We start from the raw sequence: 72,089 nt of genomic DNA on the forward strand, positions 1-72,089 counted from the left end.
CACTAAACAATGCAACGAAAGTTTAATGAAAAACATATAAATTTTTATCTTATTGATTGCCTGCTCTCGCATTTTTATTCGCACACACTCAATACAAACGAACCTGTTTCAAACTATCTTATACTGTCTCTATTGTAGATTAAACCTTGAGCTCGAACATGCTTTTTTGAAATTTGCTTTTGGAGGCATGGAAAAAAACTTATTTAAAAAACAATATTGTGTTCTATACATGAATGACTGGCGCCTTAGGGCGAGGCACTACTAGCACAGGAGTCCTCTATATTTGAGGTGAGCTCCGACCGTAAACAGATTTCCTAACCTTATCCAGACATGTAAACATTGTGATACATAGTGATACACCGTGATACACTAGGTGATTTAGTTTGTAAGATGTTTACTGTTCGAGTAAATTTTACAAATGGTGCGTCACTACAAAAAAAAGTAACCGAGGGAACTGGGATGAAAACCAAATGTCAATCAAAAATCGAAACTATTATTCCAAAATTACAATTTCAATGTATTTCAAAATATTTGTATTATATATACATGTATTTTTGCTGTCGTCATTTTTTTATTTTAATTTTATGTGTACTCAATAAAAAAAAACTTTTTTTTCATAAATTATTTTACGAGTTATCCTAACAAATCATCGTGATTAATCAGGCCAGTAGTACCCCACCCCCTGCTAGAAGTACCTCACTATGGGGCACTACTAGTAGTTTTGAAAGGTTTGGTTTGTGCTTTTCTGAAACAAAAGGTTTTATTATTTTTATATGATTTGCTTGTGTTGTGATAACTACGTTCTCTTTTCTTTACAAATATTACTTTAAAAGTAAAGCTGTAACTAGCTGTTAAAGAAAATATGTCCGTCATTTCCCGGTCTCCCCTACGTGTTCTGCGCGTGTTTTTTTTCACGTGTATTTTTCTTATAATGTGTTTTCTGAATCAAGTACTGCCTTATTGGTAAGTACATTATTTTATTGATCGCACGCAATATTCTTGGTGTGTATTAAAAATCACAAGCCACTGAATTGTAGGTGTGTATGACTTTTAATATTTAACGTTCATGTGATGTTTTGACAAATACGAGGATGATTTTCTGGTAACGAAAAAGAAACCAAAATCGATTCTCGATATTAACCATAAGCTGAAAATGAGTAGTAAAACACCTGTACATGATGCGTGACACATATTAAGAAGAGTTTTAAAAAAACGGTCTTGTGTTATGATTACAACCTTTATTAAACTTTTTAAGAGATAAAATTTGATGGTGTGCAATGTTATTATTTCCCTAATGTGAGCATCAGATTAAATAAATTTACATTTATTTATTTATTTATTTATCAAAGTGAAACTTCTTATGGCATGTTGTGAATTTTTTCGAGTGACACAAAATTTCTGAGCCCCTATCACTTCAGCCGCTTTCTCTCTCTCTCTCCGCGTCCCCCTTGCCACCACATGCTATACTATAGCAGTGCATATCTACCACTCCAGCCGCTCTCTCTTTCTCTCTCTCTCTCTCTCTCTCTGCCTCGCTCCCCTTGCTACTACATGCTCAAATTTTTACGTATATATATATATATATATATATATATATATATATATATATGAGTGTGTGGGTGTGTTTGTGTGTGTGTGTGAGTAAGTAATGAGGTATAATCTGTTATTGAATAACCTCAAATTCGTATTTTAGTTGTACTTTTCTGGCATATGAGTTATAAATTGCAAAAAAATTATAGTATACCTTGAAAATTATAAGAGATGTCCACAAATTAATTTAAAGTGTTGTTTTAACGATATAACCTCTTAAAATAAAAAAACCGTCATATCTTGACGGAGAAGCAAAATAGGCCAAAAATACTGATTTTTTACGGGCATCCTAAATAAAATACAAGAAATTAAGACGCACAAGTAGAGGTGTCATTTGTTGTAATAACATAACCTTAAATTCGTATTTTCGCTCTGTCTTTATGAAATTGGAGTTAAAAATTACGAAAAAATTGCAGTATACTTTAAACATTAATGCAGATGTGCGCGAAGAAATTTAAAGTGTTTTTATGACACCATAACCTTAAAAATTAGAAAAAACACCACATCTCGAAGAAGAAGCAACATAAGTCGAAAACACGCATTTTCATGTGTTGACTTAAGGGGAAAAATTAATCAAAGCGTACAATTCGGTTTGGTGTAAAAGTGATTTTTAGCCATTTTAAATACGAAATTTTTTATAATTGTTTAAAGTTATTAAGTAATTTACTTCATTATCTCGTAGCAATAACACATATAATGGCTCCTCATATAGTTTTCTGTAAAAAATAAGTTCAACATTTGATACTTGAAGTTTCACTTCTATCGTGGCTCCCACGACCGATTTATTTTTTTTTTTTTTTAAATGCTGTTATCTATAATTTCGTGATTTGCCCTTATAATATTATTTAATAGAAAATATAAAAAATACATGATTACAAACCAATGGACCGAAAGAACCGAAATGCTGTAGGATTATGTACTTGTCATAAATTGTTAGACATGCTTCTTAAAAAGTATCACCATTTATTTACATAACAATGAACTTGTATGTCATTTCTAAAAAATTATTAATGAGGTATACAATATTGATCAAGTCAAAATTTTTATTATTGTCGTTGTGATAACAAGTTTAACAATTTTAAAGGTCACGAGTATGCTTAATCCAATGAATTTTTAGTAATCTTATAGTTTTTTTAATGGAACTGCAGTATTTTAATAACGAATTAGCAAATATTACAATTCTTACTGTAGCCTTTTTTCAAGGTACTAGTTTTTTTTCTGTTTTTTTTTGCCAAAAAAGATAACACTCTTATAATTTTCAAATTAAATTGTATGTCTAAGAAGTGTAGGTTGTAGATAATTTTAGACCAATCAGTGATACATACAAAAGCTGATTTAATATTATTGTTTGCAAATTTTTAGTACGTGAATACAAGCACTATTTGAGATTTCTTAAAATAAAATTTAAAAAAATCATTGTATTTTTCCGATGCTACTTAAACTTCTTTATGATTTTCTGCACACTACGAAAAATGTTTCATAAAATAAATTAATACATGCGTTAAAGGTTTTTAATATCAATACTACAGCACAAAGTGAATAATACATTGAGCTATCCCCGGAATCGTGACTACCACCACCACCACAACACCAAACTAATCAATGATGGAAATAACCCACTGCTCCTACCAATTACAATGTTTAGTGAGGCCTTGTATTTACTCGCAGCAAATAATAGCTACTTTTGTTGCTACTCTTCAAATTCGACGACCAATCTACTTTGACTCACGAGCTTTATTTCTCCTACCCCACTGGGGTTTACGCAAGCTCGATTAAGTACCTTTTTTCCCTACACCAGCAAGCTTTAGATATTTTTGAAAAATTAGCATTTTATGAAGACGTGTAGACATACCTACGCGTTATGGCATCTGATTCAATTCTTCTTGCACTGTTGGGTATTACATTGGTTATAAGTCAACAACTAGAAGAGTTTTGAAATAAAATGCATGCAAAAAAACATGCTGTTATCTGCTACTTAATTATTTTAACTGTTTTGACTAAAATTTTCAGAGTATCGAGTATAGCGTGACACTTTTTCGTCCCTTTCTTTCATGTGTAGTATAACCACCCTGACATTGGTCACTTCCACCAAGAAGATAAAGCTTCTCCTTGTTTCTTGCAGTGTTATCTTTTGAGAATTGTGTTAGTGTACTTCCATAGTCAATTTATCTCTTCTGCTAAGACCAGATTTCTCGTTGTCGGAGCAGCTTCAAGAGATATTGTAAATAAATTTGATAGCAAAGAACATACAAAACCATTACGCTGAGGTAGCTTTTGGTCAAATTGACGATTTTAACGAGATTCCCCTTTATTTTGACACTTATACGTATGTTAGATAACCCATGGTAACTCTTTTTATACGCACAAAAAAGAGTTACAGGAATTTTTACCGTAAAAGCAACGGTCATCCTGTGATAATATGTCATTACGTTAATTTTTACCTTAGATGTTCATGAATTTTTACGGTAGTTTACAGTAATTTTAATGGTTACTGTGAATTAGTGAAATAGATGAAAGTACAGGTATCTTTTATGAATGGCTATAAGCGAAGGAGTACTGCATCATATGTCCAACAATTCGTTAAGTGCGTTAATTACCAATTCTATTAATGCAGATATCCACACAGGTCTACAATTTGTAGGTTAGTCCACGCTTTAGCAGACAACTGATCAGGTGCTCGGCTTTCCCCTCCAGCCAACGTGACTCTGCAGCCTGTAGCTATATATAATCTTTCAGGGGAAATTTTACCGTTGCCGTACAGTAAAAATTGTAGTGAATTCTAGATAAATTTTACAGTTACCATAAAAATCACTGTAAACTACGGTAGAAATTTATGAACATCTACGGTAAAAATTTACGTAATGACAAATTATCACAGGATTACCGTTGCTTTTACGGTAAAAATTCCTGTAATTTTTTTCTGCGTGTGCAAATCTTCCAACAGTAATTATGAAAGGTATGACGTAGAAGAACGTCATCTAGCTTTTTTTTATAAAAATAAGTTGTATGAAACATATTCAAAGAAAACTTATTAAACATTCATCCACAACAAAGCACCTACCTAAGCGCATACTAGCAAGTATCATTAACAAAGTTATCCACAGAAGTTTTGAGTAAGCAAGATATCAATAGGTATTAGCTATAAATAACAGTGATGTCATGAACGTGACACGTTCAGCAGAAATACTGGAAACCATTTCGTTGTGCGTTAGTTGCTCGTGAGACTTTTCTAATCTAACACCTACGCAATTACAAAATAGTATTTGTAGGAAAATGTCCGATGATGAGCACGAACGTATGACAATAGAGTTCTTTGTGCAAAATGAGAAAGCATGGCACGAGTATGGCACCTCTCCTTGTGGCCGTGATTCTCATTTGATTACCAATACCAGCAATGCCACTGAAGAGTCGAGGCAATTAGAACTGAAACATAGCAAAGATTACTGTTCTTTACGTGTCAGCGATAAAGTATGTGCATTTGGCAATTGCGTTTTTATAATTAAATGTTTCTAATATGTTTTTTTAAAATTGAACGAAATTGTGTTTTTGCAGAAAAAGGTCTGCCAGAAGGAATTGGATTGTGCTGAATTCGACAAGAACACAATTAAGGTCACTGTAAGTATCGAAAAAATTTTGTTTCTTTTTCTCCTTATTAATTTTCTAAGCGCTTTATGTTTTGCATGGGTTATCCTAAAATTAAGTAGAAAAAGTCCGTGAGGAGTTTTTAATACTCTAGGAGTAAAAAAAATGTTACAGTTCTTGTTATCTTTAGAAAAAATTATCTTAAAACTTTCATCTAGCTCTGCTATAAGTTTAAGGAACAGAGAATTAATTTTGAAAAATTAATTGTTTCGTAATATCATTTTTAATCGTAGATAAAAATCATTAAATATGGTTAACGATTCCTCAGAAAAGTACGAAAAATTAAATTTTAAAGAAATGTTACTTTAATAAGGAAGATTTACTAAACTGTAATGTTCTTATTTTAAATAGCACTTTTTGCACTTTTTTTTGCTATCAGTTTCCGATGAATTGACTTAGACAATCTTACCAGCATCCTTTGGAAGACAATTAATTAAAAAAATAAGTTTTACTAAGATACTGTTTAATATATAATGCCCCCAAAAAATTACATGTAAAATTAGAAAGAAAAATCTGATCAATTTTCACTGTTTGTTCAATAACAAACTAAGCCAGCACGATTATGCCCCAAAACTATTTTTTATATAATCTAATTATATCGTAAAGTGATTTTAACCAGTTTTGTCGTAGTTAATAGAAAATTTTTTATTACATTCTTTATTCAACTGTCTATACTTGTCAATTAAAACAATATTTTTTTCGTTTAGGTCAAAGGTAAATCGATGTTAGTTCATGGTACTAAAAAAATTCAACTAAACGAAGCTACAATGACGGTTGGCGTTCCCGATCAGTGTGATTTAGATGGAGTCGAGGCAGGATTCCGCTCTGACGACATCTTGTATATTCGTTTTCGTTTAAAAAGTGAGCCAGCTGTTGAAGTATAGACAGTTAAAAGTGTCAATAGTTTTCAATAATTTAATACCTTAGTGGAAGAAATAAAAAATGTGAAAAATTAAAGAATCAAGTAATTGTATTTTATTTGAAAATCTTTTTTTATCTACAAATCTAAGTAAAATACATTGGAGTCTTCATAGTACTAAGCTCATTTATAAAAATAAAAAATAAACAAATGATAAGCTGTCTATAAGTTTAGATAAGCTGATGACATATTTGTCGAATAATATAAAGAAATTACTGATCTCATTCCCCTTCCTTGCTATGAGAGCTCATGTAAATTTTGGAATTCGAGGATCAAAACAAGGTATCACAATTTGAAAATTACAAACTGAATCGCCATAAATAAAACTCTGATTTATACTTAAAAATTTTACTTTTATTCTATGATAATAGAACATTTTTATACATTCCTAGTACAAAGAACTTTTTTTTTAATTCACACTAAGTATCACAACTATTTTTTTAGCACTTAAAATCGAAATATATTTGATTATCGTATATCAATAAGACAACTACTGGGTTCACAGCTTTTCTCTTTCAATTGAGTGAAGTCGTCTTTTATTTATTATGTTCTAACCAGATTAATCATACATGGAATATTACAATCATTTTAAAAATAATGCCACACTTCTTTTCTTGCGATAGATGATACGTGCGTCAGATTAATGTCTCATTCACACAATTTGTACTTTTAACCATAACAGCTAACGCTCTTCTTATAAGGTATAAGGCCACAAAGGGCGTGTTTGCGCATTTCTGTATTAAGAGTAAACCGAAAATTTTTTGCCATTATTGTATAAAGTATTGGTTTTCTTAGTTTTCCTAATTTTTTTTATCTTCTTGCATGGTTTTCTTACTAAATACAATAATAAGCGTCTGTGATACTTTTCGAATAGCAATATGATTAAGCTTAAGACAAATCCACTAATTAATAACACAAGCAACGGGGTGACGTCAGTAAAACTTAATTGTGTCGATGAAGTTCCTTTTATAAATTTTTTTTTCGACGGATTTAATTTTTTTTCTCGGAAAAGTATACCATTTTCTCTGTATTTTTGAATGCTGAAAAAAATTATTCTTATGAGTTCTGATTAATTAATTTTTGTTAGTACATACTTACTGATGGTTCAAGAATTTAAGAAGGGGATCTCCTTTTTTTAAACTTATAGCTACTTTTTTGGATGCACCAAGTGGAAAAGCTAAAAGTTTGCAAGGGGACATGTGAGTCTTTGGTTTTATACTAAAGCCAGTAGTGTAGAAAACTACTTTTTCCTTGCAAACCTGAAACATGATTCATATAAAAAAAATAATACATATGCTTCCCAATACAGGTACGATAAACAAACATGTTGAAAAAATTTTGTGTTGAAAATAGATTTATTAAATAAAACTGTTATTTTTAATACACGTAACAAGTAGATGTATAGTAGAGGCAACAAATTAAACCCTTTAAAGTAAAAGCATTTTTAAACAAAAAACAAAACATTTGGTGAGAATAGTGTATTACTCAATAGTCTTTTATAAAAAGTTAGGAAATATTTCTATTGTCAGTAGTATAAAAACTTTTTGCATACAGAGAAAAGAATACCATCAGTTCTAATTCTTGGCTTACATGAAAAGTAACGCATAAAGTATGGATGCAGTTAGTAATGATAGAACGTGTAGGAAAAACACGTCAAAAAGTTTTTGTGAGTAAAATAAATATATATATATATATATATATATATATTTATATATATATATTGTACAGTAAAAAAACATGACTATTAATTAGCTAATGACATTCGTATATTTCAAAAGCTATTTAGGTATAAATATTATAAAAGTGCGAATTAAACTTGATTTGTCTAGCATCAGCGAAAAGTACTTTTCTAAAAACTTACTTTCTCATTAAAAATGAGTAGAATGAATGATAGAACTAAGGCTTAGTATTTCAGGAAAGGCTGCTTAGATTATGTTGGCCAACAGGAAGGTTTTCCCATCCCTGAATTTCCGTACTAAACAATTTTTTGAGTTTTTTTTGGTCAAAAGTAGATTCGAATTTTTGGGTATTTAAGAGTAGCGGCTGGCAAGCAAGTGCGTGAGAGGCACTTCGTTTATGGCACCGGAGTGAAATTTTTCGTGTGTAGGCTCTGTGTAGATGATAAGGGTAAAAGGCTGGCGTGTAGATGAGCATATGTGATTGAGGCATGCGTGAATTTCCTTCTGTTGAGAATAAGAGTGATAAGTGTAAACGGGAGGTCAAGATCGCTAAGAAAGACAGAGAGAGAGAGTAAAGTCGAAAGAAGAAAGAGTCACGTTCGTGAAAGCGTGGATCAGGTTGTCTGAGAAAAAGTCGTCCGGCTTGGAAAGCAGCTGGGCGGACGTATAATAACTCGATTCGTGGTCGAGCCGATGTATCCGGGACAATCAAGAGTTACAGCACTGCCGTAGTTGAGGGGTACGTACCGTGTATGTGTGGGTAATCGAGGTATTCGAAAAACCGTCTGACCCTCGGCAGTCGGCGAGGGGTCGTCTGTCTATTGGGATATGACAAAAAGTGTGTGTCTATCCAAACAGTCGTCTAAACCTCAGCAGTTAGCGGTCTGTCCGCTGCAATAGTACGTATTAGGGAGTGTATATGTGTGTGTGCGTTCGCAGCGTCGTTTGAGACTCGGCAAACCGGCTGGTGAGGGTGATGGTTATAGATGTGCCCATGGAAAAAGAGAATGTAAAATGTGTGCTCTCGTGAGGTAGCTCGTAATCAAAGGTGTTGCACGGTGACCGACTATTCTCGTAATCGAACCGGGTTGTCGTAATCTTGGTGGTAGCCGTTCCCTAGGTCACGTTTGGGAGCATCAGAAATAGTGTCATTCTCTTGAACTGTTTATCTATCGTAAATGAAATAAAGAGTCGTTTAAAAAGAACTATGTGGTACGTGTATTTATTTGCACGTGTACAAAATTTGTGTCCTCTTCATTTTCCTCAGCCTTGTGGGTCTGCCACTCGGTGAAGAGTTTATGTCGGAAGATTAGAGCTTATCTAAGCAAAAGTATTGTAAGGTGTGTTGGGTTGGATAATATGGGCGTTTTCAATGTTATATGCGTTTTAAGGTGTTTTAGTGCGTTTTATAGGAATGGGGACAGGTTCTTGTCAACGTGAAAACGCTGACAGGGCTAGCCAAATGCAACGTTATATAAGTATTAAGAACTACCGGCCTTACGTCTCGGCTTCGCCTGAGACTTACTAAATAATCACCGTAGAGTGTTGACATGTAATGTGAAACATTTTCAGTTAGAAATTTGACACAAATTCCTGACACATCTTAGAAATAAAATATTCTTATTAGAAACATATTTTTTCGGAATTCATATAGTTTACTGGTTAAATATTAAGGTGTAAGAATTCGTAAAAATAATCATGCTGAAAATACCGTGCGTTTTTTATGCCATAAAATGATCGGTGGCCTTAAGGAGCCGTTGATTTGCAGTTTTTCCGGTGTAATAAACGAAAAGGGCTATTTTTTTAAGATGTCAAGATTTTAAACTCTCAAAAAAATTTAATTAAAAAAAATTTTTTTTTCTCTTATCTCACAACTTTATTACCAGAGCAACAAAGTCCTGGACCTTAAGCCCTATAATTTAATTGCCACAAAAACACAAAAACATTTTCTACTTATTTAGAAATCTGAAGTAGGTTCTTTTTAGATTTCAGAGATTGATAAAAGGGTACAATAAAAAACAGATTTCTCACGTAATGGATTCTTTATGTGTCAATTTTGAAGCTGCTGTTTTAATCTCGATAAATTTTCTGCGTCAGTTTCTTGACCTCTCAGTAAAATTTAATTTATTAGATACATTTAAAGTTTTTTTTTCAGTTCACCCTCTTGCGACTTTTGGCATGCTTAAAATTTTTGTGACCCCTAAATGCTGTTTTCTGTCAACTTTGTTAAGTTCTAATATATTTGCTGGCAAGGTAGCTCAACGTCCGATGGCCCTAAAAAGACCTGTGAGCTTTTTAAGTTTACTTTGTCTTGACTTCAGTCAACAGCAATTGTGCCTGCCTGGATATCTCAGGGTGATCTTCTCTGGCTTGCTGTTGAAGACTTAGACTGATTGAAAACAAAAATTACAAAATCCAAAGCTTTGGGGCTAGTTGTAGTGCTCTTTTCTAACGTCTCCCGGTCCAACGCCGAAAAAGTTGGTGTCAACTACCTTTTTTATTTGCAGATTTAGTTGTTTTGGTGATCTTAGAGGGGGAGATTGGTTAGTGATACTTGTCTAGAGGAGGCTGTCTCGTCGGCTTAATTTTTTTTTTCTTCATAGCTGTTATAGGTTTGCCCAGCGCAGACTTTGGAGAGGATCAGTAATTCCTGGTTGAATGCTTGAAGTCGAGAGGGTAACATAGGGTTGTCAGCCACCAAGTTTTCTAGCCTTGCGAAGAAAAACTTCTTAGGTGAGGTCTGCTAGTGAATGGCTGACTTGGTTCAATAGTGCCCGTCTTTAGTTAATATAGTCTTTCTAGTCGACGAATTGTTTCCGGAAATGGTAGTAAAAATGTGTTTGTTGGCAAGGTAGTTTACGCTTAGGTGGCCTTTAAAAACAACCGATGAAATATATGGTTGAGTTGGGAACGTAAATACTTATAATGGCCTTAAAAAGCGCAAGTGGTGAAACTTTCAGGCTATTCTTTATTATTATTCCTGATGATAAAGAGCTGGCTACAGGTAGCTTGATCTCTACCCTCGGAGTCTTGATGTACGAAGACTGTGATAGAGGAAGGTACGGCGCTGACCAAAGAATATCTCGTCTTCGGTCTTCGGGTCGTTCTCCGGTTAACTAACCAATCATCGTTAAATAGGAACATGGGGGTAAGCGCGTTGGGGACGCAACGACTAAGAAGGTAGCGGTTGTATTTGCCCATGCCCCGCAGAGCTGTTCTTCCTGGCTTATATTTAAATCCAAAAATTCTCTCACTGCACCAGGCGGGATGGTAGGACTGCCACAACTCTGAAGAGTTGGTGCAGATTGTGCTCTGGCTAGATATTTCTCCTGGTATTATGCCAGAGACATCATTGGTTAGAATGAATTTTTTTTTTATCGCACTCGTCAAGATTTAGGGTTAATAAAAACCTTGGTCCCTTTTCTTTACGGAAGAGTGTCGTCCGTAACCAGGATATCCAGCTGCAAGTCTATCAACAACGATCTTCATGCAAATTGTTTCACTGCCGAAGCATGATTGCAACAGTCATTAAAACGCTCCGGCTTATTATAACCACACTTATTAAATTCTGTTGCAGGTAGCCTCAATTTCATGTTGACGCCACCTAGTGGATTTTACTGAACTAAAGTGAAAAGCTGGCGTATTTTTAAAAAACTTTAAGCTCATTTATTGCTTATGTTATTAAATTTGTTTAATTAAAAACTATTTTTTTGCGTGAAGCTAATTTTGTCAGCTATATTTTATTTTGTCTTACTAATTTATAAAGCAAAGTCGCTAAAACCGTTGTAATCGCTAACCACGAAAACTACTGAACCGATTTTGCTGAAATTTTGCAAACCGATTCATGATACTTCCTAGATGGTTTTGATATAGTTTTTATATTAAAGAATTTAATAACAATAGCAATAAATGAGCTCAAAGTTTTTTAAAAATACGCCAGTTTTTTACTTTAGTTCAGTAAAATCCGCTAGGTGGCATCGACATAAAATCGAAGCTACCTGCAACATAATTAAATAAGTGTGGTTATAATAGGCTGAAGCGTATCAATAGTGGTATAGTCGAGCTTCGGCAGCTCAACAAGCTGTATAAAGAATACTGGTGATAGTCCTGCAGCTGGGTATCCCGGTTACGGACGACACTTTTCTCTAAAGAGGAAGGGACTTAGGTATTCCTTTACCGTAAATCTTGACGAGTGCGATCAAAAAAAAATTAATTCCAACCGATGCCGTCTCTGCCACAATACCCATATATATACATATATATATATATATATATATATATATATATATATATATATATATATATATATGGAGACATATCTAGCCAGAGCACAATCTGCACCAACTCTTCAGAGTTGTCTGGCAGTCCCACCATCTCACCTGATGCAGTAAGAGAATTTGTGGCTACAAATGTAAGCAAGGGAAAACAGCTCTGAGGGGACTGGGCAGCCACAACGGCTACCTTCTTGTTCGTCGCATCCCCAACGCGCTTACCCACATGTTCCCGTCTAACGATAAGCAGTTGGTTATCTGGGAAACGACCCGAAGACGAGATATTCTTTGGTCAGCCGCGTACCATCCTTCATCACATTCTATGTACATAGAGACCCCCAGGGTAAGAATCAAGCTACCCGTAGCCAGCTCTTCATCATCAGGAATAACGAATAGCTGGAAGTTTCACCACTGGCGCTTTTTAGGGCCATTATAAGTATTCACGTTCCCTACTTAACCATCAATTTCATTGGTTTTTTTTAGGATCCATCTAAGTGTAAACTACCTTGCCAACAAATACATTTTTATTACCATTTTTGGAAGCGATTTGTTATCTAAAAGACTATATAAACTAAAGACGGGCACTATTAAATCAAGTCAGCCATTCACTAGCAGACGCACAACGTCACCTGCGGAGTTGTTCTTCGCAAGGCTGGAAAACCCGGTGACCAACGACCTATAAACCTATAACAACTATGAAGGAAAAAAAACTTGAGCCAACGGGACAGCCTCTACTGGACAAGTATTACTAACCAATCTCCCCATCTAAAATCAGTAAAACAACTGAATCTGCAAATAAAAAAGGTGCTTTCGACACCAACGTTTTCGACGTTATACCGGGAGACGTTGGAAAAGAGCACTACAACTAGCCCCAAAGCTTCAGACTTAGTAATTTTTCTCCCAATCAGTCTGGGTCTTTAACAGTAAGCCAGAGAAGATCACCCTGATGTATCCAGGCAGTCACAATTGCTGTTAACTGTAGTCAAGAAAGAGTTTACTTAAGAAGCTTACCGGTCTTTTTTAGGGCCATTGGACGTCGAACTACCTAGCCAACAAATATATTAAAGTTAACAAAGTTTACTCAAAATAGCCTTTAGGGGTCATAAAAGTCGTAAGCATGCCAACGGTCGCAAAAGGGTATATTGGAAAGGAAACTTCAAATGTATCTCATGAATACAATTTGAGGCGTCAAGAAACTGACGCAGAAAATTTATCGAGATTGAAACAGCAGCGTTAAAATCGACAACTCAAGAGTCCATTGCATGAGAGATCAGCTTTTTATTGTACCCTCACAGCAATCTCTGAGATCTTTAAAGATCCTACTTTAGATTTTTAAATAGGTAGAAAATGTATTTCTGTTCTTGTGGCAATAAAAATGTAGGGTTTAAGGTCCAGGACTTTGTTGCTCTGGTAATAAAATTGTGAGATATGAGAAAAAAAATTTTTTTTTAATACAAATTCTTTGGGGGTTTAAAATCTTAACAGCTTTAAAAATAGCCCTTTTCGTAAATTTCACGGGAGAAACTGTAAATCAACGGCTTCTTATGGCCACTGATTATTTTATGGCATAAAGAACGCACGGTACTCTTCAGCATAATTATTTTATTGAATTTTTACACCTTATTATTTGACCAAATAAACTATATGGATTCCAAAAAAATATGTTTTCAATAAGAAGATTTTTGTTTTGAGCTGTGTCAGGAATAAATGTAAAATTTCTAACTGAAAACGTTTTACATTACATGTCAACACACTACGGTGTTTTATTCAGTAAGTCTCGGGCGAAGCCGAGACGGGGGGCTGCTAGTTATACTATAAAATTACTTGTTGCAAGCACTTATGAATTTCAAAGGTTAAAAGTTGGGCTTTTAATAAAGATATTAGAAATTACAAACACTTGAATTGCTTGTTATCGTTAAAATTATTGCTAGAATGCACTAAGTTACATTATTTTTAAATAAACCATGAATTCTTTAAAAACAAATTTTTATAACAAAAACAAAGTGATTAATGATACCAATGTACCCCAGAGGTTATACAACTAATGTCAAAAAATCTGGACCTACGTAGAGTACATTTTTTTTAAATTGTTATTTGAATGATGAATTTTAGTAGTTTGCAACTAACGTAAGTTTAACGTACCTTTGACTACTTGGTATTTAATTCATAAAAAAAACAAACATCATTTTTTAATTTTTTTCAGAGCGTTCAAGTCTAAGAATTTTTTTTTTTGCAGTTTTATCTTATTTGGCATAAGAAATAAAATTTCCATAATTATTATGAGTTTTATAATAAAGATGAATAATCGATAAAAAAAAATTCTTTGCTTTATATTTTCTACGGCTGTAAATATTAAGATGTTTGTCAAAATATGTCAAAGAACACCGAATTTTTTGATAATTTTGCATTTTTCAATTTTTTCAAATTTTCCGTGCGAAACAGAGTTGGCGTTACCCGACATATTGTTTTAAACTATATTCTAAAATGATTTCAATATCAAACTTAATTACTTCAAGGCTAAACTTGACTATTTAACAAAGGGACTGGGCTGAAAATATTAATTAGTTACACAATTTCATCTACCGTACGAAACAACCAAAACATTCGAAAATAAACAGTAGAAAGAATCTTTTTGCTTATTAGCAGAATCAAAAATGCACTCATAAATATTTTTTAAACAATGACTAGACAATTATATGCGTAAAATATTTACCTGATGTAATCTTTCTGTCAAATTTATTGGCAAATTACCGTCTTCCTAAACAAACAAGCTTAAGTTTTTATGAACATCATCTTTTGAGTCCTTAAAAAATTTTCTGAAATCGTAGCGAGGCAAAATGGCCTCTATATTCCAAAATGCTCTCGCACGCTTAAGCACGAGCAGCGAGAGATTCGGTAACTTGACGGGCTTTTGTGGCAAGAGTTGAGATATATACATATATATATATATATATATATATATATATATATATATATATATATATATATATATATATATATATATAGAGAGAGAGAGAGAGAGAGAGAGAGAGAGAGAGAGAGAGAGAGAGAGAGAGAGAGAGAGAGAGAGTTTTTGAGAAGGTGCGTTGAGTGTTGAGAAATGAGAGAGGAGTGTACGTGCGAGACGAGAAGCTGCTGTGTTCTCCCAGGATTACGAGGTCTCCAGGTCAAGAACTACGGCCGCTGAGATAAGAAGCAGAGAGAGAAGAGTTGAGAAAGAGAGAGAAGAGAAAGGCTGAAGCCGCAAGAAGAACGACCCGCTCGAGGATGCCGGACGACATCACGCCGGGTCGGACTCGCGGATATTTGACCAGGAGGTGAGGCTAGAAAGAGAGAGAGAAATATTGAGAGAGAGAGAGAAGTAGTGTGTAGTGTAGACAGTGCGAGAGAGAGAGAAAGATTGTAGTGTAGACAGTGCTTGAGAGAGAGAGAGTTTGTGTTGACGAGACGAGGTGTACAAGAGACCGCGAGCTGCATGGGAGGGCCGCCCTTCTTTGTGCGTGTTCCCGTGCATTAGGGTAGATGGTAGAGTAGAGATTTGATTTTTGATTTGAAAGCTTTTTATTTATGCCAAGGGCATTACACCCAAATGGCAAATTTTGAAGTACAAAGATTTTATAATATTGATATTTTCTAGAGTATTAAACAAAGGTTACAGAATTTTTACAGATTTTAATTTAATTTGAACGGCGACAATTTAACATAGCAGTCTATACATATATATGTATATATATACTAGTGGTGCTCACGCTCCCCTGCGCGCACTGCGCGCCAACCCCCCAACTTCCGAATATTGTGCATCAATACAAAGCAGTATCAATACAAAGTACAATTAGTAGTTACGTAGATGCTAGATATGTAAGTCTAATGGAAGCAGCTTGGAGACTTTAAGAATATCCAATTTGTGGTAGAAGTCTTACAGTTGTAAATCTAGCTGTTCATCTTGAAAATAAACAAAAACTTATACTTGAAGAAAATAATATCAAAAATGTAATAAAAAATTATCAAACACCCCTTACAGCTTGATTTGAATTAAATAAAGTAGATAATTTTGCAAAATCGCTAAAATATATTAACATTCCAGAACATTACATTTTTTACAGTAAACTTAAAAATTGGAAAAAAAGGAGAGTTACACTGAAAAATATTGCTGTAGGTAGATTAAACATAGTATCTCCGAAAGATCATGAACGCTTTTTTTTAAAACTTATTTCAAATAAATTACATGGGGCTACATTGTTTGAAGACGTTAGAAAACATAATGGAATAACATAAAAATTTCAGGGTTACTGCAATGGCAATGGGTTTAATAGAACATGATTCTGAAATCGACAATATTTTTAAAAAGCCTTAACAATTATGTTTCCATACCAGTTAAGACAATTTTTGCTTGGTTTTTGATTTCAGAAAACATTTAAAAAGATAAAATATGGAATAATTAAAAAAAATATTTTACGGAAGACTTCGATGATGATAATAATAACTGTGCTCTTCTACATATTAATCAAATTTTGGTATCGGAAGGTTAATCAGGTGAGTCTTTTAGTTTACTGACACCAACCACTAGCAACTATATAAATAATTGCAATATTGAGGAAATATCTTTCAGTAAAAAAATGTTCGATATAATGTACACAAATTTAAATGAAGATCAAAGAAAAATTTTTAAAACTATTTGTGAACAAGATGAAAAAGTATATTTCATAGATGGTCCTGGTGGATCCGGAAAAACCTACTTGTATAAGACACTCATTTATTACTTTATTTCTAGAGGTAAAAATATTTTGTCAATGGCTTGGACAGAAATTGCATCTGTATTACTACCAAAAGGTATGACCAGTCGTAGAACTTTTCGTTTACCTCTAGACTTAGATAATATTGAAAGTGTATTTTTAGAATTTGAAACTGAAAAAAAAAATTAAGGGACGTTGATTTAATAATATGGGACGAGGCTCCTATGATTCCGAAAAAAGCTCTAGAAATCGTTGATAGAACATTGAGAGACTTGTGTAATACAAAACTTTGCTTTGGTAATAAATTAATAGTATTACGAGGAGATTTTCAACACATCCTTCCAGTTATAAAAAACGGTAATAAAACTATAATAATAGAAGAAACTATTAAATCATCATTTTTATGGAACTTCTTCAAAATTTTAAGATTACAAAATAATATCCGTTCTAGTAATAACGAATTTTCAAAATTATTGTTAAGAATTGGAGAAGGGGATATAGAAACATTTAACATTTCTAAATCCTGGATAACAGATGATGTCTGTACCAAATTATTTGGTAATTACAGCAACTGTTTTTACAATAACGTGATACCTACTTCACATAATAAATACACTTTTTTTTTAAACAATAAGATTTTAAGTAAATTACATGGGGAAACTAAAACTTATTACAGCATCGATACTGCAACATATGAAGGTGTTGATAAATCAGATGATAATATTTATATAAATTTTCCCGTAGAAATGTGAAACAACATTCATGAAGGCTTGTCACCTCATGAACTTAAATTAAAAATAGGTACAATAGTAATAGTAATTTGAAATTTGAGTATATCAGACGGATTATGTAACGGTACACGATTGCGAATTACTAAATTACTGAAGTATAACGTAGAAGGCGAAATAGTAACGGAAGAAAAAATTGGTAATAAAGTTTTCATTCCAAGAATTACATTAAGTCTCAAGGTCAAAGTTTTGATAATGTGGGATTATACTTAAAAAAACCTTTATTTTCTCATGGTCAATTATACGTGGCTTTATCAAGATGCAAAAATAAAAATGGAATTTTTGTTCAAGTCGATAGAGAAAACAGTTTAGAGATTGAAAATAAAGTTTGGAAAGAAATTTTTGAATATAATAATGTATCTAATATTCATAACATGATTTAATTATTATTTTTTTATGTATAGGTAAAATTTATTAATTAATAATACATATCATGAATGTGTATCGTGTTCATCTATTGTACCAATTTCAGCATTAATTTAAAACAAAATAGAAATGGACGTAAGTCTTCGTGGTTTCATCAGGCTTTATAAGATGACTTATAAAGTAATGCGAAACTTTTATTGTTTATATTAAGACACTCAAAATTTAACTTAAGTTTATGTACGTAAAAAGAAAAATTGTGTAATAAAGGACTACATAAGTGATGATAATATAATAATTATGCGCACCAATATATGTGTATATATTATTTGGTTTTAAAATATTGTTAACTACATACAAATTGGTTTGTAAACGTACTTAGTTGTATTAATAATGATGTTTTGCGCAACAACCCCCTATGAATCAATTGATGACTTTTAATTTCTTCTTGACGATGAAATAAATCATGGCAATAAGACAGTTTTGTCCAAAGATAGGTGAAGACGGTATGATCACGGTCAGGTTCCAAAAAAGTGGTGGTGGGAGGCGTTGGGGGCCATGAAAAAACTCGTTAGCGCCAGTGATAGGGCCATAGGGGGTAGGTGGGGGAATGTGGGATGTTTTGAGAAAAAATACTATACAATATTCCCATGTGATTTGGTAGGAATGTGGTAATAAACTTTAACACATTGACAGGGGTGGCAAAATGCAACGTTACAAAATGCTAACAAAAAAAGTCAGCCCACCAAAAACTTTATGCTTACAAAGAAACCAAGGGATCCAGTAAATTGAAATACAATTGATTGTATTTAATTTTAGCTGATTATAGTATTGTGCAGTAATCTGTAACTATTTAATTGAATATTAAAACATACATTGTTAATATCCCATAAAGCCATACGTGGTTTAACCCCCTGGCTTGAATAAAGACTTATACCATACTTCTATACTATTCATATAAAATTTTGTGGGGGGTTGGTGGGGGGGGGGCAGTGGGGGCCATGAAAAAATGTGTGGGGGGTCGGTGGGGGGCTGTGGGGGATCAGTGGGGGGGCTGTGGGGGGTTTTGGAAAAACTACAATATGTCAAAATAAGCAAGAAAATAACGAATTTTTACCTTATTTTGTGGGGGGTTGGTGAGGGGGGCGGTGGGAGGCAAATGGGGGGCGCTAGGGGGGAGGTGGGAGGTTTGTGTGGAATGCCCCACTGAGTTAACTATATAATATAGGAAGATATTCGTTAATTTACATTAGATTGTACTTAATTTTAGTTTCATTTACAGTATGCCCTAGATTTGAGAAAGACAAGTAATAATTTGTTACCGTCAGGGGTATCATTTTAAGAATATATTATATATTTAAATAACATTTTTCTTTAAATTCGATTTGAATTTTGAAATATCGCACGCAACTCCAACTTCAAACTTTGCACTTAATAGTACAGTCTACTGCTCGCCAGGTGGCAACTACTGGTCTTTAGTGAACATCGCAAGTAAAAAGGCAACATAAAGTATATAAGAAGGACTGCGTGACGACCATGGACATCGCCTCAGATCATGCATATACGTGCAATGCATGTATCACTCACTAGGTATGATTAAAGTATACGAAGCAGTGGTAGTAGTAAAGTACATATTCAATAAAAGTCACTGTACACTAAACCACTCTATTACTTTCTTTAAACCTCACCATACGCCCCTCCTATGTCTCTCTCACGCCTCACAAGTATATATAAATTGCCTATGGTCCAAGACCCAGAAATCTCTTGACATCGGGACGATCTTCAAGGTAACATCGAAAACCCCAGCAAGGTCAACTAGGTCGTAAAAAATTACGGCTCTGACATTACCCTCCTTCAACACTCTAAACTTTGACGAAGCCAGCGTACTCACTGCTCCTACGACGTCAAGGCGATACCACCTTCAACGTTCGTCCACGAAGGGACGACTTGGCCCTCCCGAAGTGACAGCGGTTACGTTTAACTACACCCCCCTTGTTCAAAGTCGCCCACCCCCGAAGGCCACTTTTAACAAATTAATAATAACAAAATATTTTCAGTCTTGCCATAATGACTTAATAGAGCTTACAATCTTAAACATAAGCATGCTTAGTAGTCAGCCCTTCTGTTTTTCTAAATAAAAACGGTAAAGAGTCGTCTTAAAGACGTTCAGGGAATCAACCTGCCTAATACTTAGTGGGTATAGTATCCCACAACCGCATAAGTCTCTGCGAAAAGGCTGATGCGTATGACGATAGCGATGCAGTGGGAATCATAAATGTTGGCCGATCACGACGCGTGGAACGGCGGAGCCCATCCGCAAATCGGGGAAGTAAGTCAAACAAGTACGAAGGCTCACCCGAGGCCAAGAATTTATAGGCAAACACAGCAAGAAAGTACTCTCTTCTAAAGCTTGGCCGTAACCAACCCAGCCTTTTATAGTACTGAGAGAGTGATGCATCCCTCCTCAACCGAAAGATATACCTAACAACAGTATTAGACAGACAATCAAGCTTGGTGGCCAGGTACCCTGAAAGACCAATGTAGACTAAGCAGGTATAATCGAAGTGGGGAACAACAAGACTCACAGCAAGAGCAGCTCTAAGTCGAGATGACAGGGTGCCATCCCGATACCGCAGACATTACAACACACCATGCACCCTTGAGCAGATTGTTGCAACGTAGGCATTTCATGAAAGGTAACTCGACAACGTCACCCCTAAGTCCTTAACCGAACTAACAAGTGGAATCACCGTCCCATCAGCCAACAAAAGAGGTATGAGAAAGAGAGAGTGTATAGCAGTGCGAGAGATTGGGGACGGAGTGTGAGAGTGTGCGTAGTAGTGTGGGTCGAGGACGAGCAGAAGCCCCTCCTGGTTCCGGACCAGCAGGATGTGGTGGACAAGTGCTCGCGGCTCGCAGGTTGTGAGGTGGAGTCGCAGTAGCGCCGTCCAGAAGACGAGGTGGAGCATTGCGTCGTGTATTGTGAAAGGAAAGAGACTGTGTTTTAGTGTTAAGTGTTTAATAAAAGAAGCAGTAAAAGGTGTTTGTTGTGTGTAAATTAATAAATTAAAAGTTCTTTCCATAGAACGGGAGAACTCCCGCGCCAATCCCCCTTTTTCAGGAGCAGAAACCCAAGAGGTGAGAGGGACAACGGTGACGAACGTGATCGAGATTTGCTAACGCTGCGTCGGTGCCTCCTTTCGTTTCAGGTCAAGAAGCAGTGTTACAAAACAAGTTGTGTAATATTAGGTTAATCTTACTACTGTATAAAGCAAATTTGCTAAAACCGTTGTAATCGCTTACCGCGAAAACTACTGAACCGATTTTGCTGAAATTTTGCACACTGATTCATGATACTTCCTAAATGGTTTAAGTATAGTTTTTATCTTAAGAAATTTAATAACAATAGCAATAAATGAGCTCAAAGTTTTGCAAAAATACGCCAGCTTTTTACTTTAGTTCAGTAAAATCTGCTAGGTGGCGTCGACATTAAATCAAGGCTACCTGCAACAGAATTAAATAAGTGTGGTTATAATACGCCAGAGCGTCCAGGTATTTCATGCATTCGTACTTCGACAGTTCAACGAGCTGCATAGAGAATGTAGATGATGGTCTTGCAGCTGGGTATCCCGGTTACGGATGACACTCTTCTGTGAGGGGGAAGGGACCTAGGCTGCCATTCACCCTGAATCTCGACGAGTGCAATCAAAAAAAAAATTAAGGAGGCTTGGGCGATTTTGAATTAAATGCTGGCTAGGTCTGAAATTCAGAGATTATATAGATAAAGTTTGCTAGATTTTTTTAGGAAAACAAAATAGGTAGGTCAACACATTTATTTTCGAGAAAATCGCTTGTGAAAATTCGTCATTTCAACACGCAACCTAACGGAACCCGAAATTCAATAGACTACCTTACCGCAATAAAAAGCTGTGGGCCCACACATTAAATTGGTACATGTACTTGAAAGTATAAAGAATCTATTATTTAAAAAAAAGAATAGGATCAACACGTTAAATTTTGAGAAAATAGCGAGGAAAACATCGAACATGAGAATTGTTTTGTTCAGGTACTTAAAGTACGCATGCGCTGTACATTCATAAACATACAAGCATGAAAATTTGAGTCTAACACAAGTATAGGTATATAATAGCAGATGAGAGCAAGAGAGTACAGTGCTGTCAGCTTTGTCGTGGCAGGGCCGTCATCTTTACACAAGGTACCTCGGGAAAACTAATAAATTTTTTAACATCGATTTTCCCAATGACTTTTCCGCGTATTATTGCTATTTTGTTAACACATGTGTATAATCAAAATGATTATAAAAAAAATATTACAAAGGATCATTTGTATGACAAATACCCCACAGGGGCCCCTCAATAGATACGACACCAAACGCCCAAGCCCCCTTAATTCCGACCGATGACATCTCCGGCATAATAGGGGAACGTGGGGCAAAGGTGGGCACCTTTTTTTCATTATTTCACTGTGACAACAATTTTGAGTATTTGATTATTGTCCAAGCGTTATTGACACGGTAAGAACCTTAACTTTACCGTGCCATACTTTGCTAAACTTTAATATATATATATATATATATATATATATATATATATATATATATAAATTTTATGCTGAAGAACGAGAACATCCAAAACTGCTCACTCGTGCCTCACCATAGGGTACGGGTGAGCAGGGGACGGGGCGCAGATGGGCACGGATAAATAATGCACCCAGTATGAAAGTGTGTTGGTTTTAAAACTAATCTTAAATCTAAGTTTATTTTGCAGTACTTACAGTATTCGTCTTAAAAATATTGTAACAAATAATATAATATACATAATTTTTAAGTATTAATCTCTTGTAATTTTAAATCACAATTCAATCAAAATATTATTGCATTTCTTTGGATTGATTCATACTAATACAACACTCAAAAGTAATATTTGAAAAATAATTAAAATAAAGAATTAGATATCGTTTTGAAAAATAATTCGTATATTTTCAATCGAGATGCAATCTTCCTCGATGCAAATATTTGAGTTAAGTACACTATCAATTGAAAGCTTTGTGTTCTTTAAACAAAAGTTTCAAACCATCACTCTTACTTTATAAACTATTTGAAAAACTACATAAAAAATCAACAAAAATAAAAATAAATAGCCTAACCTATAAAGTATGACAGCTGACAGCTAACCACATACAACTGGTATACCTATACCTACAAATAGCAGACACTCGATGCGGAACTGCTTTCTTGCTCGGGACCATATGCGACACACCTTGATGCCCATTCCCACCCTCGCAACACATATTTTTTTATTTATTAATAACTCTTTTATTACGAGTAAAGAAAAAAATAAAAAAATAGCCTGTCAAAGTTAAAGATCTAAGCTTACGAATAATATCATAGATAATTATGTAGGTCATATAAAATAAATTTGCCAAGTGAATAAGAATTTTTTTTTAGTAGGTTATCTTCGACTAAGAATTGGTAAATTTGTTTGGATGGAGAAACTATTGATGTTGTATATGTATATTAAAGAGGATTCAGCTAAAAATATGTTTTTATTTTTAATATTTGCATGCCCATTTTATCGGCTATGTCCACCTCCGCCCCACGTTCTCCTACCAGGAGAAATATCTAGTCAGAGCACAATCTGCACCATCTCTTTAGAGTTGAGTGGCACTCCCACCATCTCGCCTGGTGCAGTTAAAGAAAAATTGGGCTACAAATGTAAGCCATGGAAAACAGCTCTGAGGGGCACAGGCAGCCACAACGGCTACCTTCTTGGTCGTCGCGTCCTTAACGCGCTTACCCACATGTTCCCGTCCAACAATGAGCGGTTGGTTATCCGAGGAACGAACCAAGAACAAGATATTCTATGGTCAGTGGCGTACCTCCCTCCATCACAGTCTCCGTACATCAAGACTCCCAGGGTAAGAATCAAGCAACCCGTAGCCAGCTCTTTATCATCAGGAATAATAATAAAGAATAGCCTGGAAGTTTTACCACTGGCGCTTTTTAGGGCCATTATAAGTATTTACGATCCCTACTTAACCATCAATTTCATCGATTCTTTTTAGGATTCACCTAAGTGTAAGCTACCTTGCCAAAAGTACATTTTTACTACCATTTTTGGAATCGATTCGTCGAGTAAAAGACTATATTAACCTAAGACGAGCACTATTGAACCCAGTCAGCCATCCACTAGCAGACGTCATCTGCGGAGTTGTTCTTTGCAAGGCTGGAAAACCCGGTGACCAACGACCCTATACTACCCTCTCGACTTTAAGCATTCAACCAGTAATCACTGATCCTCTCCAAGGTCTGCGCTGGGAAAACCTATAACAGCTATGAAGAAAAAAAAAACTTAAGCCAACGGGACTGCCTCCACTGGACAAGCATCACTAACTAATCTTCCCATCTGAGATCACCAAAACAACTGAATCTGCAAACAAAAAAGGTGCTTTAGACACCAACGTCTTTGACGTTATACCGGGAGACGTTGGGGAAGAGCTCTACAACTAGCCCCAAAGCTTTGGACTTTGTAATTTTTCTCCCGATCAGTCTGGGTCTTCAACAGCAAGTCAGAGAAGATCACCCTCAGGTATCCAGGCAGTCACAATTGCTTTTCACTGCAGTCAAGAAAGAGTTAACTTAAGAAGCTCACAGGTCTTTTTTGGGGCCATCGGACGTCAAACTACCTTGCTAACAAACGTATTAGAACTTAACAAAATTGACAGAAAACAGCTTTTAGGGGTCACAAAAATTTTAAGCATGCCAAAAGCCGCAAGAGGGTGAATTAGAAGAAAAACTTCAAATGTATCTAATAAATTAAATTTTACTTAGGCGTCAAGAAACTGACGCAGAAAATTTATCGAGATTAAATCAGCAGCGTCAAAATTCATACATAAAGAATCCATTACGTGAGAGATCTGTTTTTCATTGTACCCTTATAGCAATCTCTGAAATCTTTAAAGAACCTACTTTAGATTTCTAAATAAGTAGAAAATGTATTTGTGTTTTTGTGGCAATAAAAACTTAGGGTTTAAGGTTCAGGACTTTGTTGCTCTGGTAATAAAGTTGTGAGATATGAGAAAAAAAATTTTTTTTTAATACAAATTCTTTGGGGGTTTAAAATCTTAACAGCTTTAAAAATAGCCCTTTTCGTAAATTTCACGGGAGAAACTGTAAATCAACGGCTTCTTATGGCCACTGATTATTTTATGGCATAAAGAACGCACGGTACTCTTCAGCATAATTATTTTTTTGAATTTTTACACCTTATTGTTTGACCAAACAAAATACATGGATTTTAAAAATATGTTTTTAAGAAGAAGATTTTTGTTCTGAGATGTATCAGAAATATGTGTAAAATTTCTAACTGAAAATGTTTCACATTACATGTCAACACACTACGGTGTTTTATTAAGTAAATCTCGGGCAAAGCCGAGACGGGGGGCTGCTAGTTGTTCATATTCAGTGAAGGTTTAAAAATTTCCAATAAATATTTTGAAAGCTTGAATCCCTTTTCAGCAATCAATTTATAAGTTCCGTCTTTGAGGAGACCAGTTGTATCATTGAAAGGGATCGTGGGTATCGACACCGTAACGAAGCTGGTAAAACAGCCCGCATACATTGAAGTGATAATGAATGATGTCAGATAAAGCGATATTTTAACAATTTTTAATAAAAGAAACCTAAGTTGTACATCTGAAAATCTTGTTTAGAATACAGGAGTCAATTTATTTTTATTCATAAGTATCCAATGTTCTTCAATACTTTGATTATAAGTTTTTTTTAAATAGTAAACATTTAATCAGCTAAATAGGTAGAGTTTTCTTGTTACGATTTATATAGACAGTTTTAAAGCAAAATAGTTTGTTTAGCTTTGTCACAGCAAGCAAATCTTTACTTAGCTATTCAGACGCGTGGTAGACACTTTTATTTTTAGTCCATTTACCTTCAGACAAAACGAATAAACTGTAGAAAATTTAATCACTTTACTGTCAATCCTTTACTGTTAAGCAAAACTTGTCATAAAGTAAAATATACAGTTACGTTAGAAGTCAAATGTCAAATTTATCATTTAGAACTCAAAAAATTGAATGGCATCAAAAAAAATCACAAGCCATGATTTTATGAAAGTCGTCGTTAAAATTAAAAAATTTTGAATTTTTTACAAATCAGTAATGTCAATGAAGCCCCTTTTTTCCCGTTTAAACAGAAGCTATAGCGGCGTATAATCTTATGCATACTGTAAATTTAGCAAAACGATACTTTTTTATTGTTTGAAACAATAGCAACACCAAATTTCTATAAATAGTATTTTAAATTCACTAGGCCCTGTAAAATTCTGTTTTTCGTCAGATAAATTATTCATATGTAAAATAAATTAGTAAATATGCTATTTACCCCTTAGTTTATTTAATGTTACTTTTGTAATGAATTAATCAATTAAGACACGCCCTCTCAGCATAACTCTATCGTAACCCAATGTTATTGCATGTTGTGATTTTGAACGAAATTAACCTTAGATAACGAAATATAAATCAACAAAAAAATACACACATTTTAATTTTACGGAAAAAATTTCTCGGTAGTTTACCTTCAAATTCCTGATAACAGAAAATCCACCATATTATTATTAAACCAACAGTTTATGTACAAAACTTTTTCTATCATCATTTATTGTTACAATTAAAGTACAAAAATTATACAATTACATTTGTTACTGTGTCAAACATGGTAATTATAATTATGCTGCGTAATAATTTTTTTGCGGGCTCCTACATAATAAGAAATGCTTAAAATATAATGAAAATTATTTTAAATGTTATAATTTACGTCAGTAGGTGAGTATGTCTAAGATTTTCTGAAAAATGTAGTTATTCTTAGTACGGTTATAATACTTTTTTAAACAACTTTTTTTTCCATTGTATTTATTTTAATCCAATCGTTGCATAGATTTTTTAAGCTACAACCTTAAAACGTAAAAAAATGTGCCAACGGCAGGTGGTTTGAAGAAAACCGTACTTAATGCCAAAATAAGTCTTTATTGTATACGTAAACACATAGGAGCCTCCTTCAATAAACCCGTCCCTTTCACAACTGCGGTTGAGGACATAATTATATAGCCATAGCAGCCCTAATGCTTTCACAATTTTTCCGAAGCTTTTCCCTTTCCACTCCTTCAGTTATCGATAGCTTATCTGTATTTTCTGGCACACGACAAAGTAGCTACGCTGTTTAGCCGAGGAAAAATACTCGATCTCCTTGAATATCGTGTGTCAGTACTAATGCGTTCAATGTGTATAACAGTTCACTTTGACCACCTTCTACTATGCAGTTCTGCTCATAATATATTAACAATTATCGGTACGTGTCCTGCAGATGTGTTTGTTTCACGCTTATCTTTTCTTTAATCTGTTCTCTGAATCCGGCTCTGCCCTAATGGTAAGTACATCATTTTATTGATCGAACGCACTTTTTTGGGTTTATATTTGAAATCACAAGCCACCGAATTGTAGGTGTGTGTGAGTTTTAGTATTTTACGCCGATGGTGTTTTGATAAATACGAGGCCCTTTCTTTGGCAACAAAAAAAAAAAAAAATCATAATTCGATATTAACGACAAGCTAAGAATGAGTAATAAAACACCTGTACATGTTACGCAACACGTGCTGATCAAAGTTGGAAAAAAAACATTTTTTGTTACAATTACAACGTTTATCAAACAACTTTTCTTTAGGTAAAAATTTGACTGTCTACAGAGTTGCATTTACGCAGTTTACTATATTATTGAGTAGTTTTAAACATTTAATGTTTTCTTAATCATTTACTAATTCTGAAACACTAGAACACAATTTAGAGTTGAACACGATCAATAACGTATTGCAATTAAATTTTTTTGAAGTGTCTAATCATGTTTTGAATTATACTACATTTTTACTAGCAGATAAGCAGTACGTTATTTTAAAAGTTTTTCGTTTGTGTAAATTACCAATCAACGTATTGTTACGCTTTTTTTTTTAATACTCCTTTTTGTTGTTTAAAATTTTGTTTCACTTAAACTCTAAGGTTAACAATAAGGTATTAAAAATTATAAGAAGTATCTGAAATAGTTTAGTTATTTTCTTATTATCAGCCACTTTGTTATTTTATCTGCATTCAAAAGCACTGTTTTGTACATCGTAACGAAAATATTGTCGTTAACTGTAAGTGTTTTAACTTATCGAATTCAAGTTAAATAATTGGTTAATGCCCATTAACCCACCTTTTAATAAAGAAGTAAATATCTGTATATATAATAATCTTTACTATGATAAATTTCGTTACCTTCTACTTAGAATTAAAAAAAAATTGTTTCTTGTACTATAGTACATTATTTTCTTCTTAAGATCACCACTACTTTTATAATAGTTATTGCTAAAACTGAAAGATTAATTTAAGTTTTAATTTTAGATCATATTTTCAAGCTGTATTAAAGTAGTAATGTTATTGTTTACCTGATATTCATATCAGATTTAATAAATTTACCTTTTTCTTTTTATTTTAAAAAATACTGTATTTTTTTGGAAAAAGCTCATTTGTTCTTACAATTTGTTTCGAAACATTTAAAATGAGAATATCAAAATATTACAATCGATAGTTTTACTAACTACCATTTAATTTTAAAGGGACAAACATTCAGTTTTAGGTATAAAAAATACATATTAATAAAGTAGTAGACAGACAGAGCCGAAATAATGTTGAGTTATACACTTCTCACGCATTGTTAGATAAGCGTATAAAAATTTTCCACTGTCTACTTAAATGATAATTTACAAAATATTATAGCTTAGTTTGTTATTTTGTTAATCTCGTTTTAAATAATAATACATTTGAAATTTACATGTAATTGTAGTTTTTGTAAAAAACTTTTTTTAAGATAACAATTTTATAAAAACAATTTTTTAAGACACAATCTTGAAGAGAATCAGTACACTTTATTCAAATAGTTCTTGTTACTTTTACAGTGCTACATGCATCCAAACTTATTATTTAGATACAATCAAAAACTGTTATTGCAATAGAAAATGTAGCCTTTTTCCAGCATAACCAGATTGGTTTCTGCATTTTTTGCAGAAAAAGATAATACTCCTGTAATTCATAAGCTGGATTGTATATCTAGAGAGTACAAGTCGTAAACAAAAATGTAAAAGCTATCTATGTTTAGCACTTTTTAAAACGAAATTGAAAAAAAATCATTTAATTTTTCCACTGCTACTCATTTTTGTTTATCATTTTCTGCGCACTACGAGTCATGTTCTGTAGCTGCAACTAGCTACTACGCGCAGAAAATAATCACACTGTTTTAGAAAGGGAAATTCATTAGGAAAAAGGGTCATGCCACGTTGTTCACAGAAAGTCTCTTTTGAGAATGACGTTTTCTCTTTTCTTTGTTTCGAACTACAAAACAAGTTGCTATGGCAACAAACTACAAAAAAATAAACAATAACGCTATGTTCAAATGTCTCGTGATGACCGTTCACGAGAGGAAAAGGAACCTCCTCTCCACCCTTACCCCTCTCATTCTGTAATTTCACTGACAGAATGCTTCTGTAGTGGCAAATCGGCCCTGAACGACACCTCCTCTTCTATTGTCAGATATGCAAACATCGACACAACGATCGTATCAACGACCGCTTTGCGTAAGACATTCGAACGAAGCACCTTCTTTCACAAAAGAAGCTTAACGCTTTTTTATTAAAGCGAAGGAGAGGAAAAACTAACAAAAGTTGTTTAAAATTAGTCGACTCTGTCGGGAACATGCTCCATAAAATGAACCAATGCATGCATCACGGGTTTTTAATATTTATATTATAGCACAAAGTAAATAATACAATGAGCCATTCCCGAAATCGTGACTAACACCACCACCACAACACCAAACTAATCGAACATTGACGTCCACTGCTCCCACCAATTACAATGTTTGGTGAGGCCACGTATCAACTCGCAGCAAATACAATCTACCGTATCTCCAACTCTTTAAATTCAACGGCCAATCAACTTCGACTCGTAAACTTTTTTTCTTCTACCCTACTTTGGTTGACAAAATGCTTTTTCCCCAAGTTTTCGATTTTTTGGGTGTCTTTTAATATTTCATTTATAAGTGTTCAAACTATGTAATAATCTTTCGTACGTAGTATGTAGATATGCTTACAATACAAAGATTTTTTCGCAGATGGTTTACGGGAAATTAGTATTAGTAAAGACATGTTGACTTACCTATGTGTTATAGAATCTGATTTGATCTACTTTGCACTACCGAAGATTAATTTAGTTACGCAAAAGAAAGTCTAGTTAAAAATAATAAAAATTCTAATGCTTCTATTTTTTACAAATTGAAATTTCTTAGGAACAAAAACTATTTGGGAAGAATAAAAGGTTCCGAATTGTTATTAGGAATTTTCATTTGAAGCCGCTTAGAATGGTAAAGAGTCACTAAATAATTTTTATGATGACTTTGTTTTTAACGAGAACTACGTTAATCGATAGACTTCTACTATTATTTTGGACGTACATGTTTTAATTTTATGGAAAGGGTGTGCCTGTTTTTCGATAAGTCAGAAATCTGAATTGATTTCTTGCAAAGTATAATAATGTCGTTTTTGTTTATGCCAAGTTTAGAGCTGCAACATCCTGCCTCATTTGACTGGGTATAACAATGAAAATACGATATAAGCGTGGACAACGAGAAATTTTAATGCCGCAGTTTTACGTACACGATAGGTTCCAGAGGTACACAATCGTCTCCTATTTCCAAAAACGTATTGAAAATTTTATATAGGTATGACTACTGTTATTCGAAAGCCCACACTTGCAAAAAAAGTGGAAATGGAATAGAAAATCGAGAGCTCTTTTAATTTTTCTTAGTAAACTGAGGGATGCGTTCACAACAAACAAGAAACGAGAGCTGTGACAACTGACCACTCGTTATGTAATTCCTCCATACATATGTAAGACATTACTTTTACTGGATTTTCTTACAATAAGACATGTTTCGAGTATATGGTATGAGTCCCTAAATAATTAGAGTGGAGACGTAATACAGGGCATGTCCTCGGGCATGTCCTAATTCAAAGGTATGAATGTCTTACATTCGGGACCTAATATAGTGTAAGAAAAAAAAATATCAGACATGCCTTCATGTCAAAAAAACACGATAGCTATGAATATTTGGACGATAACGTAGACTCACAGATATATTTGACACTACAACTCCTAACTAAACTCTTTGTATTGTATCCTCTTTATTCAAGTAACTCTAAGTTTTTGGTCGTAACAACTCCTGGACTTTTCATTTCTAATAATGTTAATTATTTTTTCTAGACGAGCGATTTCTTTCGAGGTTTCTCGATTGTCTAAACATGGAAAGCTATTTTTTATAACTATGCAGCCAGAATAGCTCATTTTTTGCATGTAGTTTTTCACTTTAAGTTCGAGAAAAATCTTAATTTCATTGTTACAAACATTTGCACAGCCCCGTCAAAAATAGACGAAACAATTAAACCAGCGATTATTCCAGCATAATAGAAGACTTTTTCTGATACAAGATAAACATGCTTAAAAAAAGAAATGAGGCATTGCTTTCTTATTGCATAGAACTACTCAATGTTACAAGTGGAGAATTATTTGCTTGCGAGTGATATTGATTACTGTTTACCGTCTTGCAGCAAGTTATATTTTATTTTAAGGTAGGAAGTACAAACTTTTTGGCTATAAATGTAATAAGTAGGTAGTGCATTGTGAAAAAATAGGATGTGCAATTAACAAAGCGACCGAATCTCTTGTGATTTGGTGATTTTGAAGTTTTTAGCATGTAACTGTTAGTACCTAAAGGCTGAAGTGAAAATGCACATGACTAGTTCTTATTGTGACAACGACTTCGTGTAGCATGTGCATTTAATAACAACTGAAGCCGTAAGTGACTAGATAAGCTTGATCGCTCATCTGGAGAAGGGGTATATTTTGTGCTTTATTTTAAAAGGTTTTGCAATCTACTAGGTAGCTTAAACGATGTAAATGAATAAAATATGTACTCAGAGCCTACACTGTAAAAAAGGCTGTAGTAAAATCAGTTGTTAATAGTAACTTTTTTTTCTATCCTGAGCACAGTGATTATGATATCTAAAAGTGAATACTATGTCTTCAGCATCGTAATTTCACTAGCAATGTATCGATATTACTATCCGCTATTAAAATTAATATGCTTAGCATAGGTAAAAGTAAGTCCTTTGCTCAGCATGTCAATTTTACTAGCTGCATGATCAATACAATCGGCTATTCAAATTACAAAATGATGGAGATTTAACGTTTAATATCCCGTTCTGAAATGAAAATACGTTCAATATCCCTCGGAAAAATACGAGATAATAGTAATATTGCGCTCCGATGGTAAAAGTACATTGATCCAAATTACACGAGATAGTAAGAGTAATGTCTAGTATTAAAGTTACATGCAGCTATTATTCTTGATGAGGGTAAGGGAATCTCGCATTGACTACATTGATGTACATGTATATTTTTATATACCTATATGTATACCTAATTTACGGTTCGTGCTTTGCGCTCTCGCAGTGTAATGAATATTTGTGACAAGGATTTAAAGTAAATTTATCATCAGTGTTCTTAAAAATTTGTAATCAGTAAGTATTAGGTATATTTTATATATAGCAAAAGCATTCTGGAAAGTAAACACTTTTCAGGTTATGTATCATTTCATGACATCGTCGGTATACACCTTAGTAGACCAATAGCTAAATATTTCGGATCTCTACAAATCATCACGTTTCTTAATTGTGTGTTACGATGTGTCTGTATTGTGAAGACATAAAAACATAACCGTTTTAGTAAAAATGGAACTACAAACAGTACAGTAGTGCTTCTCATATCAAAGATAAGACTTGTACGCTTGGGATAGTAAAATTACTACACGATCGCAAAAAATTTCTGAAGATTTCGGCTTCGGTGAAAATTACTTTCTTGACATTTAATTTTACTGTCCGGGAAAAACATTTTACAAACCAATAGTAAAATCCTTATACTGAGCATAGCTCTTATTTTACCTATGCTTAGCAAAGTGATTTTACTACAGCATTTTTTACAGTGCATATATGCAACAGAATTTGACACTGTTGGAATGGAAAGTATTAGGGACAAAATTTTATCAACACCATAAAGATAGCATTGTAATGGAGTTTGCTATTTTATTTGTTGTTCAAATAAATTTATTCTTGCCAAGCAGAACTATAATATGATGCTATAAAGTTGTTGTAATTTATTGTCAGTCGACAGCACGACAGATGACGAGTAAGTCAACCAAACTTACAAATTCTCGCGTACCTGCGCCTGATGAGGCTGACGCATATTGTCAGCGAAACGTTGCGCATCAATAAATCAACGCAAGTAAATTTAAATACACTTTACTTGTATTTATTTTTTTTCTCACATTTCGCCCCCAGCGGATCACTGATCACTTTGAATTTCCATGATGCTATAAAGTTACTCATTTTATCTCATTTGTGAGAGATTAAATCGTTGAGTTCTACATTAACTAAAGAAGTCCGGGTTCTATCTCAAAGAGCCTACCTGTAAAGTCGCAAAAATTAAAGCAGTTTCTAACCAAGCTTCGCTCGACTATAGTGTAACATTTTCTTCTTTTTTTTTTTACATAGCACGTAAGCACGCAAACATCGGTCGCTTTCGCCAAGGAGATAAAGCTTTTTCACGTCTCTCGCAATGTTATCTTTGGAGAATCGTGTTAGCGTACGTTCATCAAAAATGTATCTCTATCGAAAGATAGCATTTCTCGTTGATGGAGCAGTTTAAAGAGATTTTGTAAATAAATTTGATAGCAAACAACTTGCCAACCCACTGCGCTGAGATGGCTTTTGGTGAAGGTGACGATTTTAACGAGATTTACCCTTATTTTGACACTCACGCGTACGTAAGAGATGTCCATGGTACCTTTTTACACACATACCTTCTAACAGTAGATATTAAAGGTTCGGAATGGAGAACCGTATTTTAAACATTTGTCTTTAAAAAAAAAGTTTTAGTAAGCAGCATAAATGAATCGACAATTGTATTAGATATTTTTCTACAACAAAGCAAGTACCTAAGCGCACACTAGCAAGTATTATTTAGAAAGTTAGCCACAGAAACTTTAAGTAGACGAGATAACGGGTATCAATTATGAACGATAGTGATGTCATGAACGCTACACGTACAGCAGCAACACTAGAAATGGTTTTATTGTTCGTTAGTTGCTTGTGAGACTTTTCTCGTCTATCACCTAAGCAGTTATATCACATTATTTGTGGAAAATGTCCGATAATATGCAGAAACAGATGCTTGACATTTATGACCAAAATAAAGAAGATCTCAAGAAGGCTAGCCTTTCTTAATCTGGCCGTGAGGCTTGTCTGATTATGTCTTCCAGGAACGCTACCGAAGAGTCAAGACAATTGGACCTGATACCCAGCAAAGATTTATGCCCTCCATCTGTTGGCGATAAGGTATGTTCAATGAAATTTTCTTTTATTAAAAAAGGGTCCATCAGGAGGAGTTGGACTGTACGGAATTAGACAAGGACACTGTTCAGGTCATTGTAAGTATCAAAATTTTTTAATTTATACTTTTATAGGAGCGTTACGCATGAGGAAAAATCAACGGTTTCTGATTAGTTGCCTTAAGAAAAAGTATGACAGAAGTGGATTTTGCTTCATCCTCTCCACTTCGCCTCACCCACCGTGACGTACTTCCGGTCCACTCTACACCACCTAACGCAACCACACTACACCACACATTTTAAATTTTATCAATTGTTTTTATTATTCCTAATCAATTGAAACAAAAAGGCTCTTACCTACTCTGCTGCAAGCGGTCCCAATTTTAAGATCTTGAGTAGCTAAGCTGGCCATTGTTTTTCTCATGTGGATGTACTCACGCATACGTTTTTACGCACACTTGATCCCCTTCTTTTAAGTCAATTTAATAACCAACTCGTGGATCCATTTAATAATTGAACAAGTTTATCTAAAAGTAATCTCTTACACCAAAAGAAATGAGGAGGTTTATAAAGATCGTATAAATGCAATTTTACGTAGTTTTTCCACAAAGTTACATGTTTCAATGCAATTTTTATAAGTACACAGTAAAAAAGGGTAAAGTTAAAAGATCAGCAATCTTTCGAAGAATTTTTCACATTATTTCGAATAAATGTTTGATGTGAATAATACCTGTTTAAAGAAATCTATGTGTGATGAACGTCCTAAAGAGACAATCACTGGCATTTACTACTACTTTAATAAAAATAACGGTATTACAAGATGGTTTTCTTATTTTTTTAGATAAAATTATATTTTGAGCTCAATATAAACCAGAACTAAGTGTGTGAGCGTGATTTTTGAGATATTATTAGCGTAAGCAGTAGGAAGTTGACTTTTAATAATAAAAAAAAGATATGATGAAAGAGTACAGTCTTGTACTGGTTAGCCTACATATTATTAATGTAGAATCGTGCGCTTACATTTTGTTCATAATCGTTTATTTATTAAATATTAAAATATTAACTGAACCCATGCTCACTCAATATTGGTATACTTATCCGTACGATATTTGTACCACTTATGTACACAATATTGTTTCATAGAGGATATTTTTATACTTAGAATTGTAGTGTATTCCATATAATTTAATAGACGTGTTCAGTTTTGTACCAGAATATTTGCCGACAAACCTTTTCTAAATTCAAATTTGCGTCACGTTCGTTATCCTTATATCAAAGTTGAAGTAATTTTCCGATCATACGCCTTTATCATCGCGTACATTTGCAATGCCCAAGAGACTGTTTTACCATTACTCTTGTAACTTCATTTATCAATGTACTAGGAGTTTCTATTTTAACTTTTGTCTCTATAAATATTGCTCTGCGAGCATAGTAAGTTAGTTAGCGCCCCACGGCGGCAGAGAAAGCTTCTCTGCGCTTGTCTTCACTTGAGCACATTTTCATAATTTAAGCACTGTAAATATATTGTATAAATTTTTATTGCACATTTGCGTTACATTTATTTTTTTCCGTAAACCACTTCCACCTCCACACGACCGAACTGGATTGGGAGCAGCATAAAACCCTTTTCCTCGTGAACAGAACGTATAACTGTATTTTCTTTGTCTTTTTCTTTAATAAATTTTTTGGCATTTATTTTTTGTATTAGTTATCCTAAAATTAAGTAAAAAAGTCTATAAAGATTTCCAGGGAGCAGAAAAAACATCAAATTAATGAATTTTTTGTTAGAAAGTGTCGAAAATGTGCATGAAAATGGTGTTATTTAAACTTTATTTAATAAGTGAATAAGCTCTAAATAAACAGTTTCGTTGAAAATCTTTTTTTTTTGAAGCTTCGAGTCGAAAACATAGCTTAAAATAGTTTGTTCAACATGTAATTATCTTTCAATTCATGTTGGTAAAATCATATCACACCTACTGTTTGGAAAGTTGTAGGGCACAAAAGTACAAAAATTGCTTTTTAAAATTTTAATTTTACAAAATTATGAATTTAAACATTTTTAATAGAAATAGTTAAAAATTGAGAATTTGTTACCACTTATAGGGATCCTGAACCATACAGAACGATTTTTATCTTATATGAAAAATTACAACACAAAATGGTTATTCATTTCAAAATTTATTTGGCTGCTCTAGATCAAATCTTATGAATAAATGTTACTAATGACGCAAAGGACTTTGATTTAAAATAAATTTTATTTTTTCAATCCTAACTCCGATTTTTTAGAAAATTCCATTATGCAACATAAATAAACTGTTAAAACTTTTTGTTAAATTGTTACATTTTACTGTAACGCAACCAATTTTACTCGATAAAGTATAATTTTATACGAATTAAAGATTATAATAACTGTATCAACGTGCTTTTAATGATACTTACTATCAATTACATGTTTTTTTACAATTGTTGATCTTTAACTGTTTTTCAATCTTAAAAGAATTCATCTGTTTCGGCTAAATATTATGAGATACTTATTTGAATTAATAATTGTTACTTTCATCACCAATAACTGATCAAAAAAGATTATACTTGCGAATATCATGACATGCTATGCATTTGGGTGTCTGCTTGCTAAATAAAAAAATTATGGCGCTCAATGAAAACGTGTTGTTATTAATTTATACTGTTTTTTAACATCATATGTTTTTTTCTTTATGGATCTGAAACAAATATTCTAAAATACTCTTCATGTTATGAGAAATACATGTATAAATAACAAAAAATATTTTATATTTTTTGATTTTTTGGGTTCAGAATGTAGTCACTGTCGCAACTACTAGTATAATCATTAATGATTTCAATTATCTTATGCTCTATTCTCCAAGATTCCACAATTACATCCTCATTCTCATCTATACTTAAAGAAACCGTTTTTTTAGTTGACCTTAATGTGTGCCCTATAATTTCGTCAAAGCAAAAAGTGTAAGCACTCATGAGTCGTCTAGGAATGAGTGGCTGCAGAGTGTCAACAGAAATTAACGCTAAATAATGTAAATGCATTTTATCGCATACTGACGAAAAGTTTATTCTTAATCCAAAGTGTGTACAACGTTTCGGTTGTATATTGACATCTATTTTTAAGCAGAAAGTAAGCTTGCTTTTTGCTTACTTTTTGCTTGAAAAGGGCTGTCAATATACAACCGGAATGTTGTACACATTTTAAATTAGGAATGAACTTTTTGACAGTATGCCATAAAATTTATTAACACTATTCATTTTTTTGTGCTGTCGTTAAAATCAAGAAATTAAGAAAGTAACACTGTTAAGAAAGTTATACTGTTAAAAAAAGTACCTTAAACTAGGGTTTTCTGTTAGTACAAAGTGCACAGTAGGCAGTAGGATCCTTAAATGTTTATAGGTGGCAAAGTAAATCGCATTATTCGCATACATTAACGACTAAATGCATACAACGTATCGTTCCGAGATGAATACAGCACGTCAAGTGTTTAAATATAATATTTTTCAATTGTTATTAATGTATATAAAAATGTATCAATTTACGTAAATCAACAAAAAATATTCTGCAAAAGTAGAAAAATTTATTATTTAAGTCGAAACAACGAATAGAATTTGGGCAATCGTTATAAAGTACGCTACTAACAGTGATAAAATACTTGCTAAAACTACGTTATTAACATTTTTTAATCGTATTAAAATATACTCTATTAAGTTGAATTGGTTGCCATTCGGTTAAATGTAAAACATCGAGGTTAAGGTTTAAATTTTAAATTCTGAAGAGTTTTTATTAAGTAATGAATAAGTTAATAAAATTTTAAAACTCAAATTTTGAATAGAAATTTTTTAACTTTTGACACTAGGTATTACTTTGCGGTAAACAAACTAATCATAGTATCCTTTGGTAGATTAACAAACAACAAACAAATTATCATAGGACATTTTTCATATGGTACCTAATAAAGAGATACACTCATAATTAAAAAAAAAAATCTGATTAATTTTCATCATTTGTTTAGTAACAAACAGAGCAGGTGCGTTTATTTGTAAACCTATTTTTTTATGTAATCTGGTCAGAATAAAAAGCAATTTCAAGAAGATTTATCGTAGTTAACAAAAAATTTTATATCACGTTCTCCATCTACCTGTCTATTCTTGTTAATTAATACAATGCTTTTATTTTTTAGGTCAGAGGAAAATTGATATTAGTTCAGGGTACCAAGAAAAATCAACTCAACGAAGCCACTAAGACGTTTGACATCCCAGATCATTTGAATAGAGTCGAAGCAGGATGGGACTCCGACGACATCTTGTATATTTGTTTCCCTTCACGAAATGAGCCAGCTGTTAAAGTATAGACACTTAATAGTGTTTTAAATTTCGAATGATTCGTTTCCTCAGTGGAAGAAAAGATTACGTAAAAAATAAAAGGATACATTGATGTCATTCTATTAATTAATTTTTAGAACGAAGTTCTTTATGTCGCGTGTCTTGGGAGGCTGGAATTTTAAAAACGACAGATTTTCATAAAACGGAAGTTGCTTGCCAGAAGTCTCTTTTTCCTAATTCATTTTATTTCCCCCCTTACCTCGTCGCCGTCACCATCAGTCTCCTACACACTTACCCTCACCCTCTTTCCTAACCGTGTTGACGTAGTCTTTTGCACACCTCCTTTCATCACTCCCCGTTTTTCCACACCTAGCAATTCCCCTTCACATACACCAAACAATTATTGTTTTATTTGAATATAATTGAATGAAAAAAAATAGGTTAAAGAAATAATGAAATTAAAAATGGAAAAAAAAAAATAAAATGAAAATCAAAAAAAGGTGCGAAGACATGAAAAAATACAATGAAATAAAAAAAATGAAATAAATAAGGAAATGAAATTGGGAAAACTTAATAAAAAGATTAAAAAATAAATGAAGTGAGAGAAATAAAAAAATAAAGGAAATTTTTAAAAATGAAAAAAATTACAAGAAACAAATTAGCGGGTATAAATGGGTGATGGAACCCACGGTAAGAACAAAGTTCTTTAAACATGAGATGAGAATAAAGAAACACAATTTTTCAGGTAAAAAGGGGTTTACGAGACCCACAGCAAGAACGAAGCTCTATAAAAATAATTATTGCATCCATATAGCTCAGTAAAACAAAAACTTGAAAAACGAATAAAAAAAAATAAATTAACAAAATTAGTTCAGTACTCATAATAGTTGAACTTTAATTTCATTATCTATCTAATTTTTTATCAACAACTATAAACAAAATTCGTTGGAGTTTTTGTAGTACTAAGCCTATTAATCAAATTATTTAAATCATGTCACGAGATATATTGCAAGTAAATTTTAAGCAAAAACTGACCTATTATGTGTATAACCTTTCGAAGAATCGACAAACGACAGTAGGAATTCTTTATTAGCCGTCTATAAAAGTAAAAGAGAAAAAGTTGATAATGGATCCATTAAATAATATAAAACACTAATCTGATCTTTCTCCTTTAAAATGATTACTGTTGTAATTTTTGTAATTCGGTGATGAAGACGAAAAACTACGAATTAAAAAATATTGACTAATTTGTCATTAATAAAAGTCTGATTCATACTTAAACTTTTTTTTATTGTTTCTTCATAATTAACAAAAACTTTTATATGATGTCTACATTTCTACTACAAAAAACCTTTTTCTTTCTTGAATCCACACCAACTATCACCACTAGTTCACTTACAAGCAAAATTTAAATACATTTAATCATCGTTCTTCTATCAGACAATTTCAGGGTACTCAGCTTTTCTCTTAAAATTAAATACATTCGTTTTTGATTTGCTACGTTCTAATCAAATTCAATAAACTAAAGAATATTACAATTGTACCAAAAATAGTGATTTACTTAATTTCTTGCTATAAATGATTTATGCGTTAGATTTAAGGCTTATTCTCGTTTCTGTCAAAAAATGCTTTTTATGGGGTATAAGGCCACGGAGGGCGTGGTTGCACATCCCTGTATTGAGAATAAACTGAAAACTTTTTGCCATTGTTGTATAAAGTATTGGTTTTTTTAGTTTTCCTAATTTTTTTTATCTTCTTGCATTGTTTTTTTACTAAATATAATATTAAGTGCCGGTGATACTTTTCAAATAATAATATGATTAAGCTGAAGACAAATCCACAAATCAAAAACACTAGCAACGGGATGACGGCGGTAGTACTTAACTGTGGAGTTGAATGATCTTTTTCGGTATGTTTTCTAGAAAAATGTGATTTTTTTTCCCAAGATAGTAAACCACTTTCTCTGTATTTCTGTATGCTGAAAAAAACGATGTTATAAATACTAATTGAATTCCATATTTATCAAAAAATACTTACTGATGGTTTATAAATTTTAAGAGTGGATCTCCTTTCCTCAAACTAAAGACCAGTTTTCTAGATATACCAAGTGGAAAAGCTAAGAGTTTGCAAGGAAACGTGTGAGTAGTTGGTTTTTCAATAAAACCAGTTGTATAGAAAACTACTTTCTCGTTGCAAACCTGAAACAGAAAAAAATGTTTAATAATTTATAATTGAAAAAAATAAAAACATTTTTTACACCAAAGATTTAATAATCAAACATGTTATATAATAAAATTCGAATTCATTATAGGTCCATCAGATAGATTTACTTTGTTTAATACTCGTGACAGACGGAATAATGGTAGAGACGATGAATTAGTGGCTTTTAGGTAAAAGCATTTAAAAAAAAGAGAATAAGTGGATGTAGATTACTATTACATATTTCTTTTATTTAATAAAATAAAGCATTTGTCAACAAAGGTGTGATTTGACTATCATTAACAGTTCGGACGTATTTTGTTATATGAGTAGTTTTTGCATAGAGAAAAGTATCCTGTCTGATTTCATAAATCCTGGCTTGGAGAAAAAGTAACATGTAATGTATAAAAAACGTTAGCAATTCTAAAACGTAAAGGTGAAAAATGTTGAACAGCATTATTTAGTTAAATAAAAATTAATGCCCTACAAAAATAGAAAAATGTAATGTCCAATAGGTAAATAAATAAAACTATTAGGGTAAGAACATTTTCAATAAAAGACCGAAGCGAACTTGATCTGTCTAGCATCAACAAAAAGTACATTTGTAACATTTTACTTTTCTAGTGAAATTAAGTAAAATGAGTAAAAGAACAAAAGCATGGTGTTTCGGTAAAAGCTGCCAAGGTTATGTTGGCCAACAGTAGGATTTTCTCACCCATGTGACTCCGTACAGAAATATCTATTAAGTTTTGTGGATTCAAAAGTGTTTCTGCTACATATTTTCAAACGTAAATAACAATGACTATACATGTATACTAAATATCCTAAACACGTAGAAGAAACATGTTGATAAATACGAATTCTTACTTTCGTAAGCCAAAAATAGTTCGTTTACATAAAAGATCAAAAATTATTTAACTAGATTCAAACTTTCCACTTAATCTTTTAATTTTCTTCAATATACGGACACTGCATTGTATTTTTATAGTCATAAGGGGCTCTCCTTAACTTTTTTATTTTCCAAGCTCTAATTTTAGGCTACCTTATAGAGACAGCCTGTTTCCCTACCACTGCTATAAATTTATACATTACTTCTTATGTGATAACGTTAAAAAAACATGGTGGAAGTCAGAGGTGTGCAGAAAAATAAAAATTAAGTTGTCAATTGAGTAAAAACATGTTTTCCAACTATTATTTTTTCTGTTTTCAAATTGGTTACTAATATAACACTTCTTTAAAATTGCCCTCTTCCGTCGCTCACAAATGCAACCACTGCTAAGCCGTCAAAACTTACGTACATATATGATATTACATCTATTTATGATCTTTCAATTTTTGGTATGACATAAGGAAATTAAAAAGAGAAGTAATTATCGATAACAGCAGAAAACATGTATTTCAGCAACAAATATTACGGTAACAATCGGGCCAACTAGTCATAAAATCTTTTGCATCACACAAGCTGTACGTTTTTAAGTGACTTTAAATTACAATAAGTCTTACTTCTTTTAAAAAGTGCCCCGTCCTTGTGTCGTCAAAACCACAGAGTTAAAGCATTGGCTTGATGTAATTAAAACTGATAGTAAAGTTATTCTTGAATTACATTAGAATTAATAATATTTGTAGGGTAATGCCAACCTTTTTTTGTATAGAAAATTTGGAGAAAATGATAGGATTTTTTTTTTTTTTTTACATATTTTCACAATATCTCAATATTTAAAGCTCGTAAGAAAAATATTGCAGAGGGTACTTTTTATCGTTTGATCAGCTTTAACATGAAACTCATAAAATTAAAAAAAATTTCATTCTTCAGGCCGAAATAAGATAAAACTGCAAAAAAATATATGCTCAAACTTTAACGCTTTGACAAAAATAAAAAATGTTATTTGTTTTTGATGTACATTCGAAATAAGTAGTCTGTAGTACGTTTCACTCATGGACCCAGTTTTATCAAGAACAGTTAAATATTTTTTTTTCAATAATTCGACCTTATAAACTAGTTTAGATTTAAGGCACTGAAACATGCTTTTGTCATGGAGCACCAGTCCTCATCTTAGCTGCAGCAGAAAAGTTCCCGCAATGAATTGACTTTTTTTTGCATTGAATAACTGGTACATATAGCGCGTAAGCACCGCAAGTAAAGTAAGAATGGAGACGTGTAGAAAAATTTTTTATTTTGCAATACTAATAACACACTCCTTATAAACACTTACGAACTTTGCAGGTTGATATCTTTATTTGTAATAAAGATATTTGATCTCACAAACACTTAAACTGTTTGGAAACGTAAGCTCTATGCACATATAAAATTTGATAAAATAATTGCCTAAATGCTCTAAGGTATGTGACTTGCAACTATGACATAAATTTGCAAAAAAACAATTGTTTAAAATTTGATTAAGTTTTGGTTTAAGTTTTCAATAGTACCAAAATATTACATAGAATAGAGAAATCATGTTAAATATTCAGGACCTATGTGAAAATACGCTAAAAACCGTCACGATGGATTGAATTTTTCCAAAATTGTTAAGTAATCGCACAATAAGTTTGACGAGTTTGTAATTCACTCAAGTTCAACGTGTAACGGACTACTTTATCTTTATTGATATTGAAAACAAACATGTTCTTATTTTTCTTTAAAGTAATAAAATAAGAGTATTTCTTTTTTGTAGATTTATAATATTTTGGCATACAAATTAAATTAAAGACATTAAGCCAAAACCCAACTATTTCACAACAAAACTAAGCTGAAAATGTTTATTAGTCACACAGCTTCAACTACGATACGACACAACTAAAACAATTTAAAATATACAAAAGTAAAAATCATTTTGCCCAGTATCATAATACATCATGTACTAGTTCATTTTTTTTAAGCAATTACCAGACAAACGTATTCATAAAATAGTTACCTGATGCAAAGCTTCTGAAATATTTGTTGGTAAATTACCGTTTTTCCTTACAAACAAGCTCAAGTTTTTGTATACATCATCTTTCGATTCCTAATAAAAACTTATAAAATTAGTTGTCCAACATTTTTAAGATATTTTATAATCTATCAAAATTTTGAAATTACCAATAAATACTTTGAAAGGTTTTCTCCTTTTGAAGCAATTAATTCATAAGTTCCATCTTTGAGGAGACCAGCCGTATTATGAAATGGGATCGTCGGTATCGACACTGTCACGAAGCTTGTAAAACAACCAGCATACATAGAAATAATAATAAATGCTGTCAGATACAACGACAGTCTTACAATCTTCAGCGAAAGGGGTCTATACTGTACATCTGCAAATTTTGTAAAAAATATAGGAACAGTAGATTTATAATTCTTAATAATTATTCAGTGTTTTAAAATCAAGGGGCTGCGGACTCTAAAGTCTTTTGGTGACTTACGAGATCTTTGAAAGACTTAGAATGACTTATAAAGTCTTTTTTAATGACTTAAAATTTATTTTAATGACTCTATGCACTCTAAAAGTCCTGGCAAAAAGTCTGAAGTCTCTTAAAGACTTTTAAATCTTTGAGAGACTTTGAATGACTTACGAATTTTTTTTTTAATGACTTTAAGAGTGCGCAGACTCTTGTTTAAAAGACATTAGTTTTAAGGTTTCGAAAAATCATAAAAATCTCAATAACTGAGTTGGTAGAGTTATTTAGTTGTGGCTTATATAATCAGTTTTTAATCAAGATTATTTGTTTTGCCTAGTTAGAGCAAGCGAATCGTCTCTTAGCCCTTTAGACGTCTAATGGACACTTTTATTTTAAGCGCTTTTACCTTTAAACTATATTTTTTGTACAAATGTTTATTTTCACTAGTTAAAAAGAATTTTTTGATTAAAATTTAAAGGAAATTTAAAAAAAAAAAAATTTTCATCTAAAGGGCCTAACCCACCAAACACTTCTTTGTTAATCGTTTCCATTTGAGCAAAACTTGTCACGTAGTCGAATATACAGTTAAGTAAAGATGTCGTTAAATTAAAAAATTTTGTATTACATAAAAACTGGTAATGCCAATTTAGCCCTCTATTTTTGAGTTAAACAGAAGCTAATAATATAATTTATGTTGTAACTTAAGCAAAACTTAATATTTTATTGGTTTAAACAATTTTTAAAACCAAATTTTGATAAACGGCGTTTTAATTTTTCGTCGTTTATGAAATAATTCATTCATATGCAAAAATAAATTTGTATATATGCCACTCATGTTTTTGTATATTAAATGTTACTTTTGTGAAGAAATAATTTACTAGGGCACGCACACCTGGGATATCTTAAACGTAACCTATAATATTATTGTATGTAATAATTTCAAATCATTTGAATAATCTTATACAATGAAATACAGACTCACAAAAAAAAGTGTATATAAATACATTTTACGCAAAAGTATATTCAAAAGTGTACCTTCAAATTCCTGGTGACAGAAAATCCGCCATATAATAATAATACCATCCGATAGTTTATGTATGAAATTTCTTTTATCATTACTCATGCTTATGATTATAGTACATAATATTGATGAAAAAATTATGACAACAATCAAATAAATCCAGATATTCTTGTTGAAAACCTTTTTTAAAAAAAAGTGTTTGTCAGTGCTATAATTAAAACGACACCTTAAAAAAAAAGGAAAATTTTTTTACCTCAAAATATGCGTGCCATGGGATATCCATGGTATCAGGTAATTTATAAACAAACATATCTTGCACATCTAATAATTCAATCGTTAAATCCTTGTTATCTAGTTTTTCTTTGGTTATCAATGTGTAGTTAAGGATACTACTATCATTAAACGATGTTGTAGAATTACTTGATGTTTTATTATTGTCCTCAGTAATATAGGAGGCGTCGTTATACTTAACAGATAATCCTGTCTTAGATTTCAAGTCTTCAATCATTTTAGCATAAAAACTAGATGGCTACAAAGAATTCCACAATATAAATCACTCTTTTAAAGTACAATCATTTTTTTTTTCTAATAAGCAAAACAGAAAAATTCTTTACCTTCGTATATATTGTAATCGAAGCACCGGTGAAATTTCTCCGTCTCTCCAATAAATTAAGACTCTCTTTTACAATTAGCCCAGTCCCTTTCTTCCACTCCAGAAACTCCTCAACTCGTATCCCAGTCGCAGGACTGACGGCGTACCATTCATTTATGTCTTTACTACTACCACATTTAACCAGTACTTCGCTTGCAAGATTCAAGTGGAGATAATTTTCTTTCGGATCTTGGCAGATGCTATAAATCTCTTCAGTAGTTGCTGGCTGCAATATAAGCAGCCATACGTGAGGTGATAGATTATTATCCCTTGTAAAGTTTGAGAACTTCTTAAAATCGTTGTCAGTATTAATAAACGCAACGAAAAGCGTTTTTGAGTAATTTTTTATTTTTGGGTACTTTGCTTGAAGGTCTGGAATGGCAACGGCCACCGAGTAAATAAAATGACGTGAGAGTTCTCTGACAATTCTTACAACTGAATGTATCTCTGTGGTTTTAAAACAAAATTATTAATTTTCAATATTCACCTTTTTAAATCGTGATTAAACACTTCTCACCTTCGTTTCCCTTATATACAATCCCTACACTAGTGGTTTTATACAGCTTTTGTACATCAATCATTAAAGGCACATGATTTTCTATACTTTGAGTCGAATAAGACAGTATGATTGGAACAATGGCGAAAAAAACCACAAGACCGGGTAACTTCATCATTTTGATCTAAAAAGAAGTAAAGAAAACCTAGATATTATTTGCATAGTTAGATGAATTGTTTTAATAATTAACTTTATGCGAGTTCTTGAAATTATGACTATATCGTATTTATCCAAATGAGTTTTTAACAAGAATATGAAATTCGTAAGAAAGTAAGGTTTTTTTTGTCTCAAAAAAATTGGTCATATTAACTGCAAAAGGCGCTTTTTTATTTTATTCTCTTAATGTTTTTCACGATATTACTCATTTAATTTAATTTATTACATTTGTGTATTTACACACATAATTTTAGATAAAATTTAAGTATTTTAAAAATTTTTTTTATTATGAAATTCGTTATCCATAGTACTAAGTCATTTAAAAAGAAAACTTAATTCACAAACGTAGCATTTTTGATGCTTAATATTTCTTTTAACAACTTGAACAGATAATCCAAGTGTACGTTAAAAGCTTTATGTACGTTTTTTAGATGACCCACTTAGACTTTCTAAAATACAAATAATACACGTAATATTAAAGTTTATTGTAGCAGAGACTATTCTCAGCTACTTTAAAGACTACGTCCTGCGCTAAAGGGGCCCTAAGACAAAGTAAACGGTTTTTAATTTGTGTCAAGGACTGTGATGTTGTTAAAAGACAAACATTTTTAAACTATAATCAAAGAGAGAAGCAATACAAAAAAGCATCAAATTATAGTTAAAATGGTTGTTCTAATTAAGTAAACAAACTATTTTTGCTTTTTTCCTTGACCCACACACCTCTTGTCCTTTATATTGATGCACGCCGTTTAGCGGACATGTTTGTCGATCAGATGTTGGGTCACAAAAAAAATATGGAAGCCAAGCTAAGCGAATATTAGAAAATAAACTTAGGAGGCTCACATTAAATTATAAAAAAATGCACGTATCCGAATTTGTGAGAAATAGTATCTGTTCATGTTACGTATGCTTTTGGCTTCACCTTACGTGTCAAATACCCGTGATCTAAGGAATTTTGTCTTTCTTGTGTGAGTTATAAACACTTTTCACATAACCCTGCATCGTAAGACGAAATATTTTTTCATCGAAGTGTTGAGTGCGAACGAGCTGCGATCCTCGATACTTTTTCAGAGAGTTAGTGGAATTTGATACAAGTTTTTTTCGATGGAGCAAAAGGGTTTTAAATAAGCTTCAATTTTTTGTAAGCACTAGAAAAATTTTAGTGTACAAATTTATAGACACTTAAAACTTTAAAATTGAACAAATATTTATAATAAGGCTGAACTTTTAGGTTATTTTAAAATTGAATGCTCATGAATTCTATTATTAATGTTGGGTACAGTTTCTTTAAATTAATTTCCATTTAAATTTTTAAATCTTATTTTTTAAAAAAATAACTATAAACTTTGAGGTTATTAAATAATCAAATAAACGAAATAGCAAAACGATAAAATTTTCAGAAAATTTAATGTAAGAATGGCATGCAGAAAACAGTATCCTTCGTAACTGATAAAACATGCTGCCAAGACAAGCACCAAAACTACGGGACTTTCTGTGCTTGCCGTAGTTAAATGTGTACCAGGGAAAAACTCTACTTGTTCTGCTGGAATCGCAGTGAACACTTAAACATTAGAAAATTACTAATTTAGGCGAAAGTGTTTTTCGAGGGAATCATTATTAAAAAAAAAATTGCCTCTAAGTGATACGTTACGTTACGTGAAAATAGCGCTGTTTTTATAAAAATTTATCACTTTAGTTCAATTAACGCAGAAGGGAATTTTATTTGTATTAACTAAAATAATGAGATAATTTAAAAAAAAAAAAGATAAATTGAAAGTAGGAAAAGTAATAAAAAATCCTCACTACGGTGTTTGTTGAACGTGCCGTTCTGCTCCCAATTGTTCTCATGATTTCTTGAGGTTTAGTGCATAAGCACACGATCAGTAAGAGCTAATTTAGGAGTAAAAATAAAAACTCCAAAGTCAGGTGTTAGTTTAAGCAACGTTTCGTTAAACTTAACACCAACCTCATTAGGCTCACTTTATTAACAGAAAAAACACCACAAATTTCATAAATTACATTGCAGGGTCAATGTTTACAAATATCTTTATTAATGCAAAATTAATTATAAGTTAGTAGTCACGAATAAAATAGTAATATAAATAATTTTAAAATTGAACAATTACTCACGTCTATATCGTTAAGACGATCGTTACAGACTGTTGGGCGCCTCGAACGAATAACGTAAGTGTCAAACATGTATTCATTTACGCATATACATATAAACAATAAATGTACGCTTCTTACAAATTTAGATAACAGCAGTACATAACTACATTGTATTATTCAGAAAGATGACTTATAAAATCTTTATATATGTTATTGAGAAGTAAGGTATCTTCTTTCTTATTAATGGTGTGTTTAGTAAAGTGTACGTATAGCATTTCAGATATTTTAATCTTTTTTGTATATTAGGTTCACGGTCTAGAATCTTTGTTTGAGAGGAATTAAAATTATGTTGAAATTTTTCTATGTGTAAAGAGACAACAAGTTCATCTTCCATGGTACTTTTATGTTCATTCAGGCGTTTTTACAATGCTCTCTTTGTTTTACCTACATATGACGCAGAGCAAGAATCACTGCAAAATGATACACAACATTGGTTTGATCGAGCTTATTAATCTTGTCTTTCTCAAGAATGATAACACTATGTCCAATTTATTTTGAATAATCGGGTAAATTTGTATATTTAATTTTTTCAAAATTTTTGAACAAAATTTATAGAATAATGGGTTATATTGAATAAAAATTTTTATTTTATCACGTAGATTTTCATTTAGTAGATTGTTATCATCATTATTAGTATTTTTTATTAAGTGAAGTCTTTTCTTGATATATTTTTGTTTGAAAAGTTCAGTATAGTCATTATCACGTAAAATTCTTTTTGCCATGAAAATATTCTTCCTGTGGTATAATTTATCAGACAGAAGAATAGCTCAATCAACAAAACTGTATACTGCATTGACTTTTAAAGATTGGGGGTAGTTAGAATTGAAATTAATTAATCTGATCGATGAAATTGGCTTGACGTACCAATTCGTGATTATTTTTAAGTTTTTATGTGTAATTGTTATGTCTAAGAAATTCATACAATTGTTTTTCTCTACTTCGCAGGTGAATTTTAAGTGATGTTCCTGTTTGTTAAAAATCTGTAAAAATAACTGTGCCTGATCTTTATGTACACATATGAGAGTGTCGTTGACGTATCTTTTATATATGAAGGGAACGCAATTATGATTGTCTTTTAACACGCGTAGGGCTTCCGTCTCAATATCTTCTAAAACTAAGTCAGCGAATAGTAGAGAGACAGGAGAGCTCATAGGGCTACTAAAAATCTGTTCATAAAATTTTCATACCATAACATGTTTATAACATCTGACAATGATTGTTATGATGTTTAAAATTAAAAAATTCGTTGTCAATTATTTTTGTTAATTTTAAAAAGTTTTAATATTATTTATATTACTATTTTATTCGTGACTACTAACTTATAATTGATTTTGCATTAATGTAGATATTTGTAAACATTGGCCCTGCAATGTAATTTATGAAATTTGTTGTGTTTTTTCTGTTAATAAAGTAAGCCTGATGAGGTTGGCGTTATGACCAACGAAACGTTGCTCAAACTAACACCTGACTTTGGAATTTTTATTCTAACTCTTAAATAAGCTCTTACTGATCGTGTGCTTATGCACTAAACTTCAAGAAATCAATAAATAATCCTCGATTGCTTTGCCACATAAAGCTAACAAAAGTTTTTAGTTGAAAAATTTGCTGCTTTTAAGTTCTTGTTGGTAAAGAGAATACGCCCCCTCATAAGAAACTGAATATTATTTCGCCAAGACGAACTTAAATCTGTTACTGCAAAAAACAGGACTTAGGCGAGTACTTACTCAATAAGTAGACTTTTGCGATGCAAAAAATGACTATTGAGAATTCCTTCTATTTAGCTAAGCACGGCTGGAATTTACTTTCTTTAAATGCCGGAGGTTTCAATACCTTTAACGTCACGGGTCACTTTTCACTGATAAACACTGATTAAACACTGGGCTCCTCCGTCGAACTAGATAGAAAATAGCGTATTAGAGTGATCACTTTGGGTTGAGGTGTTGTCTACCTGACGCACTGTGAGACAGTGTCGTGCTAGCGATGTACATTTAAGGGCTAAGGGTAAGAAATCATGTTCCCCACTACCAAAATTTTCTGGCCATCGAATAGGAAAAAAGTCACGCCCATAAAAAAAGTCAGCCCCTTACTAACTTCCCCTCGTTTTGTCTATATTTTCGAACAGACCAGTAGCCAATCCACATAGGCCAGGTTGCAAAGAATCAAAATTATGACAAAATTTTAAAGTAATGCATAGTTGACTTAAAGCTACTTTTTATTTTGGATCTAATACTCACAACCATCATGTTTTTTATAACAAAGTTTTTTATTTTTTAATGTAATTGATTATTCAAGTATGTGAATAAAAAAACAATAAGTTACATACTAAAATTACTTATAAAACAACTCACTTGTTTATTTATAGCAGTATATATTGATGATTTTTTAATTTTTTTTTTATTTAAGTCTTACAACTGTCATCAATTTATTACATTATTCCAAATACATTAATATGCAACTATTCTTGAAAAAACAAAATAATGTCAACTATAAATCTTAGTAATTGATTATTGCGGTACCTACTATATCAAGATTTACGTTTTTATTAATAGTACAAAAACTTGTTCACAGTAAGTAAAAGTTTAATACTATTAAAAAATTATCACAGTTTCATTCATATAAAAATATAAACACATTACAGCTGTTTTAGAACACTGTTTACTTCCTCAGTCACAAACTAATCGTATTCGGCTTTACATGTCATCCATATAATGCAAACACGTACTAGTATATTACGCACCTAGTGAGCTCGGCTTCGCCTCGGGCGTTTATTCACGTGAAATCTGCGACATTTTTTAATCACCAAACGTAATGCGTATACTGTTTTTCGTACATCTGTGGTCATAAAACGGTTAATCAAATTTGCGTGATTCGCCTCTTCACGGCCGCAGGTACGAAAAACTACATATTGAGCTAATTATTCAACTGCTTCTAGGGCATGTAGTAGTTCACTACTCGTGGCTTGACGTAAAATTATATATTCTTGATCGCATTGATGTACACGGACAGTGTAGTGTAACTGTTGTTTTTTAAACGGAAGCTTTATAATGTTCATTAATCCATTCATCAAATTTTATATATGTTTGTCTAACATATTCTTTGTTGCATAAACCGTATTTTGAACGATATACACCAAATGTTTTATCTTTTTGGTTTCTCTTTCATTATTTTTTAACCAATAATTTTAATGTTTTTAACATATTATATACTATTTTTGTGTTATGTATCTTTGATATTTTCCAAATAATTTGTAAGGGCTTTCTAAAATATGCGACGGACAAATAGAATTTCTTTTCGTTTGACATATGCTTGACGATATCTACTGATAGCTTTTACAATTTCGACATTTTTTATCATTTCATAGGAAATATGGATGAAAAGTTCTACTGTAAATTGTGATATCTGTATATTTTGGATTATGATAGATGCAAAAATTCAAGCAAACTCGTACCCCAATATTATTAATATCTCAAAAGCTCGAACTGTTGTTTTTTTTTTTTTTTGGACTGTGAATTCAATATTAAAATAGAGGCTGTTAAAATTTTTTACCAATTTCGGCTATTGTCTTTGTGAGCCATTAAAAATGCTCAGAATTTTCGAACTATATGTGTCTGCGTGATAGCTTTTGGCTTGACTGATGATCTATTATTTAATTATTTAAGTATATCACAAAATCTTCTAACAAAAGTGGGCTAAGTGGATTGACCATTCTCAATTCTTTTATTAAATTTGATAAACTATTATTTAATCCAACGGTTAACTATTTGTACTGTCATTTATTACACACATGTCTGTTGTTTTTTACTTTTAACTCCTTGATAACTCAATGTTTCTCGTAGATCAAAATACTAGAAAACAAGTTCCTCATATTGAAAAAAACTCATATTACCATCCCCACTAATTTTAAAATTTTTAATTTTTCTAATTAAATATTTTAAACTTTAAATACTACATGTAAGTAAAAATTTAGTGCTGTAGTTAACAATGCCGATTAATTTGTTGGGACTTTTTTAAGAAGAAGTGGATATAATCAACACCATTGGTCTAATATGATTTTGTCCATCTGATATAGGAAACTGATATAATTTAGAACGTTGCGGGTTTGTCAGTATGACTGAATAATACGGCACTCTTTTAGTTATGAGACTATTTCTGTATACTTAAATTATGACTCACTGGAATTCCTCAGTTGGATTGTTAGATAAAATTTAAAAATTATCTGTACTAGTTTTTAAAAATTTAAGTGTCTGAGAAACGTACATTTCTTAAAAAAAAAATTTCTATACTAGTTCTTATAATCTGCTTTTCTTGCAAAAGTATCTTGTTACGCGTAATTGGCCCTCATGACCTTTTTAACATTGTTAATTCTTCGTATGTTGAAATTTAATAGAGGAATATTATTCCGAAATTTTCATTGTACTGTTAAAGAAATTTAAATTTGATAACTCAATAAACTGATTAAAGAATTTGTGTTAGTATGTAGTTTTGTTTCATCTCTGCTCTTAGACGCGCTGTTGTTGTTATGATAATTGCTATTAATTTTGTAAGCGTCTGTTATTTTGAAAGTCTATAGCATTTTAAATTTCAAGAACTTTTTCTTGATATTCTATTTCTATTGACTAACTCATTTACTTCTTGTTTTGTATTATAATTTATGGTATCCAACAAAATTTCATTTATTCTTTAAGTAAGTTCTTAGCGTATCACTTTTTTAGTAAAAACTTCAAATATCTCTTGTTCTACACGTAATATTTCTCTCTAGTTCTAGACACATTTTGACTACTACTAAATTTTTTTTTAAGTCAAAAATTTGTCTATATTTGTTCTCATGTAAATGCGGTGAGGTGTTCGTTTTTCTTTGATGCAGATTTTGTAAAACAAGATAGTCTGTGCATAATTCGACTCGTAGTAATAGTTTTAAAGACTACCTGACTAAAAAGGTAGTATCCGCTTTTGTCAAATATTTTATAAGTTGTTGTGGACCTAATTTTAAATGATGTTTTAGGTAATAATAAACATCACAACTCAACGTTTAGGAATACGTTAAGTTTATAATCCGTTGCGACGGAGAAAGATTCAGTGCACTACAATAGCTGTTACGATTTCATGTTTCACCATAAATTAAAGTTTGAAGATTTTCAAGTGATAAACTAAAGGCTGTTGTCTTTATGATTCCCTTTACCATATGCTTTTTGTGCTTGATGTTATAGCTTTTCGATAAAAGTGAAATTAAAGAAATGCCGAAATCTAATAAGTACAGTAGTTCTCAAATTTTTTCATACGTTTCACAAATTTTAGTTTACGAATACTATTAGACGTGAGATTTTTATCGTCCAAAAAAATTAATCTTGGAATAAGTAAGTAAAAATTAAAGTTTAATGAACTTAAAAACAAGAAATAAAGACATTAGCAGCAGCAGATTCTATTAATTGTACAATTACACTTGATTATTCTTTTCTTTAAGATTTTATTGTGCCTTTGAATAATTGTAAGTATCAATGTTTATAGCAATTCAGTGAAATAAGAAATTTTACTATGTCACATAGCAAATTCTGCGTCTAAATGTGGGAAATTTTAAAACGATGACACCAAAATTTACTGTGCTAAATAACAAGAATTATACCATCACATTTTTTGCTGAATAGACAAGGTAATTTTTATTATGCCGCGTAATAATTTTTTTGAGGGCTGCTACATAATAAAAATTGCTTAAAATATAACAAATAATATTTTAAATGTAATAATTTACGTCAGTAGGTGAGTATGTCTAAGATTTCCTAAAAAATGTAGTTATTCTTAGTACGGTTTTAGTACTGTTTCTAACACCTTTTTTCCATTGTATTTATTTTAATCCATTCATTGCACAGGTTTCTTTAAGCTACATCCTTAAAACGTAAAAAAATGTGCCAACGGCGGGTGGTTTAAAGAAAACCGTACTTAATAAGGCTTTATTGTATACGTAAATACATAGGACCCTCCTTCAATAAACCCGTCCCCTTCACAACTGCGGTTGAGGACATAATTATACAGTCACAGCCCCAATGCTTTTACGATTTTTCCTAAGCTCCTTCCTTTTCACTTTCTCAGTTATCGATAGCTTATCTATATTTTCTGGCACACGAAAAAGTAGCTTAGCTGTTGAGCCGAGGGAAAATACTCGATTCCCTTGAATATCGTGTGTCAGTCCTAATGCGTTCAATGAGTATGACTGGTCACTTTTACCCCCTTCTACTACGCAGCTCTGCTCATAATATACTTACATTAATTGGTACGTGTCCTGCAGGTGTTTTTGTTTCACGCTTATCTTTCCTATAATCTGTCCTGTGTATCCGGCACTTCCCTGATGGTAAGTACATCATTTTATTGATCGAACGCACTTTTTTGGGTTTATATTTGAAATCACAAGCCACCGAATTGTTGGTGTGTTTGAGTTTTAATTTTTTACGCCAACGTGATGGTGTTTTAATAAATACGAGGCCATTTCTTTGGCAACAAAAAACAACAAAAATCAAAATTTGATATTAACTAAAAACTAAAAATAAGTTATAAAACACCTATACCTATACATGTTACGCGACACATGCTGATTAAAATTGTAAAAAAAAAAACCATTTTTTTTTACGGTTACAACGTTGATCACACAACTTTTTATAAGGTAAGAATTTGACTGTTTACACAGTTGCGTGTACACAGTTTGCTATATTTTTGAGTAGTTTTAAACGTATTATGTTCTCTTAATAGTTTAATAAATCAGAAACACTGTAACACAATTTTAAGTTTAATACGATTAATAAAGTATTGCACATAAATTGTTTGATTATCTAATTATGTTCTGAACTATACTACAGTTTTACTAGCAGATAAGCAGTATGATATTTTAGAAATTTTTGTTTGTATAAATTACTAATCAACGTATGGTTACACTCTCTTTCTTGATACTTCTTTTTATTGTTTGAAATTTCGTTTCACTTAAACTCTAAGGTTAACAATGAGGTATTAAGAATTGCAAGAAGTATCTGAAATAGTTTAGTAATTCTCTTATTATCAGCCACTTTGTTATTTTATCTGCATTCAAAAGCACTGTTTTGTACATCGTAACAAAAATACTGTCGGTAATTATAAGTTTTTTAACTTATTAAATTCAAGTTAAATAATTGATGTCCAATAACCGGCCTTTTAATAAAGAAGTATTTATCTGTGTATATAGTAATCTTGACTTTGATAGATTTCGTTACCTTCTACATAGAACTTGAAAAAAAATTGTTTTCTGTACTAAAGTACATTATTTTCTTCTTTGGATCACCACTACTTATATATTAGTTATTGCTAAAACTAAAAGATTAATTTAGGTATCAAATTTAGATCACAATTTAAAGCTGTATTAAAGTCATAATGTAATTGTTTACGTGATATACATATAAGATTTAATAAATCTACTTTTTTTTTTTTGTTTTGTAAAAAATACTGTATTTTTTGGGAAAAAACTAATTTGTTCTTACAATATTTTTTTAAACATTTAATATGAGAACATGAAAATATAAGAATCGATAGTTTTACTAACTACCATTCAGATTTTAAGGGACAAACATTTAATTTCGGGTATAAAAAATACATATCAATAAAGTAACAGACAGACAGAACTGAAATAATATTGAGTTATACACTTCTCATGCATTGATAGATAAGCGTATAAAAATTTTTCACCGTCTACTAAAATAATAATTTACAAATTATTATAGCTTATTTTTGGTATTTTGTTAATCTGATTCAAAATAATAATAAAATTTAAAGTTACATGTAATATTAGTTTTTGTAAAGAACTTTTTCAAAGATAACAATTTTATGAAAACAATTTTTAAAGACACAATCTCAAAGAGAATCAGTAGACTATATTCAAATAGTTCTAGTCACTTTTACAGTGCTACATGTACCTGAACTGATTATTTAGATACAATCAAAAACTGTGATAGCAATAAAAAATATAGACTTTTTCTAGAAAAACCAAATTGGTTTCTACATTTTTTACAGAAAAAGATAATACTCTTGTAATTTATAAGTTGAATTGTATACCTAAGTAGTACAAGTCGTAAACAAAAATGTAAAACTTATCTGTATACACTTTTCAAAACGGAATTGAAAAAAATCATTGTATTTTTTCGTTTCTACTCATACTTCTATATGATTCTCTGCGCAGGTTCCATAAAATAAACCAATACATGCGTCAGAGGTTTTTTATATCAATACTACAGCACAAACTGAATAATACATTGAGCCATCCCTGTAATCGTGACTAACACCACCACCACAACACCAAACTAATCGATCGTTGACGTCCACTGCTCCCACCAATTACAATGTTTGGTGAGGCCACGTATCTATTTGCAGCAAATACGAGCTACTTTTTTTCCTACTCTCCAAATTCATCGGCCAATCAACTCCGACTCGTGAGCTTTTTTTTCTACCCTACTTCGGTTAACGCAAGATCGACAATATGCTTTTTCATCAAGTTTTCGATATTTTGGGTGTCTTTTAGAATGTCATTCATAAGTGTTCAAACTATGTAATAATCTTTCGTATGTAGTATGTCGATATGCTTATAGTACAATGATTTTTTTGCAGATGGTTTACGGAAAATTAGTATTAGTAAAGACATGTTGACTTATCTATGAGTTATAAAATCTGATTTGATTTACTTTGCACTACTGGAGATTAATATAGTTATGAAAGAGAAAGTCTAGTTGAAAATAAATGAACACCTAATGTTTCTATTCTCTACAAACTGAAAACTTTCAGGAACAGCAACTATTTGGAAAGATTAAAAGGTTTTGAATTGTTAGTAGAAATTTTTATTTGAAGCCGTTTAGAATGGTAAAGAGTCACTAAATAATTTTTATGATGACTTTGATTTTCACAAGAACTACCTTAATCCATGGACTTCTACTATTTTTTTGGCGTACATGTTTTATTTTTATCGAAAGGGTGTGCCTTTTTCTCGATAAGTCAGAAATCTGAATTGATTTCTTACATAAGTATTACACAAATAAAAAGTGATTTCTTTAAAGGAAAAAATATGATTAACCTGACGGCACCCACATTTCTATCTGATCTTAAAAAAACTTCTAAAATAGTCAATGCCAAAGTTTGCCTACCGTCATTATGTTATTAGGGAGCCGAACTTTGAGACATTACGTATTGCCCGTAATCCACGTGTAACATCATGCTCTCTCGAAAAAAATATAAAAATTTTAAAGAAAAAAATTTTAAATTATATTTAGAACAATGAAGATTATTTAGAAAATATTGAGTTAAAAGTCAGTTCCTGTGAATGTCTCTGTCTTAAATTCATGAAGAAAACACGCTGTCGTCTCTTACTTGATGATTTTAACCGTATTGATCAAATTTACCAGAATTTAGATTTTAGCAGATGGCAAGAGCCTTCTCAAGTATTCACCATAAGTTTTTCGGTATGAATGCAATATTTATATAAGTATAGTAATGTCTTATTTATTAATGCAAAATGTCGAGTTGCAACATCCTGCCTAATTTGACTGGGTACAACAATGAATATGCCGCAGTTTTACATACACGATAGGTTCCAGAGGTACACAATCGTCTCCTATTTCCAAAAACGTATTGGAAATTTTATATAGGCATGACGACTGTTATTTGAGAGCCAACACTTGCAAAAAAGTGGAAACGGAATAGAAAATCGAGAGCTCTTTTAGTTTTTCTGAGTAAACTGAGGTATGCGTTCACAACAAACTAGAATCGAAAGCTGTGACAACTACACACTCGTTATGTAAGTCCGTGATACTTATGTGTGACATTACTTTTACTGGATTTTCTTACAATAAGACATGTTTCGAGTATATAGTATGAGTTCTTAAATAATTAGAGTGGAGACGGCATACAGGGCATCTCCTCGGGCATGTCCTAATGCAAAGATATGTATGTCTTACATTCGGGACCTAATATAGTGTAAGAAAAAAAAAATATTAGACATGCCTCAATGTCGAAAAAACACGATAGCTATTAGAATTTAGACGATAACGTAGACTCACAGATATATTTGACACTATATTTTCTAACTAAACTGTTCGTATAGTATCCTCTTTATTTACGGAACTCTAAGTTTTTGGTCATAACAACTCCTGGACTTTTTAAATTTAATAATGTTAATTATTTTTTCTAGACGAGCGATTTCTTTTGAGGTTTCTCAATTGTCTAAACATGAAAAGCTGTTTTTTATAAGTATACAGCCAGAATAGCTTCTTTTTTGCATGTAGTTTTTTACTCAAAGTTCGAGAAAAACCTTAATTTCATTGTTACAAACATTTGCACAGTCCCGTCAAAAATAGACGAAATAATTAAACCAGCGATTATTTCAGCATCATAGAAGACTGTTTTAGATGCAAGATAAACATGCTTGAAAAAAAGAATAAAGCGTTGCTTTCTTAATGCATAGAACTACTCAATGTTAGAAGTGGAGAATTATTTGCTTTCGAGTAATAATAATGGTCACTGTTTACCGTCTTGCAGCAAGTTATTTTTTATTTTAAGTTAGAAAGTAGGAAATATTTGGCTATGAAAGTAATAAGTAGGTAGTGCATTGTGAAAAAATATGATGTGCAATTCACAAAGCAACTGAATCAAATAAGATTTGTTGAATTAAAAGTTTTTTGCATGTAACTGTTAGTACCTAAAGGCAGAATTAAAAATGCACATGACTAGTTCTTATTGTGACAACGACTTTGTGTCGCATGTGCATTCAATAACAACTCAAGCCGTAATTTTTATCAAGTTTTTGTTTTGTTTGTTTTCCAAACAAATTTGTTTTTGCCAAGTAATATTATGAAATAATTCTCTAAGGTTACTTATAATATCTCGTTTGTAAAAATTTTTATTGTTGAGTTCTAGCTTCTCTGAAGGAGTAAGGGTTTTATCACAAAGAACGAACCTTAAGAATCGCAAAAATTGAAGCAATTTCTAACCAAGCTTTGCTCGACTAAAGTGTTACATTTTCTTCTTTTCTTTTTTACGTAGCACGTAAGCACTCAAACATCGGTCCCTTTCGCCATGGAGATAAAGCTTCTTCACGTCTCTCGCAATGTTATCTTTGGAGAATCGTGTTAGTGTACGTTCATCAAAAATGTACCTCTATCGAAAGATGACATTTCTTGTTGTTGGAGCAGTTTTAAGGGATTTTGTAAATAAATTTGATAGCAAAAAACTTTCCAACCCCCTGTGCCGAGATGGCTTTTAGTGAAAATGACGATTTTAACGAGATTGACTCTTATTTTGACACTCACGCGTACGTGAGAGATGTCCATGGTACCTTTTAACACACATACCTTCTAACAGTAATTATTGAAGGTTCGAAATGGAGGAACGTATTATTAACCTTTGGCTCTAAAAAAAAAGTTGAAGTAAGCAGCAAAAATAAGTAGACAATTGAATTAGATATTTTTCTTTAACAAATCATCTGCCTAAGCGCACACTAGCAGGTGTTATTAACAAAGTTGGCCACAGATATTTTGAGTAAGCAAGATTACAGGTATCAATTATAAACGATAGTGATGTCTTGAACGTGGATGATGTGGAGGAACAGATAATACTTGACGTTCATGACAAAACTCAAGAATATCTCAGGAAGGCTGGCCTTTCTTATTCCAGCCATGAGGCTTGTCTGAGGCCCTTTATCTGTTGGCGATAAGGTATGTCCATTTTAAAATTGTATTTACATACCTGAAGTTCTGTAAGATTTTTTTCAAAATTGAATAAAATTTTCTTAATTTAAAAGAGGGTCCATCAGGAGGAGTTGGACTATACGGAAATGGACAAGGACACTATAAAGGTCATTGTAAGTATCAAAATTTTTCAAGTTACACCTTTATAGGAGCGTTACGCATGAGGACAAATCAACGGTTTCTGATTAGTTGCCTTGAGAAAAAGTATGACAGAAGTGGATTTTGCTTCATTCTCTCCACTTCGCCCCACCCACCGTGACGTACTTCCGGTCCACTCTCCACGACCTAACGTAACCACACTATACCACACATTAAAAATGTTATTAATTGTTTTTTTTCCTTCGAACCAATTGAAACAAAGGGCCCTTACCCACTCTGCTGCAAGCGGTCTCAGTTTTAAGAATTTGAGCAGCTAACCTGGCCATTGTTTTTCTCATGTGAATGTACTCACTCATACGCTTTCACACACACTTGATCTCTTCCTTTTGAGTTAATTCAAAAACTAACTTGTGGATCCATTTAGTAATTGGATAGGTTTATTTTAAATTAATTTTTCATACCGAAATAAGTAAGGAGATTTTTAAAGATCGTATGCATTAATGCAACTTTACGTAATTTTTTCACAAGGTTACGTGTTTGAATGCGATTTTTTTTAACTACACGTAGAAAAAAGGATGAACTTAAAAGATCAGCAAGTTTTTAGGGTATTTTTCACTACTCAAAAATATTTTTTTACAAACCTTAAATGGTTGGTAAGTTTGATGTATTTAGTTCATGATTCGTAAGAAATTTCTGAAACTTTATACACACTTGCAATAAATAGTATTCTTTCTAATGAATCTGTAGCCTTAACAAGTTCTGAAATTAAGATATAAAAACGGTCAAGTTTTTTTTTGCGCAGTATATATATTTAGTATGACATTCGTAGTATAATACAGTTTAGTACTCGTACTGTAACAAAATCAAACTAAGTAATGTTGCCTTTTGCCTTAACATTTTTATATACTTCCTACATAGCAAGGCATGAATGTATCTGATGTGAGGTTTGCATGAAATAACAGTCAAAAGTTAATATTACTTAGTTTGATTTTGTTAAAGTACGAGAACTTAACAGTATTATACTTCGAATGTCATTCAAAATGTATGCTGCGAAAAAAAAGCTTGACCGTTTTTATATCGTGATTTCAGAACTTGTTAAGTAAGGCTACAGATTTATTAGGAAGAATCCTGATCATTGCCAGTGTGTATAAAGGTTTAGAAATTCCTTACAAAATATAAACGAAATACATCAAACTTACCTAAGATTTAAGGTTTGTCAAAAACTATTTTTATGGGGATATCATAACTTTTCAGAAAAATACCATTTGTAAATGTTTAATTGGAAAAACTTAATAATATTTAATGTTGCTCATATTAGAAAGTACTGGGTAGAAACATAGTCTGTAAAACATAGCTACGGTGATCTACAACAGTCCCACTAATTTTCTACTAAAGTTTGCGCATTTAAAGATGTTTCAAGTATATTTGAATGCAGTTAATTTTTAGAAACAGTTTTTTGATTTGCCAAATAAAATAAATTGTCTTAAAAAATACAGTTTCAGGATTTTCATCTATGATGCTCTTTTTTTTCCTTTTTGTTATTAAATTACTTCATCATATCATTCTTAGCAATTTTTTTTTAATCTTACTACATAAATTCAATTACTTCTTCCAACAAATTTTTTAGATAAAATACTTAGTAATTTGCTAGTATATATCAGTGCCCTCCGGTGAATTTGGAAATTCAAAGTAATCAGTGATCCGTTGGGGGCGAAATGTAAGAAAATAAATAAATACAAGTAAAGTGTATTTAAATTTTCTGCGTTAATTTATTGATGCGCAACGTTTCGCTGACAATATGCGTCAGCCTCATCAGGCGCAGGTACGCGAGAATTCGTAAGTTTGGTTGACTTACTCGTCACCTGTCGTGCTGTCGTGTTGCGCATCAATAAATCAACGCAGATAAATTAAATACACTTTACTTGTATTTATTTATTTTCTTACATTTCGCCCCCAACGGATCACTGATCACTTTGAATTTCCAAAATACTTAGTAATTATAAACATCAAAAATCCTAAATTTGTCATTTGTTCATCTACCTTTAATCATTATTCTTTTTTTTCAATGACTTAAACCCAAATATTCTAAATTACAGTTATTAAATACCAGAGGTTTTCTTACAGTAAACAATTATTTATCACGAAAATACGTACGAGAATCGTACAAGTGGTATCTAAGTTACTAAAAGAATTGTTTTTACTAAATCATTAACTATTTAAATAGTACTTAAAAAATTGATTATTAATGTATGATTATTTACTATCTAAATCACTAAATCAAATAAGGCTTAGTTTTACAGATTGTTATTTAGGGCACTCTGGGAAATTCTAAGAGTTTCCAATCTAATTGATCAGATTATGTTGATACTGTTACAGCTGTCTTACACAATTTATTTTAAATTGTTAAAAAGAGTATACTAAAAAAATAATAAAATTTATTACTTCAAATCAATTTATTTGAAATTTTAATTTAGATACTGAAATTAACGTGTTCTCATTTAAGACACACGAAATTCAGTGTTAGGATAAATAGGATATTAAAGTATTCTTCATATTTACATTTTTATTCGTTTTCAAAATTTTTCCACGGTAGGTGTCCTATCTTAACAACACCTCATCTTGTCAGTTGTTGTTTGCATGGCTGGATACATTTTACATTCTTATAAGTGCGCAAATATTCATTTGACCTCGATTTGCCACATATATCTTATTATTTGTATTATTGATCATTTAGAGGATTGATTTTACTACGAGTGTGTCATATGCACTAGCTCCCTCTTCTGAGGCATCGTTGCGTATTTCTTTATATAAACTGCATATTTGCATGTCGCGGTGAAATGCTATATACCAGTATCATTTTTATACGATATCCTAGTGATTGGTTCATATTAAAAACACCACCTTGTTACCCGGGAGGAAGTGACGAAACGGAGTTTCAAACCTAAGTCCTCCAGGTGATGAAAGAGTACAGTCTTTTACTGGCCAGCCTACATATTATTAATTTTGTATTGAGCTCTTATATATTGTTTATAATCGTTATTTTAATATATTTTAAAATATTAATTGAACCCATACTCAATCATTATTTGTAAACTCATCTATACGATAATTGTACCAGTGATGTACACAATATTGTTTTATAGAAAGTATTTTTATACTTAATATTGTAGTGTTTTCCACACAATTTCATGGAAGTATAACTTTATACTCGAGTACCCAAGCACCCACTGTCCACTGTATTTTCTTTGTCTTTTTCTTTAATAACTTTTTAAGCATTCATGTTTAAATGGGTTACCCAAAAATTAAGTAAAAAAGTCTATAAAGATTTTCAGGGAGTAGAAAAAACATTAAAACACTTAATTTTTTGTTATAAAGTGTGGTAAATGTGCTTGAAGTTAATGTTATTCAAACACTATTTAATAGGTGGATAAACTCTTAAAAAAACAGTCTTGTTTATAATTTTTTTTTTATCTTCGAGTTGCAAACATAGCTGGACATAATTTGTTCAAAATATGATTATGTTTTAATTCAGGCTGGTAAAATCAAATTAAACCTACTTTTCGGAAAGTTATACAGCGAAATAGTACGAAAATCGCTTTTTGAAATTTTAATTTTACAAAATTATGAATTTAGAAATTTTTAATAGAAATAGTTAACAATTCAGAATTCGCTACTACTTTAAGGGATCCTTAGCCATGCAAAACAATTTTTATTTTCTATAGAACATGAAGTCACAAAACGATTGTTCATTTTAAAATTTTATTGGCTGCTCTGGCCGTTAAAGTATATTTAGATCAAATCTTATTAATAAATGTTATTAATGACGCAAGAGACTTTAATTTAAAAGAGATTTTTTTTTTAATTCTGACTCCCATTTTTTAAAAAAATTATTTACAACTCTAACAATAACAATTTTAATTGTCTTGTGCTCTATTCTCTGAGATTCTCCTATGACATCCTTGTTTGCTTAAAAAAGCCGTTTTTTTAAATGACCTTAATGTGTGGCTTATAATTTCGTCAAAGCAAAAAATGAAAGCACTCATAAGTCGTCCAGAAATTAGCGGCTGCAGAATGGCAACAGGAAGTAACGCTTGATAATGTAAATAAATTTTATGGTATACTTTTTGCTTACTTTTTGCTTAAAAAAGGTTTCCAATATACAACCGAAACGTTGTACACACTTTTAATTAAGAATAAACTTTTGACAGTAAGCCATAATATTTATTTACATTATTTATTTACTTTTGCTGTCGTTAGAATCAAAATATTAAGAGAGTAACGCTATTAAGAAAGTTACACTGTTTAAAAAAGTACATTAAAATAGGGTTTTCTATAAGGACGAAGTGCACAAAAGGCAGTAGAATCCTTAGATTTTTAAAGGTGGCAAAGTCAATCGCATTATTTGCATACGTTGACGACTAAATGCATACAATATGTCGTTCGGAGATGGGTACAGCACATCAAATGTTGAATTATAACATTTTTTTATTGTTATTAATGTACGTAAAAATGTATCAATTTACGTAGGTCAACAAAAAATATTCTGCAAGAGTAGGAGAATTTATTATTTAAGTCGAAACAACAAATAAAATTTAGGCAATCGTAATACAATACGCTACTTATAAGTAATCAAATACTTGCTAAAAGACGTCATTAAAATTTTTTTTCCTACCTCTGGCGTTTTTGACAGACTAGTGTGCCCTTGGTAGGAAAAAAAGCATTCGCCATATAAGCGCCATCGCTCCGTGGCTACCTTACGCCCCTTGGGCCCTGCTTCGCTGGTCCCTTGGGCCACAAAATAGCCCCGGAGACGATGGCACTTATCCGACGAAAACTACTATTTCTTACTATGGGCCCAAAGTAAAATTGCTGCTTTGCGCCCGTGGGCACACTTTGCGCCCTTGTAATCACTTTGAGCCCATGGGCAGAAAGTTTTTTGCGCCCTCTGGGCCCTTAGTAATTTACTGGGCGCAAAGTATGCCTACGGGCGCGAAATATTACTTTGCGCCCTCGGCAAGAGAAACATTATAGGTGACTTGGGCACCAACCTACAACAAGCTCGCCCTTCGGGCGCATATGTTTGTACTTTGTCCTCTAATGATGTAATGTACCATTTCCGCCCTCGGGTAGTTTTGGGAGGCTGGTACTTCCTCGGGCGAAAAAGCAGTTTTCCAGAACTCGTTCGAAAAGTCTCCTTTACGAACCTCGTTACGAACCTCGCCTTCGGCTCGGGCCGCAAACCTCTCGGTTCGCAATCAGGGACTTTTCAAACTCGTAGGAAAACTACTATTTAATCGTAGCAAAATATACTATATTTAATAAAATTGGCTGCCATACGGGTAAATGTATAAGATCGAAGTTAGAATTTTAAATTTCAAAGAGTTATTATCGAAAAATGGATAAGTTGATAAAATTTTAAATCTCAAATTCTGAATAGAAATTTTTGCACTTGTTACAGTAGGTATTACTTTGCGGTAAACAAACTAATCATAGCATCGTTTGGTAGATATCAAATAACAAACAAATTATGGTTAGATATTTTTTAAATGTGGTACCAAAAAAAAGATACGCTCAAAGTTAAAAGAGAAAATCTAATCAATTTTTAGCACTTGTGTAGTAACAAACAGAGCAGGTGCGTTTATTCTCTAACCTATCTTTCTACGTAATCTGGTCAGAATAAAAATAAACTACAACCATTTCAACAAGTTTTGTCGTAGTTAACAAAAAATTTTATATCACGTTCTCCATCTACCCGTTCTTACTTGTTAGTTAATACAATGCTTTCATTTTCTAGGTCAGAGAAAAATTGGTATTAGTTTCAGGGACCAAGAAAAATCATCTAAACGAAGCCACTATGACGTTTGACATCCCAGATCAGTGTGATTTAGATAGAGTCGAGGCAGGATTCCACTTTGACAACGTTTTATATACTGGTTTTTTTTCAAGGAACGAGGTAGATGTTAGAGTATAGACCATTAAAGATGTTTTTAATTTTGAATAGTTCGTTTCCTTAGTGAAAGAATAGATATCGTTAGAAATCACTCTCATCATCTTTCATGACTTCCCGTTTTTCCACACCCTGCCATTCCCATTAATTTACATACACCAAGCAATTGATATTTTATTCAATCACAATTGTTTCTCCACAATAATTTTTTTTAACTTCAAATTTTTTTCTTTTTCAATTCTGAAACAAAAAAAAAAAACCTTCTAAGATAATTATATCCTCGATCTTCTGCATACGAGCCAAGTACCTTACCCACTCTGCTACGAGCGCTCCTGCTAAGAGGATCCGGTTTTCTCTACGTATGAGGTAGTTTGAAACTGAATTCAAATTGAAATATTAATTGATTTAATTTAATAATTAACTGTATTAATTATTAAATTATTCATTAGATTAACAATTTTATTTCTAAATTGAAAAATTACTCTACAAACTTAAATACAATATTTTTTTTAGCAGCAGCTTTTTCATACATTCATGAATAATTATTTAATTTTTATTGATTTGTTAATTTTCAAATAAATTAATAAATTACTATTTTTACAATTTTTTTATATTTTTCAAAGTTTTTTAAGTTTTTCACTTACTGAAAGTCTCTTCCTTTTAAGGAAATAAAAAAAAAATAAAACAAAAGAATAAGCACCTAGGCTTGGAACACATAACCTTTTGATTAATAAATTATAAGACGTAATAAAAAAAAGGGAATGAATACAAAAAAGACATTAAAAATTGTATGAAATGATACTATAAGACATGAAAGAATACAGTGGAATGAAAATAAAACTGAATAAAAAAAAAAAGAAGAAAATGATTTTGAATAAATAGTAAAATTAAAAATGAAAAAAAAGTGAAATGAAATTTAAAAAAAATCAGGAGGAACACATGAAGAAACACATTAAAATATATGAAAACGATTAAAAAAAACAAATCTAAAAAGAAAGAAAAAAAATTGAATAAAAAAATTAATAAAATAAAGGAATTTAAAAAATTAAAGAAATTTAAAAAAATAAAAAAAATTACAAGAAACAAACTAGGCTAAATGAATGGGTGATGGGATCCACGGTAAGAACGAGGTTCTTTAAACATGAGATGAGAATAAAAAAACACAATTTTTCAGGTAATAAGGGGGTTACAAAACCCGTAGGAAAAAGGAAGCTCTACTAGAATAAGTACTGCATCCATGCAGTTCAGTGATACAAAAACTTAAAAAACTCATATTGCAAGTAGATTTTAAGCAGAAACTGACCTATTATGTCTATAATCGACAAACGACAGTAAGAGTCCTTTAGTAGCCGTCTTCAAATATATATAAGAAAAAAAGTTGATAATGTATTTGGCGAATAGTATAAGAATACTAATCTGATTATTCTCCTTTAATATGATTACTGTCTGTAGTTTTTGTAATTTAGTGATTAAAACGAGGTACTACGAATTGAAAAATTTCGACTAATTTGTCATAAATTAAAGTCTGATTCATACTTGAATTTCTTTTTATTGTTACTTCATAATTAACAAAAACTTTTATATGATGTCTACATTTTTACTACAAAAAATTTTTTTCTTTCTTGAATTCACACCAAGTATCACACATAATTCACTTAAAAGCAAAATTTAAATACATTAAATCATCGTACGTCTATAAGATAATTTCAGGAGACTCAGCTTTTCTTCTCGTTGCAAGCATTACCAAACTTTGCAGGTTGATATCTTTATTTATAATAAAGATATTCGATCTCACAAACGCTCAAATTGTTTTGAAACGTTAGCTCTATGCACATATAAAATTTTGTTACATCATTGCCTAAGCGCACTAAGGTATGTGACTAGCAACTATAACATGAATTTATATAAAATAATTGTTAAAAAATGGAGTTTACATTTTCAGTAATACCAAAATATAACATAGAATAGAGAAATTATGTGAAATAATCAGGACCAATGTAAAATTACGTTGAAAACCGTCACGATAGATTAAATTGTTAAGTAATTACACAATAAGTCCAAACAGTTCGTAATTCACGCAAGTTTAACGTATAATGGACTACTTGATCTTTATTGATATTCAAAACAAACATATATTCTTATTTTTCTTTAAAGTAATGAAACAAGAGTACTTCTTTTTTTAGTTTTATCATATTTTGGCATACAAATCAAATTGATGACATTAAGCCAAAAACTAACTATTTCACAACAGAACTAAGCTAAAAATGTTTATTAATCACACAGTTTCATCTACGATACGAGACAACTAAAACAATTGAAAGTATACAGAAGTAAAAATCTTTTTGCACACCATCATGATAAATAATGCACTGGTTCATATTTTTTTAAGCAATTACCAGACAAACGTATTCATAAAATGGTTACCTGATGCACAGCTTCTGAAATTGTTGTTGCTAAATTACCATTTTTCCTTACAAACAAGCTCAAGTTTCTGTGTACGTCATCCTTCAAGTCCTAATAAAAACTTATAAGTTTAGTTGTCCAATATTTTTGAAACATTTTATAATTTGTCAAAACTCTGCAATTACCAATAAAACCAATTGAAAGGTTTACTCCTTTTGTAGCAATCAATTCATAAGTTCCATCTTTGAGAAGACCAGTTGTATCATTGAATGGTACCGTTGGTATTGACACTGTCACGAAGCTGGTGAATCAACCAGCATACATTGAAATAATAATAAATGATGTCAGATACAACGACAGTTTTGCGATCTTTAGTGAAAGGAGGCTAAACTGTACATCTGTAAATTTTGTAAAAAATATAGGAACAGTCGATTTATAATTCTTAATAATTATTTAGTGTTTTAAAATCAAGGGGCAGCGCACTCTGAAGTCTTTTAGTGGCTTACGAGATCTTTGAAAGACTCAAAATGACTTTTGAAGTCTTTTTTAATGACTTGAAGTCTATTTTAATGACTTCAAGCTATATGCACTCTTAAAATCCTGGTAAAAAGTCAGATAAAAAGTCTTTTGAAGAATCTCTGGATCTGAATGAAATCTTTGAGAGACTTGAACTGACTTACAAAGTTTTTTTTGATGACTTTAAGAGTGCGCAAACTCTTGATTAAAATACATTTATTTTAAGGTTTCAAGAAATAATACATAACACTTTTACTTGTGTAGGATTGGCAAGTGTTGAATAACAGAATGTTTAACTTGCGTGTGTTTAATTCACATGTGCATGTAGGATCTCCGAAAGTAGGATTCACCCCCTCTTCTTTTAATGTTTTCTGGGGCTTTTTCCTTCTTGTGTCCGGAATTCCTAATAGCTTATCTCAATTTTTTGACATACGACAAAGTAGCTAAGCTGTTGAGCCGAGGAAAAACACTCGATCCCCTTAATTATCATGTGTCAGTACTGATGCGTTCAATGAGCATGGCAATTTACTTTTACCACCTCCTGCCACACAGATCTGCTTATAATATATCAACAATTATCGGTACGTGTCCTGCAGGTGTTTTTGCTCCACGCCTATCTTTCCTATAATCTGTCCTTTGAATCAGGCACTGCCCCATTAGTAAGTACATCATTTTATTGATCGAACGCACTTTATTAGGTTTATATTTGGAATCACAAGCCACCGTATTGTAGGTGTGTATGAGTTTTCATATTCTTGATGTTTTAATATTTCGATAAATACGAGGCCATTTCTCTGGCTACAAAAAACAACATGAATTTAAATTTCATATTCACCACAAGCTAAAAATGAGTAACAAAACACCTGTACATGATGCGCGACACATTATACTAATTTAAGTTTGAAAAAACATTCTCTGTTATGATTACAATGTTTAATCAATTTTTTCTGAAGTGAAAATTTGACTGCGTACAGAGTTTTGTGTGCACATTTTATTATATTGTTTAATTATCAAGAAAACTTTGAGTTTTTTTGAAAACTTAATAGTTTAAAACTTTGTAATCCAATTTCAATTTTAACACGCTATAACAATAACATATGACGTTTAGATTCTTACATTGTCTTACTATGTATTGAACTATTATTTCTGGTTCTGACAATAAGCATATCAAGAAGCGATTAATATTTTTTTTTTAGTTAACACGTATAAAGTATCGTTAGCACGATAACTAAATAGTTTATACTTGCAGCTCAACGATTATTTACAAAGTTTTCTATTCATACAATTTAGTAATCAACGAATTGTTACGCTCTATTTTTCGATACTTCTTCGTAGGGTTTAAAATTTTGTTTTACTCAAACTCTTATGTTTGTAATGAGGTATTAAAAATGATTAAACATATCTGGAATAGTTTAGCGATTATGTTAAAACTAGCTTTTTTAATATTTTATTAGCGTTTAAATGCACTGATAACATTGTTCTAAAAATTATTGTTGATTATTGAAAATTTTTCATTTTATGAGAATTAATTCCAATAGTTAATATTTCTCACATTTTAATATAGTGGTATAAATCTGTATAACAGATAACTTTAAATATGATAGATTGATACCTTCTACTAAAAATTAAAAAAAAAATTATTCTTTAGCCTACCGTATATAACTCCCTCTCTTAGACTGCTACTACCTCTGTAATAGTTATCTCTTAAGTTGAAATTTTAATTTATGGCGTGCATTTTGGAGTTTATTTTTTAGCTGTATTGAAGTAGTAATCTTATTTTTCCCCTAATGTGAATATCAGATTTTAAAATGTACATTTAATTATCTATCAATTTTTTTATAAAAATACTGTAATTTTAATAACAAAATGTTATTTACCCTTACAATATTTTTATATTTTTTTAAACATTTAAAAAAGAGAACACAATTATAGTAGCTAATAGATTTACTAGCTACCCCCTGATACTTAAGTCTTTGAAATTTGATAGGGAATATAAAAAAAACACGACCACAAACCAATAGACGGAAATAACCAAAATTCTGTGGTGTTACATACTTCTCATAAATCATTAAATAAGATTATTAAAAAATTCCCCCATTAACAAACAAAAGACTTTATTTGTAGCTAATTCCAATCACATCAATAATGAGGTATGAAATATTTATAAAGTCAAAATTTTTTGTTATTTTAATTGTAATAATAAATTTAACAATTTTTGAGGTAATGAGTCTTTCTTATTTGATTATTTCTTGGTAATATTACGTTTTTTTTTAAATTAAGCTGCAGTATATTTAGAAAAATTCAGAAATTATTATTATACTTCATAATGTCGCCTTTTTTAGGGTGCCAGCTTTTTTACTGTATTTTT

The 72,089-nt window shown here is 31.8% G+C and overlaps 1 protein-coding gene and 1 long non-coding RNA gene across 2 annotated transcripts; both read left to right on the forward strand.

The window, feature by feature from the left end:
• The first annotated feature begins 4,810 nt into the window (after nucleotides 1–4,810).
• Nucleotides 4,811–6,173, forward strand: LOC149375452 (uncharacterized). Its single transcript, XM_089589005.1, has 3 exons — nucleotides 4,811–5,058; nucleotides 5,143–5,205; nucleotides 5,940–6,173. Exons 1-3 carry the CDS (start codon nucleotides 4,864–4,866, stop codon nucleotides 6,114–6,116), a joined length of 435 nt encoding a protein of 144 aa, XP_089445131.1. The 5' UTR covers nucleotides 4,811–4,863; the 3' UTR covers nucleotides 6,117–6,173.
• Nucleotides 6,174–34,448: 28,275 nt separating this feature from the next.
• On the forward strand, nucleotides 34,449–38,916 carry LOC149375453 (uncharacterized). Its single transcript, XR_016292856.1, has 2 exons — nucleotides 34,449–34,550; nucleotides 38,746–38,916. It is a non-coding gene; the product is annotated as an uncharacterized LOC149375453 (long non-coding RNA).
• Nucleotides 38,917–72,089: the final 33,173 nt, after the last annotated feature.

Source organism: Copidosoma floridanum, unplaced genomic scaffold (assembly GCF_036245765.1).
Source record: "Copidosoma floridanum isolate Cflo_tuat_1 unplaced genomic scaffold, Cflo_Japanese_pri ptg000007l, whole genome shotgun sequence".
Classification (NCBI taxonomy): Eukaryota; Metazoa; Arthropoda; class Insecta; order Hymenoptera; family Encyrtidae; genus Copidosoma; species Copidosoma floridanum.

Excerpts from the sequence above, each read along its gene's own strand:
- LOC149375452 (XM_089589005.1), top strand. The coding sequence starts at position 4,864 with ATGTCCGATGATGAGCACGAACGTATGACAATAGAGTTCTTTGTGCAA. Across the intron at positions 5,059-5,142 it reads CTTTACGTGTCAGCGATAAA|AAAAAGGTCTGCCAGAAGGA; the intron begins GTATGTGCATTT and ends GTGTTTTTGCAG. Across the intron at positions 5,206-5,939 it reads AGAACACAATTAAGGTCACT|GTCAAAGGTAAATCGATGTT; the intron begins GTAAGTATCGAA and ends TTTTTCGTTTAG.